Here is a 72,089-nt window from a genome sequence, read left to right as displayed (position 1 = left end):
TCATGACGCGTTAAGAGATTACATCTCCATTATATATATATATATATATATATATATATAAAAAATCCTTAATCGCAAAAAAACCGCTGGAAATTACGCGATTTTATTCATTTTGCAATTATTTAGTTGACATCGGTTCAGATTTAGATATAGCGCATATATATATTTTTAGCCGATTTCATGTATTAAATGCACCAAACTCGCTATATATGTCCGACTTCAATGAAATTTTGAATGTGTGACAGAAATTGACCCAAAAAGAGATGTTTCAAATTATATAGAAAACGGTTCAGACTTAGATATAGCTCCCATATATATATTTTCGACCGCTTTTATGTATTTGATGCACCAAATACGTTATATATGTCCAATTTCAAAGAAATTTTGAATATGTGACGACATTTAGCCTAGAAATAGATGCGCCAAATTATATTGAAATCGGTTCAGAGTTATACATATGTAGCTTCGATATATATTTTTGGCCGATTTCATGTATTTGATGCACCAAGCACACTATATTTATTTATTTTATTTTATTCAGATTTGGATATAGTGCCCATATATATTTTCGGCCGATTTTTATGTATTTGATGCACCAAACACGCTATGTATTTACCTGTATTTTAGTTATAACATATCTAAATAATTATTGGAGTAAAAATTATCAATACAAGTGAGAGTTATCCTAAGAGTAATTTAAGGTGTCACAATTGGTTGGAAGAAATTAATCCCATTATTAAATTACAAGTGTCATCAAACATATGGTACTCAAGCTTAGTGTTGTTCCTAATTTAATTATCTCCTTAAAAGGGAAGGGTGGACTCAGGAATGTAAGAGTAAATACATTTTTTAAATATAGTCGGAAAGGACATAAAAAGAGAGTAACCACCTGCAATAAACCTTATAAACTCCTTCACAGCACAGAACGCATTCGTATATCCTGTATTTAAATATTTAATTAATGTTAACCTTTAAGTTAATATAATTATAGTCATTCCTTTATTCTTTATCCTAATCGGGGTAGCGAAGCGCACCGGGTTCAGCTAGTGTATGTATAAATATAAAAACTAATTATAGGAAAATTATAATTAAACGTCACTAGCAAAAAAGCTATCTGGTATACTGCATTACACATAAATAAAACGAGTATGCAAGGGCTATAGTCGGACTGGGCCTACCACGAGATACCCAACAGACTTGACTTTACAAATCACAACAAATCCAACGTCCAATGATAAAAAATAATTACCGCTGCCACGATGGCTTTTAATTATTATTAAAATTAGGCTTTAGAAATTAAGAAGTTGCAATAATAATATATCGTTTACTTTAAGTTTATAAAGAAAGGGCTATGTCCCATAGAAAATTCGAAGACGTGGGAAATATTACAAACTCCGACTATCTGCTTGGTACGGATTTAATGCTCTTCTGGTATTAGTTGAATAGCAGGTTACGTTATTGGAATATCGGCAATGGAGAAAGATATATTTGATTATTTTATTATTCAATTCTTTTAAATTTCATTACAATTCTTATATATGTATGTATGTACATATGTTTATAAATATACAAGAAAACATTTGAAATTTGCAATATCTCGGATATTTTACCGCTAGTTCCAAAATATTTTGTATATTTGTAAAGCTCACACCTTTATCCTTTATCTATCCCACAAATTTTACTAAGGAGAAGTTGGCATAGGAAAATTTTATTTGTTATATCTCTTATATTTGACAATATATAATGCAAATATATTATTATATTAGTACTGATTTAAAGATCTGACGATCTCCTTTAACTCTCACTATCGCTCACTTTTATTGAGATTAACAAGAAGAAAGCAGGCGCATTCATCGTTACAATTAAAAAGTAAAAAAAATAAAAATTTCAGATGGGATAGCGCCATTTTCGATATCTCCAACATTTTACCACATACAACAATAACTAATAGCAATAAAACATATATGGGAGCTAGAGCTGGGTAAAACTACTACAGAAAATACATTTCTGCTCATTCTGGACAGGAGAAGGTACTCGCAAAGTGATTCTAAACGGGTCACCAAAAGTAATTATTGCTCTTTATCGACTATTTTGGCTGTTACAAACAAATGCAAACGTTATTTCAATACTCACGACTAAAATTAATATACATATGTATTATTATAAACTATGCTATCCAATATATTCGCATGTTACTGTTTATGTCCTTTTGTAAAACAATAAATAATGGAATAAATGTGGATACACAATGCAAATAATTAATGGAGAGATTAAGTTGGCTTCATTGCATTATAATAGAAATTTAATTTGGCGCAACGGATACAAACATTTTAATTAGAATCGGAAAATTACAATTACCCCCATCACCTGTATTCTTATACTGACTAATTTTCCATCCGAATTCCCCGAACCAATGATGTTATCCGCTCACGTCTACATTAGAGATATGACATTGCCTCACGTATGACCGTTTGCCTGCTTCGCTGGAATATCTTTCAAGAGCATTGTCTAATCACAAAGATAGCGATTGTGTCCCATCGACTTGGTTGTTGTTGCAATTGATTGATTTTCAGATAACATTGTGTTGTGGCAAGCAGAGGCACTATTCAACAATAAACACGAGCAACATTTTGTTGTCATGAATATTTATAGGAGTCGTCTTTTAACCGGAACACAAAGGACTGTCGATGATCGTAAATAAATTAGACAAGTTCGATATGAAACCAAGATAGAAGTTCTCTTGTATCGATATACAAACATACATACATATGTTTATTGATATGTACGAGCACAAACAACCAGACAATCGGTGAAAAAAGGAAACCGATCAGATGTATGTATCAGGTTGTGCTTCATCCTCCCTATCTACAAAAGGCAATTTCAGTTGATTGTTTCATCCTTTGTATTGCTCCACTTGTGCTGTTCCACACTTACGACCTAAACCCTTCAGAACAATTAGCGACATGAAGCACACACTCTTAGCAAAGAACTGCAGGCATGTGATCATAACATCAACAAATAACTCATTAGTCAAGTGGAATTAGCAAGTCAAGGACTTCCCAAGCCTCTGGCTATTAAAACAAGCCGCAATAATGACTTCATTAGTCGTTCTCAATGCATATTGTTCAGCTAATCTGATAACACAACTAATATCCTTTTTGCCGATGGGAACACAATGTGTTTGGTACTAAAAAACGACCAACCCCATATGGATGAACATCTTCAGTCAGACATTCATCTGCATACCGTAAGATCTTGGTTTAAATTATACTTCAGGAATAGTCGTATCCCTTAAAGTATCAGAAAAACATTCATTGACAGGAAATGAAACAAGTCTTTAAAGGTTATATATACCATTTCCGGCTCTTGATTTAGTTTTTTTTTAAGGAAAAATTTAATTCTATTAGAAAAAAGTAGATTACACCCTCTGACAATTTTCAAAAAATTTCGTTCCACATGAACCGGACTATACACGTCTGAAACTATGGGCAAAATGGAGTAAACTGGCATTTAAGATTTTTTGTTTTCTCATCCTGTTGAGGACATTCAAATTTCAAAGGACAACATTTTTTAAAAAAATATTTTAAATACTTGTACTCATCGCACGGTGCTAGAGTTGGTGTCATATTATAAATTTCAGAAAACCGAAAAAAATTATTGGCCTATTTTAAAGAAAAAGTATTATAGAATATGGGGTAAAACCGATATGGGGTAAAGTCGATTGGAACAAAATAGACTGAGATATGAATATTGGAAGGGAAAAATTCATTGTGATTTGTATGTAGCATAGAAACTTAAAACGTGTTTTTCTCGAAATGACATTTTTAAAACGGTGTCAACTCTAGTTCAAAAACTAATAAGCCAACTGTCATATAATGTTGTCAGCTTATCAAGGACGTTAAAAACTAGACCTTCATCGATCGATTTTATTTTTAAAATTTTGTTGACCAAAAAACATTAGCCTTTTAAACAAAAAATGGAATTTTGACTTTTTGGTTCCACCAGATCTTTTTGTTCTAAAAAAGCATACAAAAATATATGACGATCGGTTCATTAGTTTTCGAGCTAGAGTTGGCACCGCAAAACGCTTTAATAAAAACAAGGTTTGGCCAATTACCACAAAAATACGTAATATTTTTCATCAAGAAAAATTCAGAAAGTAGCTTATGATGTGCTATTTCAGATGAAAAAAACATCTACTAAAAAGTTTTACAGTTTTCTTGGAAAAAATTCATGAAAAATGTCTTTAATTGGACTTTAAATTTGGGGGTCACCCCTTAAAGAAGAGAATATTGGCTTTGTATTATAATTTTCATTTATTGCATTCAAGGAAACAAGGACATCAAAAATATCCTTGAAAAATTAAATACTAAAAATCCTTAGAAAACATCCTGAATTTTTTTTTTTTTCAAAAAAGAAATTAACATATTCCTTTATGCGCTGCAACACTTCGCGAAATGTCAATATCCTAGCTTTGAAAGTTATTTTTAATAAACATTTTGCATGAAGTTCTTAAAAAAAACAAACATTTCATTCTATATCACTGTGCGACACGAACCAAATCACGAACAAACCAGATTCTGACAGCGCAGCATGGTAGAAGTCCAAAAATATAAAGACACGTGTCCCGGCGTTTTTCCCCATTACGTAATGCCTATCCAGTCAATATTTTTCAGAATAATTGTATTACATTCATTTGACTGAAGTTTCTTTATAAATGGGAGTCTGTATTGGTAAAGCAGTACTCTCAAATAGTCTAATAATGAGTTGAGTTTCTCTCATGAATTATATTCCCAGCAAAAAGTTTGCCTTTAAAGATGTAGTTAAATTACATGTGACATGGCATCAATTATGTATTTTCACTAATTCTTTTGACAAGAGAGAACAAGATCGAACCATTTTCACTAACCGATTGGCATGACATTTTCACCAAACCTTTAGGATAGGGTTGGATAGGATGCTTAAATGCTTTAAACTGAATTTGGAAACCGTTAAAACTTCAATAAAATGCAGGCCATTACCGAATATCCCTGAACAAAAACGTTCCATCCAAGAAAACAATTTGTGTAAAACAAAAATATTAAAAACGTAATTATAGTAACACAAATTATAAAAAGTCCCATATCGCAACTAAATTTGCTTCATCATCTCTCTATTTATTCAAGCTGAACTGATCTTGCTTGTTCTGCTAAAGGGATTTTTAAATTGTCTTTCTTTTGAGTCAATGAAATGTATGTCTAGACTCTAGACCAAATACTGATACTTTGAGAACGTTTGAAATGTTATGGCAAAACTAAAACACCATTCAATATGCCTGATGATCGGTCTAACCACCCGTGAAACGTAGCATAGTGGTTGAATGTATGGGACTTCGGTGGATTCCCAATTTTTCAATGTACCTATTAGGTCTAAATAGCTCAACTCGAAAGAGAATTAATTCAAATATCACTCTAAAAATGACCTTCGCCTTAATAAGGCAAAACAAAAAAATGATTTCAGCATGAGCCAGGCTGGGATTCGAACCTGGGACCCCAACAACCAAGTGACACGGTTGCAGGCGTCTTAGCGTTCTAAGCCACCATCAACTTGTCATTCCGATGACAAATATTGATGATCAAAATCTTCTGTAGTGGAATTCAGTAACTCATTTTTCGAGTTACCGACAAACATCGGTAAAATTAAAATACTTATAACTTCGGTAATTAACGAAATTTTTCGGTAGGTTAACAACCAAAATAATGTTGTTGCTAAATCCTACCGATAGCAACAGTGCTGTCAACTTTTGTTGATAATTTTAATTCATAATTTTGCGTTTTAATGTTACCGATTTTTGTCGGTAACTTAAAAAATGAGTTACAGAATTCCACTACTGATACAGAAGAACAAATAAAATAAAGGTGGAAAAAAGCTGCCTTAGTATTTGTAATAAAGCATTGAAAATAGGGTTAAATGACTAACATTAAAATAAATAAATAATTCGAATATACAAATTTCGAATGATTTGTGATATAAATGCTAGTCTCCAAGCTTAGCCTTCGTCCACCCACTAAAAAACACCATTCAATATGCCTGATGATCGGTCTAACCACCCGTGAAACGTAGCATAGTGGTTGAATGTGTGGGACTTCGGTGGATTCCCAATTTTTCAATGTACCTATTAGGTCTAAATAGCTCAACTCGAAAGAGAATTAATTCAAATATCACTCTAAAAATGACCTTCGCCTTAATAAGGCAAAACAAAAAAATAAAACGTGTTTGGTCAATCGCAATTACACTGTAAAGTCGTAGTATTAGTGTACTTAATGGCGGTATAGATTTTGTTTTTATAAAATTTTGCAGAACAAATTCCATGTTTTGTAATTTTGTGTCATTAATCAAATTGGGTTATTCTGGATCAAAAGTTGACTATGAAGCATTTATTTACTTGCTAAAGGTCGCTTTCTTATTCCGCCGGCCATTTGACCTTGTTTATCTGCATTTATACCTAACAAATTGCCATTACTTGGCAAATGATCAGTAGCCAGTCACTTTGATGGCATACAAATCATGATAACACCTGAATGCCTCATGTTTTGGGCAAACGATTCCAATGAATTTCTTCGGCAAAATATCTTTAAAGGCAAAGTGAGCCAGCCTATCTCGATCTTCTCCATATCAATCGCAATCACTTGATGGACATCATGCCGTGATCCTGTGCTACCCGTCTGACGACGGACAGCTGGTCAATAACAAAAGAAGACATTTCGACAACATCTCAATTTTGCACAATTTCAATGTTTAAAAAACACATAACAAAATATCGTCCATGCCTTGCTTGATACTGTTTCGTTTTGATAATAACAGGTTGGATGCACCACATACAGCCTGCTCTCAACCAATTAGCCGAAGTTGTAGTAGTTTGTCGAGCTGAAAACTACCTGCGTTTTAATAACTGAATTTAGTTTCGTTTTCTTGGTTAGTTTTCCAACGAAACACCGAAGGTCTGTAATTATTGGCGTCCGTTTTAAGGCGTCCTACAGAAAATTGTGTAAGTAGTTGTGTGTATGAGTTGTTATCTGCATCCTTTCGTATTTTAACAAGTAAGTTTTTTTTTTCAACAACAACATTAACAAGAAAAAAACACAAGAGGCGAGAGCTGTCTGCTGCCTTGTCGTGCATTTGTAATTAATTTCTTTATTAGAGATCGAGTCTGGTGCAATGTGGCTCGTATTTCATAGTGCCACTTATACGAGTGTAACTCGGCGCAATAGCGCCCAGACGCCACTGAGTTTATGTTGAAAGTGTTTTCGAACTAATTTCTAACGTCAGCTCTCACTACAGGGGTCCTGTCAGTCGAAAAGTCTTTGCTGGAATTGAAACATAAATTTTATTGAGATTTCGATGTACAACGTGAGGATGAGATGGTATCGTCTTCTTATGTTCACATTCGAAATTGGAAACTTAAATCATCAAAAAAGAAATACTCCAACCAAAGCAATCGAAAAGCTGCCAAGAGACGTTGACATATGCCTGTATCTAATGTGACAGCTATCAATCCGATTCGGTTGTCCCACATTGAAACTGTGACATTCTGCATCGACCTCCTGGTGACATTGGAAACATTTTTGAATTTTCCATTTCGCACTGTTTTGAAACCGCTCATAATTGATTTTGTGGCTAAAAGTGTTCAGTGTCACTAGCGATTCCTGCCGGAACATACATATGTCAAGCATGGAAATTGCCATTTTCTTGCCGTTTTCTTTTGCCAAGATCTCAATTGGTTCCAGAACAGAGTTAAGTAAAGGTAATCGGCAAATTTATGACATTGCATATCCTTGAGATTGCAACCCACTGAGAAAAACAATGTCCACTGATGCTCATTAGTTGCAGATATGCACTGCTAATGTGCGCTTAAGGCCACAACCCATGATTAGTTTGTGGCCAAAGAATCACTAGTATGTAACACAGATACCTGAATTCTACCTAGAAGATGTGGACATTTTCTGTACATGTACTCAACAATAGAGACATCTTTTCATGGCCAACCTCAAGATTTTGGTGAAATGTCTTGAATGGGCTGTTGAAATTAATCCGTTTAAAATTGATATTTGCTAAAAATAACACCGGATGGGACAAGAAAAAAACCTTCTGTCATTTGTGGCTGATGTAAATAAATATTTCTCCAAATACACGCACACACACAAACAACTCCCTCCCAAAATTCGATAGTCATCATTCGATTCGAATGTAAATGAAAAGAAAAAACGAATCTTCCCAACTGGCTCACTCATCCGACAACTGACCTTTCTTAGATGAGGGGAACGAACCTAAATCAAACCATATGTTATCTTAAGGAAGAATTTCACTGTGCATTGTCCTGCAGACTATTCAATTGTTCTAGTGCTGCTGCTTTTGTTGCCACAATGGGGGTTTATTATTTTTATGACTTTATCTATCTGGCATTTCATGGAGGCACTTGAACTAACGTTTACATTACATTCGATTCTATTTTCAAAATTTCCATTTCATGCATCTCAACATTATCCAGATTGGAGACTGCAAAGTGTCATTGTTATTGTTTCAGTTCCAGTTTGAAGGTTAGCTGCCTTATGTTGTTGTTGGACATTTCTTGGAAATGCATTTTGAGTCCATTTGTTTGAGTTGATTAAATTTTCAAGTGTTAGCTTCTCAAATTTGTTTCGAATTTGTAAAACGCATCTCATAAAACTGTTAATGGGCGATTTGGGTTGATGTTTTCATTGTCAGATTCGTTGCAGTTGTCCTCCATGAAGTATGTGAACACTCAAGTGGTCGGCCATACCATCAATTTCAAGGAGTTTATACAGATCCGATACCAGGGAGTAGTCACACTTTGTGCCAAGGACATCAGGGTTAGCAGTAACTTTCCGCTTCTCTCTCAGTTTTTTTTTTATGCGAAGATTTTAAATTATTTAAATTGGCATTCCGTCTGATGTTGTTTTCTGATTACACCAAAGAAAATCATGCAGATTCCTTTTGAGATTGAATCAAGCAGGACCCCAGAGACTTAAAGGCGAGCAAATACAATGAGATACACAGCTTACTCACTTTTTGATCTTTCGTTTTTTTATTTTGTTGTTTTCGTTTGGTGGCATCGTATCCATCATACGTACAAACATACATACATCTAAATCCAATTAATGAGCTGTTAAGCTATAAAATGGCATATGAATGTGCGTTAAATGCCAGCGTGTTAATCTTCAGCCACCCTTTGCCACCGTTTTGAAACGAAACTGGTTGACATACATACATATGTATTTGCGGAGCGACTGAGACTTGCATTTGTGAAAGGGCGCTTTAGACGAAAACATTACATAAACGATATTCATAGCCTGGTTGAATGACTGGTCGGAGTAGTTTATCAATTCATTCATACAAGAATTCCCAAATGATTTCAATTTGTTTTTGTTTTTCTTCACATTGATTCGATGAGGAAAGTTCTCTAACGAATTCCGAACACGCAATACATTTGCCTTTTACAAAACACATACGAGGACTAGAGTGAAAGTAACTGCATAAAAACTTACTGACCTAATAATTTCTCTCAGAATTTATATAATAATTGTTCCACAAACATCCCAGACGGGACAGGGGAGACTTCTCTCATATCAATGAGTGCACCCCGATTCATATTAGCTCAATGATATGGGACCTACTGTGTATAGCCGAGTCCGAACGGCGTGTCTCACGACACCACTTTATAGAGAAGTTTTACATGGCTTAAATACTCAGGAAATGTCGCCTACATTACTGGGGGGTATTTTGCCACCGTTGAAAATTTTGATGTTGCCTGGCCGGGGAATCGAACCCACGACCTACTGCTTGCAAGGCGGGGGTGCATACCATTGCACAACGGTGGAATTTATAGTTAATTTAATTCGCGCCATAACATAAAATGTCATGTCTTCTTGAGCAGAGGTGTATAAGCTGTTGTATAATTTTGGAACTTTGCGGTAGATTTTTCCTATTTTGGTATATTTGTGACATACTCCAGAGGGTGTAAAACAGCCAAGATCACCCATATACTTTAAAGCGTGGATAGAACGGCGTTAAGTTCGGCCGGACCGAACTTGTTATACCCTCCACCACAAGATGTATTGAAGTAAAATGGAATAATTAGTTTCCTTTCGGGTATGAAGAAGGCTTAATACTAAATTTCAGCAATTTCGGTAAAACAATGTGAGGCACCATTCTAGGGGGGCTATTTCAAAACGTCGATCTATACCGACAAATTTCTGACGGAAAGTTTTTAGGCTCAATAAAGACTAAATACGAAATTTCCTATATTTCGGTAAGAGAATGTGCTAAAACTTAAAAAATACCGAAAATCAAGAAGTATGCTTCAATGGGGATATAGGAAGACGTGGACCTATACTGATAATACTCTTATGGAATATTTTATAACTCTTGGAAGACGAAATAACGAATTTCAGCCATTTCGGTTGGATATTGTCGTAAAAATCGTAAGTATTACGAAAATCGGGAGGTACCGTTCTATGGGGGCTATATGAAGGCATGAACCGATAACGACAAAGTTCTGGCGGAAAGTTTTATACCATCAACGTAGACTAAGTACCAAATTTCAGCCATTTCGGTGTGATAATGAAGCTAAAACCTTCAAAATACCGAAAATCGGGAGGTACCGTTCTATGGGGGCTATATGAAGGTGTGGACCGATACCGACAAAATTCTGGGGGAAAGTTTTACACCCCTAAAGAAGACTACGTACCAAATTTCAGCCATTTTGGTAGGACAATGAAGCTAAAACCTTAAAAATACCGAAAATCGGGAGGTACCGTTCTATGGGGGCTATATGAAGGTGTGGACCGATACCAACAAAATTTTGGGGGAAAATGTTATACCCCTAAAGAAGACTACGTACCAAATTTCAGCCATTTTGGTAGGACAATGAAGCTAAAACCTTAAAAATACCGAAAATCGGGAGGTACCGTTCTATGGGGGCTATATCAAAACGTGGACCGATATATCCCATTTTCAATACCAACCATCCTGCAAGTAATAAAAACTTCTGTACTCTGTATCTTTAAAATTGCGAGCTGTATCTTGATTTCAACAGACAGACAGACGGACGGACGGACAGACGGACATGGTCAAATCGACATAGAATTTTATGCTGATCAATAATATATATACTTTATAGGGTCTCCGACGAATATTTCGATGTGTTACAAACGGAATGACAAATTTAATTATACCCTCCATATGGTGGAGGGTATAAAAAACGTTGAAATAAGTAATAAAACATAAAGAAAAATTAAATATTAATTCTCCCTTAAATTTGCCACTCTCTCGATTTTGCTCAGCTCTGCTTTAAAGTGACCCCAAAACACTGATGGGCAGAAATGCTCTGCCTCACACACAAAAGTGTAAAAAATACATGAGTCTCTCGCAATTTGCCCACCATTGCCCCAAAAACAACATACGTTCTCTTTATTCTCATCTGCCGTGATTTAGCAAAGGAAAGACCCGCTCAGAGAGACTAATTGCAAAAATATTTAAGCAACACCGGTCTAAAATAATCTTGAGAGTATATATCATAGATGAACAAGGTGAACACTCGCCTTTACATTTTCGTACGATTCGCCATACAAATGTTCTCTTCTTGTGCATGATTTGTATATGAAAAACTTTTCTCTCTTTTCCTGGTTTTAGCCACGCGAGATGATTACTTTTCGGACATGTTACGTGACACATATGTACATATGTATAGCCCTACAACTTTTTCGATCAAACGATTGAATTCTAAATAATTATTCTTTCAATTCATGGTCACTCTTCTGGCCTGCCAGGTGACACCTTTTTGGTCTTTCTTCTCCTTCTCCCTCAGCGAGATATATGATGTTGTACACAGTTCTCATCTCACGATTTCAGCGATTGTAATACAGAGGATTGTTTCATAAAGAATATATCGCAAATCGCTTAATGACTGCGACATTACCAAAATGTGATAAAAATCTTTTCATGAAAAATATCGCTTTTTTGCACCTTCGTTCATTTTGCAAAAATTCCGTTGCAACCAAACACAGTTCTATTTTTATTGTAGTTATTTTTTGCAACAATATTTACAAATACATATATTTTGCAAACATTTACAACCCTCGTATCAATATGTACAAACTTGTGATAACAGCTATTCGGCAACAAAACATAGCATGCGACTCTTTCTCATATTTCTACACTCTTCATCAATTCACAGTATTTGTGATATTCTACTGTCAGGTCTAGCAAATGGCATGGAGCTACCGACGGTGTACCACGTTCAGATGGAGATGAAGAGCAGAAGCGTGTTCTGCTTTTTGACAAACAACTGACATCCATCAAAGTCAGTTCACAGATTCGTCTTGGGATCGCTTCTCCCCCCATTTTTTCTCATCCTGTTTGCGTAGTTCAATGTCGTTATTATAGGATGGGTGAGTATGGGGAAAATACGAATTTTGGACTGCCAACAAAGCAACAAAAGAAAAAATGAACTGAAATGCAGCAGGACTTAACAAAAAATATTCGATAAACAGCGACTAACACCATTACAATCTCATATGTTACATGTGGACGATTAATGGCTTCCAGATGTGCGACGAATATGATGTAAAGTCCAGCCGTCTAAGAAACGAGCGTATTTAATATTTACACTTTCTTCTGTACACATTTTAATAACTTCATCATCTTATGATCCCATCCCATATCATGGATTTCTCCATTCCACACCGTGGAAAATGGTAAAGCATCGCCATCGCATAATGTTTGGCAAACACACTGATATGCGTCGGAAATGGTAAAACATGCCCTCTAATGCATTTCAATACACTCGTACATTTGTGGGTGCCGCCGTGGTGCAATGTTATGCACACCCGTCTTGCACGCAGAAGGTCGTGGGTTCGATTCAACGGCTAGGCAACATCAAATTTTCAACGGTGGGAAAATACCTGGGAAAATTTCCTGAGTATTTCAGCCATATAAACCTTCTCTACAAGTGGTGTCTTTGGACACGTCGTTCGGACTCGGCGATAAATTGTAGGTCCCATATCATTAAGGTAATATGAATCGGGGTGCACTCATTGCCATAAGGGAAGTCTCCCTTGTCCCGCCTGGGATGTTTGTGGAATAATTATTATTATTATAATATACATTTGTAGTTCCAAAATTATTAGAAACAAGTAAGAAAAGGCTATAGTCGGACGGGCCGACCCTGTGATACCCTACACCTTTACCCCTAGGAATTAGCGTGTACCGTTAAGATATTGAAAATATATTAACCATTTGGGTCCTAACATACATGATTTTGGCGTGACTCTAGAAATTACATGGTGCTGTGACTCCTGTGTGGAGAAAATTTGGGGAATTAACCTTAGATATTGACATAAATGGCGGTATCCTTAATGATCATAACAAATCCAGTTAGAAGGTTGTTAGCTACTTCGGTGCAATGGTTAATTTAGTAAATTTTCTCCACACAGGAGTCACAGGCAAAATCAATTGCGCTTGTATAAAATGATAAGAGGAGGAAGTAAACTCAATTGTGACTAGATTTATCAAATTGTCGTTGAAAAATATAGTCGAAACAACATAGAAGCCGTCTACAACAATAGAATGTTCTGAAGAGTTATGCTTTACATTAATATTTTTCAAAGATAACAACGAAAAAATGGGAGTCTTGGATATATGGTAACAAATACATACTATATACAAATTATTGAACTATTAGATGTATAATAATTTTTTAGGCAAATGCTATTTATTTTTATTTTCGAAATATTTATTACAATTAAAAATCATAATAAAAAATTATAAAAAAAACACTAGCAACTAGGGCTATCGGTCTATGGCAAATGCTATTTTTCGAGTTTATTACTGTTCTAAATATTTATTCTTGCCTTATCTACAACTTTGCTGTAGATTTGTATTGTTTTCGGAGATAAAGCACCGAATTATTTATCCAGGTTTAGACGAGGCCATAAAATCCAACGTCGATCAGACAAAACAAAACCCTAATAGGGGGTTTTCGATTGGGTCTCTATTTTCATAAAATGCTCTGCAGAATTTGTTCGCACATGAATACCTCAAAAGTGTCGCACAGTGAAATCAAATTATTCATTTAATGCCAAGAAAAACTGCAACTTTTGCGAAAACGTTAGAAATCCACCGTATATGAACATGTCCAAAATGACATATGGAACATTTAAGCATGACACCGACGTTATACCTATACCCATCATGGGATGCTAATTAATTTGCTTCCCTTTGTATAAAACTACACATCTAAGAAAATTTCCTGGAATTTTACTCGCATCACGGGTGCAATTGGTATGCCTCAAATGCTCTTCCTTGTGTTGGTTTTGCTTTTGCCGCAAGACTAAAAGCGTATTATTATTTATGGATATCCGCAGTGGTCACTTTTTAGACTACATTTCTGCATTCCATTAGGCTAAAATGAGCGTTGGTTTCAGCTTCGTTTTTAGACAATACAAATGCTTAATACGCTGGCTGGCATCCTTTTACTCCTACGGTTCGTTGGTGCACCGCACCAAATGCGAAATTTAGCTCGGGATAGCATAGCATTGCACATCAGGTTACATGCGGTGCTTTCTTTCACGTGAATGGCTTTTAACAATTGCAAGACCTAGAACAGAGTTCTCTGCATATTCTCCGTAAGCCATGTGCAACAGAGCATAACCACCGAAGGACACGATGCGATAGTCAGAGAAAAATGAAGGCCACCACCAACAGCAGCAGTATTATTGTATTTGCTTCTTCTTCACCATTGCGATAATGAAGTGTGAATTTGTTAGTTTCACTGTTCAGTGTTTCAGTGTGAATACTTTCCTCCTAACGCTAGAAAAATTGCCAGAAGGTGAGCGCGGTGGTCAGTGAGAATATGTTGGCCACAAGGCCACTTATTTCTATGAAAAGCGTTTGCAAAATCCAACAAGGTCACTTGGATGGATTCTGGGAGGACAATGAGAAGCAGCATCATTACTTATCATACATTTGGACTAAATAAAAAAGAAAAGAGGACATTCAAAAATAAAAGAAAGTACAATTGTGGGAATACCGTAAAAACTATGTATGTACACTTTGCATGGATGCGGTGGAAGCAGAGTACTCTGCTCTCCATTTAAATAAAATTAAATATAAATTAAATATGTGTAAATGTAAAAAAAAGTAGTACTTTACTGTTTGACAAATTGTGTGTGCAGTGTCCATATGCATAGAGATAGATATACACTCCGGTTCATCTGAATAGAACCAACAAATTTTGCCTACAAATACCAGCGATAGGAGAGGAATTGAAAATTATATATTTTTTTATGAACATGTAGAGTATATATTAGCCGATATTTTCAATATCTAACATATTTCACATATGCGTTATAACGATACTTTTTACTCGCTTTAAGAAAATATGTCAAAATATTGGCATGTTTTAATGGTTCACTAGGATAGAACCACCATAAAAAATTGCACAAATCCTTTGCCAGATGTGGAAAACTTTTACAAAGAACTTCTTAAAATTGAAAATAAAGGCCGTGAGTGTCCATTGATTGATGATTGATATTTTATCTGAGGAAAATGAATGAAAATCGATGGGTTCCACGTAGTTTCGTTGGTTGTAGACATCTACAGCTCTGAAAAATATCAAAACTCCCACCGCTAAACCTTTAATGTCAACATCAAGAGCTTTGATTGTGGGACGTGAAATGCACAGAAACAAAGGTGCTCTTGTGTAATAATAATAAACCATGAGTAAAAGAGGCGTAAACTCCAAAACCATCAAACTTAAATACTTTTCTTCCTTTTTTGCTTTTTTTTTAGTTGAAGATTCAATCATATGATTGCTTAAGTCTGGAGTATTTCCCATTGGCTTAACTTCATTCATCATTACTTTCTTTGCAGAGAGTAATGTTTACAAAACGCACTGACAGCTTGCAAAATTTATTGATCGCTACCAGTATCATGATTTCATCTCGGCGAAGGGAATTATCAATTGGCTTTTCAGTCTTTGAAATGATAAAATTCCGATAAAATTAACCTGTGGATGTCCCTATCACTAAGTTGTTTGTGCACATCAAACGTCTTGGGATCGTTTGAAATTTCAAGGCCTTGATGGTGACATGATTGGATTTTCTTTATTTTTTGGACCTGTAGAAAACGAAACTGCGTGGAACCCTTCGATTTCCATTCATTTTCCTCACATAAAATAACAATCATTGAATTTGAAGCCCAGAAATTTGAGTTATCTTTACCATATTTCTTCTGTTTCTGACCTATAAAGCTATCAAATGTGACTTCTTTGCACTTTTGTTGTAGCCTTGAAAATATTGAACAAAATTCAGTATACAATTTTGACTTTGCAAATTGTTTCTAAAAATTTCTTCATTAGAATATTTTTTGGAGCTCTAAGCATCGAGTTTCATCATATTCCAATTTTTTGTCCAATATTTGTTGGCAATGGACATACACGGCCCTTATTTTTAATTAAAAGTAGTTTTTTGTAAATGTTTTACACATCTGACAAAGTACTTGTGCAAATTTTTATGGTGGTTCTATCCTGGTGAACCATTAAAACATGCCAATATCTTGACATGTTTTCATAAAGAGAGTAAAAAGTACGGTTATAACGCATATGTGAAACATGTAAGGTATTGACAATATATACTCTACATGTCCACAAAAATATAATTTTCAATTCCTCTTCTATCGTTAGATATAACGGTATTTGTAGGCAAAATTGGTTGGTTCTATTCAGATGAACCGAAGTGAATGTATGTTGTGGGACAATTTTTAATTTGGGTGCACTGAAAAATTAAAGTTGTTCTTCAATTAATAATACACTTTTTTACATCAGTTTCAGATTAGTAATTGATGTGTAAACAAACAGAAGGAGGCTGTGTGGAAAATATTTTCATCGCAACCTTTTCCCATCGTTGTGACGTTCGAAATTCTGCTTCTACTTACACCTAATTAAAAATAAACAGCGGGTAGTCTTAGTTGACACAACATCCCATGTATCTAACTGAGATCATTGTTCGTATCGAAGATACATCAAACTGGAATAAAGCCGCCAATCAAGGCCCCAAACAATGAAAAGATGCTGCAGCAACAAATTTGTCTCGCCCGACAATTATATGTCATTCGTTAATGTCACTCTACGCGCTCTTATCATGATCGAGAATCGATCGAATGACACAGCTCCGCATAATGCAATATAAATGGGACGTATGGACAGACAGATAGACCCCTATGATCTGTGTATGTACGAACAAACAAACCGTTTGAACTTCTTCTTCTTCTGGTGGTATTATTCCATTTATTTGATGAGACCAAATAGCTTTGGTGCTGGTGATGGCGGTGGTGAGTGATGGCTGCTTAATGTACTTCGTTTACCATTCCCGCAAGTGCTGAATGATGGATTTGTTTGTTGCACATTAATACTCGAACACAAAAAAACGTGAAAATTATTGTTTTATTAAAGTCCAATGAAACGACCTTTGTTTATTTGAAGAAAACACTCATTTCGATAAATTATGAAAATTGAGAAAACAAATGAGAAAAATTGTTGAAAACTCGAATTGAATTTTTGGATGGGATCAATGCAAACGATCCAGCAGACACAATGAGAGGATTAAGATGAATTTCACTTTTTATTTCAAACAATCAGTCGAACACATTTATCATTTATTCTGATGAATGATGATTAATCCATTTAAGGTATGAGAAGTGAACAACAATGTTTGTTTTCTTGCTTTTTAAGGTTGAATAGTTTGCGGGATATAACATCGATGGTCATCGGTAAGATTGCTACGTAATATATAACAATACCACTTAAGATAAAAAGATCTTACGTTTAGAGAACTTCTTACAACTATTGAAAAGTTACATGCAGTGCACCGATCCAAGTCTAATATAATAATTGTATCGACGGTATTTCAATCATAATAAATAAAAGTTCTCTACAAGTTGTTAAATATTAATATTCTAAAATATCGATTCTATCGCTCATTAAGTAGCTGTTTTAAAGTACTCATCTACATTTTTGCCATGTTTCTGAAAACAGTCAATGTCATAAATATTTTCAACCAATTATTCTTTAGTTTGCTTTATTTGTATTGCTATCTATTATGTAAACATGAATTAAACCACAAATACTACTAGTCTAAGGTCAATCATTGCTGATACAATTCAGCATCTGAAGTTCTTGAGCACAACATCAGTCAGCAATTAGCAATATTCGTTTTATAGGCGCAACAATAAACGGCGGTTTCAGTTCTGATTATAAGAAAAATCTTTAAAACGCTCTTCAAAAGTGCCATTGGAAAGGAGAATCGCTTGAGTCTTAAAAACAGGATAAACATTTTAGTTTTAATTTTGTTATTTTTCTCTTTCGAGACGAGCTGATTCATCAGAAGGTTTTTGCAAATGAAAAAGAATATCAGAGAAATTGTCATCACATACCACTACACTACATGTTTCGCACTTTGGTGAGAAGCGCTCATCAGGTGTACTTTGTGCGGCAATCTGACTATGTCTCTACCCTAAATTTTTCCTTCTATATATACTAAATTTATTCCAAATTTGGAATTAGGAATTCAATACACCGGATTTTTTAAGGCAGATGGTTTATTCAAATTGGTAAATGTTCTTCTGTCTAACATTGTTCTTCAATTAATTCCACGAACATTCATGTTTTCATAAAAACCATCTTTGCATCTACTGATAATAATATTTTTGTCACTTCATAAACGTCTATGTCGTCATGTTTGTTTTTATCAAAACTTAGATATGTCCTCAGCTGATAAATATCCATTCATCTGGTCTGTAACACTGTGATGGATTTGTATCAGTCGACAGAATATAGGATGACAAGATACAGCCGGAGAAGTGAGATCACATAGGGGCATTGGAACTAATACTATCAGTTTCAAATGTGCGTTCTATTACAATTACATTTGATCATGCCTTATTAATGCAACCATTCTGACACCCCTAATACAACGGCTGTATTGGCCATGACTGTTGCTTTTAGGCTGCAAATTGAATTGTCATCTTTGAATGGACCGTATCTAATGTAATTTCCAAGAAGTTAAAAAATTAGGTTTGTTGTGAAAAAACGGCGAGGATAACTGACAATTCACGCTTTAATTACTAATTATTGACAAAGCCATCAATATGCGGTCATACAAGAATATATTACTATAATGGCCTGTCATAAATGTCTTACTCATAAACATGTGTGTATGTGTGTGTGTGTGCATCTAACATATTTCTTTACCTAAACGGAATTTATGATTTGGAAAAGTCACAAAACTGTCAGCAACTGCAATTCAATTTGTGGCAAATGTAAACATAAACACCTATCTATCCAAGGTTGCAATTAACACTTCTGCCATCGACCTTGGTTTTGGTTGCTAGTCATGTTGCGTTTACAACAGAATTCTGGCCAGAAAACATCCTTGAATTACAACCGAACATAAATACATTATCACCGGTTTATAATGGCCGAGAAGTGCCAGGGTCAGACAATTTTAAAGTCGATGCAAGTCGGGTCCAGAACGGGGTCCATTGCCGTTAAACTGTCTTAATAAAAATGTCTTTTTGACAATTGATTTATTGGCTTTCGTCAATCTCATGCAGTACAAATGCACATTCATACATGCATGTATAGTTGTATTTTTTAAATGCTGTTTCTTAGAATTCTATGGGTTACAGTGCGGGGAGTTTTCCAAATGAAACTGTCATAAAGTTAAAACTAATTAAATTCTTGTCTTTATTGTCTACTTTGAACAGAAAGAGTTCTTGTATAGGGATTACGACTACACGCTCTAACTTGCGGAGGATCTATCTGTTCTCCATTGCTGTTGAGTGAACACGCAAGTTTTGTTGTCAGATAGTTTATGAGCTGTCATCTCTTTAGGATGGTGGTAATTATAATTATTTCTTTTGTCTTCTTTTGTTTTTTTTTTTAGCTGCAATAAAATTAGGTACAGAAACAAAATGAATTGAACTTGTATACTAGACACACACATACAGATACACTTAAAACAGTTGCGTGTGTGCAAGCAAGTTTTTTGATAGTCGTTTATAATACATATGCAGAGAGGCGCCACGCACTCGATTGATTCGCCCACTTCAAGATGATGGCGATGATAGCTTTGCCTCCAATAAGAACCATGATGATGGAAACTTAACAGCACACACTTAGCATGCAAATAGGACGTCATCTATTGTAAGAACTTCGTTTGGAATGCAGAAGTGTTGTTCCTGTTGCCATTTATGACTGTTTTCGTGTAAGCATACATATAAATTTCCACTGTACACATTCACTAAATTTCTGAATCAATGTGGCCTAGGGAATTAATTACTGCATACACATATCATTAGGTTTTATTTGTATATCCTCTATTATATAATATAATATATATAATCAAATACCTATAAATACAGCGCTATATTTTACACACAATTTTAAATGAAAGTGGTAGTGAAAGGCCACAGGATTTATATTCGAGGTAGACTATTTTACACGATTCATTTTTAGAAAAGAAAAAAAAAAACAATATCTTAGAGGACTTAGTAAACTGTTGTGAAATAAATAAAATTAAAACCCTAAAACATTTGGAAACAATCAAACAAAACGCCAAGCTATTGATTGAAGTTGTCCGAAATAAAGTCAACATTGTTTCGCATTTCTTTGACTGCACAGTATTGAGTTGAATTGATGGGAACGGAATTTAAGGAAATACTTTATGCTATTGACAAATGCCGCAACAATTTGCAATGTCACCCAAAGCCACGGAGACGATCTTCATCTACCGCATTGACAAACCCAAGATTGGGGACCAAGTCAGTCACTTGCATTGTTCTTTGATTAACACAATTGCTCAGTGGCAATCTAGCATTAAAGAAGAGAACTCGAACAAAGGACGCTTTAGTCCTTTGTTAGATGAACTGAACAAAAAACAACTACAAATCAAAGATTAGAACCGATTTCAATGCGACTGAACTGCATCGTCGAGTATTGTAATTGTAATAGAAATAGAAACTCTAATAATTGCCCAGCATTCAGAACAATACTGATGTGGTTGGTGGTGGTGGTTCATTTGTGTCATTTCCTACCATATTCTTTTGGATGATACAATGACAGCTACCTGGCATTGGTTTTTCCTTCTAAATCTTTTTATTTTCCTTTCTTCTCTCGGCCAATCTTAAGATTGGGAGAGGGCGAAATTAGTTGATTGTCAACTTCTTAATTTGTATGGATAAATGTGGGATGGTTGCCTGAGGTATTCTCTTCTTCATTGAGCTCTTGAATGCGGCTTCTTTTTTGGTCGGATCTCAAGGTATTAACTTGTTTTGTGACAAAATGTCACCAACTTCATAGATCCATACCGCCAGTTACACAATGCAATGAGTCCACATTTTCTTTTTTTTACATTTACATTGTATTTTCTGTAATCTCAGATGATATGCTAGGCCCAGATCGTAATTGATCTTGCCGCTATGCTTTGTAAAACACGAACCATGTGTTCCATACCTCCTGTTATGGTGGTGTTAAGTGAGAATAATTTCTTTACAAGTTAAAGGATTGTGGTGTGACCACGGCCTGTCGCTGGCAAATAATCATTTGTCATCGTAATTAAGTGTGTTATTTTCGATAGGCGGTGTCAGTTCTAGAATTGGGCTCGTCATCTCCCCACAAGAGCCGACAACTTAATTAAGAATAATTAATGTTTTAGCGTTTTTTTTTTTGTATTAAATTAGAATGTGAGTGCAGCCAGATGTTAAACATTCAGGGTGATTAAATATTCCAAAGAAAAGTTGGAAATGATACAGTATGCAATTCAAACCTATCTAACATAATTTGCTAAGCAACCAACAACTTGACAAAACTTCCGATGACAAATATTGATGATCAAATCTTCTGGTACAGAATGGCAAATACTTATAAAGGTCATAGTATTTGTAATAAGTAATTGAAAAATAGGGTTGCCAGCCAGGTCGAACTAAAGGTTTGTGTGGAATTAAATAACTGACATTGATTCGTATATAAAATTTTCTAATGATTTACGCATAAATGCTACTTTCCAAGCTCACCATTCGTTGACCCACAAAAATAACATTATAATATGCCTGATGATCGGACTTAACCACCCGTGAAACGTAGTAAGATGGTTGAATGTGTGGGACTTCGGTGAACTCCTAATTTTTTCGATGCACCTTTTAGGTCATAACAGCTTAAATCGAAAGAGATTTCAGGAATTTAATCTTTTTAAGTGAACTTTTATTGGGCCACAGGTTTGATATTAGTAACAAAATGCTTCGTTCAGTGTTAAAAAAAAAATTTCGTCCCCATGCTGGATTATACTACATAATTACACAAAATGTTCACTATGAACTTTTTTAATTTCTTTACTTTTGTACTGTTTTAGACTACTGTTTGTAATGTAAAACGATAAAAGAAACAATTTTAAATCAAGGAATTAAAATAAAAAATAATTTAAAAAATAAGTTTCAGTATTTTATTTAGACATGTACATAAAACTAGAAAATAATTTGTCGCTTAGCCTCAATAAATATATTCTTTCTCATGATGGAATCTCTCAAATAAAACGCTTGCCGTTTAATTTTGGCACCATTTATAATTTGAATGCAAGCGTTTTATTTGAGAGATTCGATCAAGAGAATGAATATATTTATTGAGGCTAAGCGACAAATTATTTTCTAGTTTTAAGTGCATTTCTAAATAAAACATTGAAACATATTTTTTTAAAATTATTTTTTATTTTTATTTTTTTTAGTAAATACATTTTTGACCACTGAGAACAAAATTATAGTCAATTTAGGCTGAAAATTTGGAGAAAAAAAAACTTTAAAATGCCTGATATCGTGTAGTACCGTAATATAAAGGCTATACCAAAACCTGGACTTATGTCCATAATTTTTTGTGGGGAAGTTTCTGTGCCATTGGGAACTCCAAATGCCAAGTGACATCCAATTCTGGCTAAATATTAAGATAAAATCCTTAAAACACTTGAAATCAGGTGGTTCCGCTATATGGGAGCTATACCAAAACCTGTACCTATGTCCATCCTTTTTAGTGAGGGAGTTTCTGTATCAATGGGGGTCCCATTGCCAAGTTACAGCTAATTCGGCCTAAAAATTAAGATAAAATCCTCATAATACTTGAAATCGGGTGGTACCGCTATAGGAAAAAATGGTATTCATGTATTGTCATCCAAATCTGAAAAGTGTTTAAAGTTTCAGTTCGATTGGTCAACTACAACTGCATTAAAAATGAGTTACTAGATTTGAACTAAATCGGGTGGTACCGCTATATGGGGGTTATAGGAAAAAATGACCCCATATTGGATTTGGTTTCATATTCATGTATTGTCATCCAAATATGAAAAGTGTGCAAAGTTTTAGTCCGATTGGTCAACTGCAACTGTGTCAAAATTGAGTTACCAGATTTGAAATGGAATTTAAATAAAAAACGGTTAAAACACTATAAAAATGGACCAATATTGGATTTGGTTTCATATTCATGTATTGTCATCTAAATCTGAAAAGTGTGCAAAGTTTCAGTTCGATTGGTCAACTGCAACTGCATTAAAAATGAGTTACCAGATTTGAACTAAGCGGACACCAAAGCAAGTTAAATAAAACACTGTAAAAATAAAACAATTAAAGTCGAGCTTTCGCATCGGCTTGTGCATCGGCCACATCAAGAGCTATGTCCTATAGAAAATTCAAGGAACTGCTGTAACTAAGACAACATTTAATGGAGTGAAAATAGCTATTGAATAAAATTATAAATTAAATTATTACCATGTTCTTATTCAATATTGTGTATATTGAATTTAGCTCAAGGCCTCAGTAGCCAGAGATCTTCATATTATATCTGTTTCTGCAGGAGTCCACTATTTTTAAAAATGTCAAAATAGTAGATTCACCGCAAAGCAGATCAATTGTTTATTTTTTATTTTAAAATACAGTTATAATCCAAATAATGTGGCAAATTGGTGGTAACATTATGCTTTTTATTATCATATAAACAATATACTCGTCAAAAACATTTGCCCATGTGACAAAATCAGTACCCCACAGATTTCTTTTAATTTTTGTCCAGAAGTAGGTATTTTACGCTGATTACGAACATTTATTATTCAAACAGTTTCGCCTGATAACGTATATATGTATTTACGTGTCTTATATTTCAATTAGATCGCTATATCTCAAGATTGGTGGGTAACTCTTTTGGAAAATCATTAAGACCATTCCAGTAGAAAATTTCTAACTCTAAAACATTGTGACATTTCTTGCACACGTGGGATCGATGATGGTTTTTAGGGCATTACTTCTGATTGTTAGGTCTCCATTAAAATTCATCCTCATCAAACAAAAAGCAATTAGTGTCAATCCTATTCAATAATTCAGCGATTCATATACGATATATATTTTCCTGAGCCTCCATGGACTTTTCTCTTGCAGAATATCCTTAACATGCCACAATTGCACACTAAGCTATGGTTATATCACTCCCAGGAAATTAGTATCAACATTTCATGGCCAAGACCGCTGCAGCCTGGAACAAACAATTAAATGTCCAAACAATTTGTTTATATTTAAGAGCCAAAATAAATCCTTGTGAGTTATTGTTCATTTCATCGTTCGTGTTCATGTGTGCAGCTTAAAAATATAATCCTGCATGTGACATATACAAATATGATCCTTACATTCAGACAACATGGAAATTCAGCCAAAACTGAAGGACACCGAACCTAAATGTATCCTTTAGTTTGAGAACACACCTTGAAATTATTGTAACAAATACTAAGGTAAGTATGTGTGCGTGTGTGTATTTGTGCTTTTGTTGTCGCTAAAATGTACTGTAAACGACTATCCGTCCACTCAATGAATGAATATGAATTTTCCTATTGTCCCTTTATCTGGGAATTGTTGATGATTATGACGATGGAATGAATCACGTTGGTGTTGTTGTTGACGTTTGAGTTTGAATATCTACAAATGTACATGTATGTACTTACATACATATGTATGTCCCTATAAAATAATTAATAATGGTAAAGGATAATCCCGATGTTTGTCCCTGAATACACCTAACCAAACAAAACGATGTTTTATGTTTCTGGTTTACATAGATTCACAAAAGGACAATTGTCTACACTGTAGAACATTTGTAATCTAAATCAAATATGCATATTTAGGTTGTAACAAATTCAGTCGCCAGCAACGACAAACGGCAACTATTTAAACGACCATGAAGTAGTTCTCAACTGCAAACAACTGTAAATGATTTAAAGAACTTTGTTGGTCACAAAAACCAGTAGCGTCAGCTGAAACGACTAGCAACTGCAGATCACTGTGTCCACTGCAGTTTGTCCCAACGAAATGTTCGCAGACATACAAGCAAAGGCTAGACTATGTCTTTTCCGTGAAAGTGGGTCAGAACTTTTGCCAGCAAATTCTATTTTTTGTGTGTGTTGGCACTATGGGTGCATTCGAAAATACCACAACTACCTATACAAAACATTTGGAGATGTTACCATTTTAATAATGTATTCCCCGTTACAATTTTGTAATTTGCTTCATTGTATATCTACTGCATATTACTGGATTGGCAATTTAGATGGATATAAAGGTTAATTTTGTTTGTTACATTACAAGATTTCAATAGAAAACAAATTTTATAGAAATCGCAACAATGTCTCCAGTTTTGAAACAAGCATATGTATGTATATAGCTGAGAAAATTTCAAATGTATTTATGCAACCACTGCTACATTCATACAATATGTATGAAAGTAATCATAGATAGTGAATTTTAACATGTGGAGCTGTGGGGTGCCTGACACAATAATTCCTTGTTCCTTTTCGAAAATACAGAATAACATATGCATACATACATATATACATATGTATGTATACGTAAGAATGCAGGAGCATGCAGTTCCGGAAATATCTACGTTTAGTGCAATCATCGTATATACATACGTCGGCATGTAGGTAGGCACAAAGTGTTAGTTTCTATCTCACTATTGTTGAGTTTTTATGCTTTATACTTTCTATTTATGTGACCGACTCCCGAGCCCCATGGACTACATTGAATGTACATATACTGTGTTGGATGGTATGTGGTAAATCCTGTCTGGCATTGTCTTTGCTAGCCTTGATGGAAGTACGTACCTTCATGCATTAGTACACGGTATGCAAACTTAAATATACAGATCCATATACACATAGCCCAGAAAGTCTACGTTCACCTCATTATTTTCAAAAATGATACAAAAATATTGCACTAATACTTTTCTGGCGATTTCTGCACAAATATTTTTTTGAATATCACTTTCATATTTTCAACAATTTTCAAAGTAGTTATCGGACGGTTTGTTTTAATTATATTAATTATGTTACGCTCCTCCCGTTCTGATTTTTGGACATCCAGATCTGGGCTTCGACGAAAAAAATCGGCTTCTTTATACTTATTTATCACTCTTTGTATGGACGAATATGTTCTACCCACAGTTCACCAATATTTCGAAAGCTTTTTCCTTAATTCACTTATAATTTTCCTTTCGCCAATGCTAATTTCTTTGCCCTTGTTTTCCAATCTTGAAATCATTCACTGTAAATGTGTGTAAATGTGATTAAAAAATGGGAGAAAACTGCAAAAGATTCCAAAAAGATAACGGTACTATTATAAGATATAAATTAAACGCTGACTTTTTGGTTCTCTAATTTAGCAGTTGTAGCACTTTTATATCGTTATCTTCGTCATAGTAATGGATTTTCTGGAGTTTCTCTTTTTATTCTTGCACTAAAGATCGCGACTAAAAAATTTATGAACGAAAATGTTAAAATTGTTCTCATTTACCCATATATGTAATGTTTTAGTATCATTTTTGAAAAGAAATAAGGTAAACGCAGACTTTCTGGGCTATGTGTACATATGTATCAATGTACATGTGTACATATGTATGCATATATTCTTTTGCATGAATAGTTCATGCATATCTGCATTTTTATACACCTAGTCCTGTGTGCGTGCATTATTAAATATAATGTTATTGTTATCCTTTTCACTTGAATTTGCATTTTAGTTAGAAACTAGACAGGATGTGAGCACACACACTCAAATAAAAATCAAACAATAACAATGGAAAAATAAATATTTAAATGAGAATGGTTTATGCCCCAGTGAAATGGTAGAATGTCGTCCCTACGGCCAGGACAGACACAACTTTTCACACCTAGACCACAAAACGACCAGATCTCGTTTTCCTTGATAATGATATTCAAGGTTAGAGGTGTTAATTTCCTCAGTCTGTTTGCCGAGAAAGTTATTTGGTTTGGACCATGTAGTGTTACTGTCTATAGAAGGATATGTATTCCATTGATGATAATCCCGCGTGCGCTATTTGGCTGGAACATGTTAAGGGTGCTTTACACTTGTTTCTCAAGCATAGTTTTTACAAAATCAAATTGGAATTGATTTCTCATGTCGGTCGTTGTCTGTGCGTAGCACATAATTTTTGTTCCATTTCATGGTTGTTGTAATTTGGGAATAAGACTGGCCGTCGACTGGGCTGACAAATGTGCATTAACGCCATGTGACTAAGCTTTATATTTAAGGGGTGGATGGAAACGTTAGGGGGAGTGATGCTAAAAGAGTATTGTAATTTTTTTGCAAAACAAAGTGCCACTTCCTTTATGCCGACTAGGTTTGTGGTGGTTGGTTATAACTTATGTACATATATAAATATGTCTGTCCGTTCGAAGGAGGGTTCAATACAATTTCATTATTCAGATGGAAAATATTGCAACAAAGCTTTTTCTTCGATTCACTTTGTAGCAAGAAAGTAATTTTGAAAATAAACTAACTTAAGAAGTAATTACACCAATCCATTATTTATCACATCAACACTTGCAGACAATGGAAACGAAATTAATGTTGCCGTTGTTGTTGGTGGTTTTGTCGATGTTACAAATGAAAACAAATTTTCTGATTTTCATAATAAACAACACTTGTCTCGAGGTGATAGTGAAATTGTTTCGAAAACAACAAAATATACGAACTGAGACTGATCTGATGCAAGATAGAAGGCAAGTCGATGGAATGGCCCAGCATATCTGGAATATATCTAGCACGATATGAAGCCCCGAGGTACCCTTTTACATGTGAATGTGTTGAAACCCATTGATAAATTATTGAAAGTAACAAAAACAAATAGGGAAAATGCCTAAAATTGTTGAAGGAAAAGGCAAAAATAATAGGCTGCTAAATGTTGTTTAATATTTTCTTTCCTTGGATTTTTTTCTTGTTGGTGTCAGTTCACACTTTGTAAAATAAACAAATTAAGGCGATCATACGTTCCCAGTGTACAAGTGCAAGAGAGGTGTTGATATTTAAACTAAAGGAATTTTGTGTATATGTAGCAGATAATAAACTGGGTGAGCGGAGGGAAACCCTCCTCATATTACATTACGGCTTCTATCGAAACACCTAAAAACAACAAGCAACACAGATTCATGTTTGGAGACACAGGCACACACATACACATATGTATCTCTATGTTGCCTAAACATGCAACTCCAATTCATTCACAAAATGAACTTTACTCACTTTGGGAGCATACAAATCGTTCATTTGGGTTTCTATGGGGAACTCTCCCAAATTATATGTTTGCCCAAACAGCTGTAGTCGCCATGTGTTTCGGATGTATGTATGTGTGTGAGTGGACGTAGTGAATGGGAGTGCGAATATTTGCATGGTTCTTGTTTATCTGGCGGTCTAGCAATGCAGTTCGTTTTTGACTTGATTCCGTGATTCAGCATCTGGAGAGACATTGACCTTGATCGTCATCGTAATGATGTTGTTGCTACTTTTCAACAATGTCATACCACTGCATTCCCCTAAGCATTACGAAAATAGTGGTAATAGGGAGGGAAAGTTTGCACACAACATTGCAATTGGTTGAATTTACATCTCTATATTTGCATTTAAGTATAAATATAATTATTGTACATACTTAATTTATTTGCTTAGAAATAAATCACTATCACATACATAGATATAAGCGTACGTTCGTTCTTTCATTCATAAGTCGCGTTTGCACTTTGTAAATTGCAATTAAATACAAGACTCTCACTGAATCTATGACTACCATTTACCGTGACCATGCATCACAAAGGTACAAAAAAAAACAAACCACAAGAAATTATCTTTTTATATCCCTTAATACTTTTATAAGCATACATACACTTTCGAACAAACATTCATACTCAGTGCCTACCAGACAATCTAGTAAACTATACAACAGTCATTCATGGATGAAACCAACAACATGTACCAGACATCAGACAACTCAATTATATTAATAAAATCTCCGTCGTTTGTAGTCCTCTCTTCGTGCTCACTGTCCGCTCTCGTTGGTATTAGTGAGGAAACACTCTCCGAGAGTCAATGTTAGTTCTCACACACAGTTCATTCAGAATTCACTAGTGAGTAGGATTCCCTGATTTTAGTAAACACGTCTACCTGCCAGAAAGACCAAACAGGATAAATGCATGGATGTGTGTGTGAGTTTTCCTGTTTGAACATTTATAATGTATAGCACTCCCAAACAAAATATTTTTGTATTTGTTCCGTATTTCCCCAGTAGCGTATTTCCCTCTAAAGAAGGCCTTCTACTTTGGAGCCAAACTAATATTATGAATAAACATAATTTCAGGACATAATTGATCGATGTGGATGTTAGTCATGACCCCCAATACAGGGTCGGACTGGAATCCCATTAATTTTGTGGCCAAACTATATTATTTCGATTTTCAATTTACATACTATACGATCTTCAACATCCTTGAATTCTTATTTAACCAGTTTGTAGTCCTTTATATGGAAATGAAGTATTTGCTTATCAATAAAATATTCTGATCAGATCAAATCAACCAATTAGTGCATGAACTGAACATTTAAGGATATTTTCTGGAAAGATATATTTCGTATGCTTGCTGTCAATATCTCTGACAGGAGCACGTTAGATCTGGCGAATCCACTTTTCACCTGCATAAAAATTTACTTCAATTAAGGTTTTTATAAATGCTAATACTAATACCATCCCCCATTGGCTGTTCAGGTAATTTTTACCATTATAGTGTTTTTTTTTCAGAAAGTTCCAAGGAGACTTCCTTCATCTGAGACTCACTTTTTACTAATACCATCCTCCTATTGGCTGTCCAGGACATTTTTGCCATTATACTTTGACATACGATAGTGTTTTTCACAAAGTCCCAAGACTTTCTTCATATGGGACCCGCTTATTGCTGAGTCCTATTTATAGAATATGCCGGAAAACTCAGGAAATATGGCCTAAATTGTGTTGAGAGTATTTTTAAACCGTTAATAATGTAGAAGAACAGAATAATTAAAAACGTTTATATAAAAATTACAATATAATATGTATTTGAATTGATCAGGATTATGTCCAAGTAGAAATACATACATAAGCAAAAATTGCGGAAGGTCACGATATGTAAAGTAAATCTTTCTATGCTTAAGCGAATGGAAATGAACTGTGGAAAAACGCTATTGAACTATTGAAGCCTTACTTCCAAACATCGTGTCTTAAAAATCAATTTTTTCATCAGATGGGGCAAGGGAGACTTTTCTCATATCAATGCGTGCACCCAGATTCACATTAGCTCCATGATATGGGACCTACTGTTTATCGCCGAGTCCGAACGGCGTGTCTTAAGACACCACTTGTAGAGAAGTTTTACATGGCTGAAATACTCAGGAAATGTCGGCAAAATTACTGAGGGTATTTTGCCACCGTTGAAAATTTTTGATGTTGCCTGGCCGGGGAATCGAACCCTCGACCTTTAGCGTGCAACCACGGTGGCACCCAGAAGAACTATAAAACGATTAATTTTTCGATACATCGGTGGTTGGGTAAATGTTTAAATGCAATTATTAGAAAATTGAGTACATCTAATTCCCAAATAATTGCACTTTTACCTAAATCCGGATGTATCAAAAAAGGATCTTTTTTATCTCTTCTGAAAAAATTTATTTTTTTATATACCAGGTTGAGGAGGTAAAGTTTCGATATGTATAAGTCTATAGGTAGTGAAAAAGAAGAAACGTTGTTGACAAAGGCTTTATATACCAGCTATAGATAAAAATAAGTTTTTGAAAAAAATACGTAATGTGAAAACAGTTATTCAATACCTCTGAGCATAATATGTACATTTATTATTGTTGCAAAATGTTCTCTGTGTAGTAAAAATATCATATTTAAATACCATGTCGAATAAGTTGGTGAAAATTCGATACAATAAGAATAGACAATATGGCATACTTCCCCAAAAAGGGAATACTTTGCAACCATGACTGGACTCATTCTTTGGTAGTGAATATTTTCCTAGTATCTCTGTCTGGAAATTGATAACCTCATATCTTACTCATATTAACTACAGTGAGGTATTTTAATATCGATCAAGTACAAATAAAAGGAGCACTATCCGTACTTTTTACATGTCAACATCCAGGCCTACCTAGTTATAGGCCTTGCCAAATATACCAGTCATTGTGTCTTACACAGAAACGAGGGTTTGTTCTTAGAGTCAATGCTACAAAACATTTACACATACAATTTCAAACACACATACACACACACAACTCAGCTAGCATCGTGCACTCTGTCGACACGACACACAGAGCAGCTAGGAAATTCAGTCGTTTGTATGACTCTCACTTGGTGAACGTTTATCAAACAGTTACTGACTGCAAGTCGTCGGATGAAGACGTATAGACGCGCTGATTCCGTTCATATTTCGAATAAACATTTACAACGTGAAACATAAATGAGAAAATTTAAAATAAACAAAATAACACGACCGAAACGGATTACAATAACCAAAATACAAAATTAAATCTTTTCGGAAAAAAAGTATTGAAAATAAAAACAAACAAATGATTATTGAGAAAAATTGAAATTTATATTTGGAAAGAAAAATGTGCATGCAAAAAATCAAAGTGAGATAATAATACAGTGAAAATTTTGAAAAAGAAGAATTATAATAAATAGTTATAATACGGAAACAAAAGCAATATTCATAACACAACCAAATAAATAAAGCCCACCTCGAACACTCAACATTTGGATTACTTTACATTTTCCCGTTAGCAGAGGATTTCAAGTTTACCTAGCCCCTCTTTCCAAAGTAAGTATTAGCAGGATTGAAAAACAGTTCTCCATATCCAATGTTGAAACTGTTGTTGCTGCTGCACATTTTTATCGCATTTAAGGCACACACTACGCCGGATAATATACATATGTATGCACTGGGCTTTCGAAATCCGCTGGCACACTTAAGACATTTGACTTAGACGTTGAGCGGTTTTTATCTTGCATATCAGTTTGCCAGAGTAAATATTATTTCAGAATTACCACATCTCCTATTGTGTGGATGCATTTAACCAAAATAAAAGCCGACATTTCATTTGTATTCCAAAGCAAGCACACTTTGCCGAATGTTTACTTTAATTATGACAAGTGAATGGAATGAATGGCTTTTACGCACTTCACCTACATACAAAAAGACCTCGACAAAAGCCGTCGGTTATATTGTTCCACCAAAGAGAATACTGCCGATGTTTGCAGAGGTCTTGAGTAGAAGAGGAGGAAGATGCTTAAGAGCAAAGTTAATTTGTTCAAGTAATTGTCGTTCCAATGCCAGTTTAAACAGCAACAAGTGTTCACTTTTTTATCCACAACTGCACCGTGATAATCACACACACACACACATACATGGACCTCTACCCAGTCCCAATATTAACTAGAATTTCTAGAGAAATGTCTTTATCAAATAGATGTGTTAGGCAAAGGAAGCTGCCACATTAAAGCAGCACCAATTGACGTGGTTGGTTGGGGTGTTTTAATTTTAAGCCACAACTTTATCCATTCTACTATTTATTTATTTATTTATTCGAGTATAAATCATGAAACCGAACATTTTCATTTCGGACGTACATATGTAAATACATAGTCCATACATACATATGTACATGTAGATGTTAATCGCTAAGCTCTGAAACAGTCACTTTTGGGGGTATAACGTTTGTTTGTCCCGTAACATGTCTGTCCCCCGTACAGGTAGAGTCTCAGACACAAACAGACGGACGAACCAACGGACAGGTTTATGTTCGATTGAGACGTGCTTGTAACAGATACTTTCCCGTATCTACGAGAACATATCTAAACATAATTTCCTTTTTGGAGCCGAAAAAAAACCTAGTGGAGAAGCATTAGTATGCAGGGCTTGTTCGCATCGGAATGACAAAGAATTCATATAAAAAACATAAAAATTATGACTTTATTAAAATATTAAAATTGAATTGAACAGCTAGCAAACGTAGAGAATTCAATGGCCTGGGAACCTGGAACGCGTTTCCTTTCAAAAGCATCCAAAAGAAAATGATTCGGACATTTGAATGGAATGGGCTTATTGATTTAAGCCGCCTGAATTCGTGGAATGAAAATGAATTTGAAAAGCAAACATTCTCTAATGGCTTTAAGTCAAGACTCTTGATGCGAATAATAGCCAGATCATACTTGTAAGGTATATGCGTGTGTGCTTTTGTGGTGAAACGCCCAGCTATGTTACCCTCCTTTTGTTAACGTATAAGCAATAATTTGAACATTATACGTTTTGTTTTCTTTGCGAGTGGTTGCTGTTAGCCAGCCAGCCAGACCGTCGTATTAACATTTCAATTATTCCATTGTAGACTCAGGTAGCAACCGCTTAAACGCACCCAAGATCGTAATTGAGATGTGGTTGCATTTCTTTTGGGACCAAGTCCATAATTAATCAATTGTGTAAAGTAGCGAAAAACAACATTTGTTTCATTACTTTTTTTCTAAGGGGTGTTTCGAATCTCCTATCGATTCGACAACGACGAAGAACAATTAAACTCGAAGCCACTTTGTTTAAAGTGGGAACAATTTATGACATGCCGAATATTGTAAGGAGTAGCCAAAACAAGCAGCGTTAATTGGGAATCGAGCAAGCGAATCCGAAGACAGATGCGCTCTTGAGTGGGTTTCTTTTTTCAGCGCTATAGCACGAAAGACGACAATATCCGTAGATGTCTTCGAAATTGCACTTGAAAGAACGTTTCCAAAAATAATGCCAACATCTTCAAGTTCAAGTGATTCACTTTTAAATGTCTTTGGCAATTACCTAATTGGATATCTTTCATTCGTTTTTGTGCTTTCGTTGTGTTCGAGCAACATGCCACCCTCCTTCCCTACATCCATCCCAACATCATTGTCTGCAGTGTTTATTAAGCACACAACATCTTGATATCCCAGCCTGGCACACCTTTTAGAATTGATTAATTTTGGGCCAACAACCGGCACTGTATCCATTCATTGTCTGGCTGACTGGCTTGAATACTTGTAGCTCATTCCTGAGAATCTTGGGGTCCTCGGGTATATTTGTTGGTATTCCAGTGTGTGTCTGTGTATGTACGACGAGTGGCTTTGAAGTATCCTAAGGGAGCTTAAAGTCACATAATGTGCTCATCATCATGACTTAATCTGAAAACAAATCGATTCGTATGCTGTGCCGACTTCTTCTTTCATTTTCTTTTTTTGAAATGGGCTGCTCCATTTAGATGTTTGTCATTGTACACAAACACACACACACACATTTGCAGCGGATATTTTGATTTGTTTATAAGAAAAATATGTCTTTATTTATGTTGGTTTCCCAGAGAAAGATAGAAAAACACATTCATATTTCCATTTATTTCTTATTTGAGTCTTGGATACAGTGTCTGAGGTATATGACGATGTTTAGCCAGTCAGTTGGGTATTTGCTTTGTCTGGTGTTTATTTAAAGATGATTACAAAATATCATTTCTTAATCTCCAAATACCAGCCAATGCACGAAGCATGAATTTTGTACAACATTTCGATGAGCGTCAGTAAAAGTCAAAGATCCTGACGCCAAACGACCGACCATATGTTGCCTTGAAGGAAACAAATTTGAACGGGCGGTGGCAATTTTTTTGTCAATTGATTAAGTAACCAATTTTTATTATTGCTTCGCCAAAGAGCAATAAATAATAAATGAAAAAAGACATGGGGGTTGATTTGTACGTCCCGGGGTGGATATTAAGTTCCTTGTTTAGAAATGGGCATGCATTGTCGATTTAATTAGCATATGTTAGGGATTTCTTTTAAATGAAGGCAAATATGTGCATTGGCGACAGTGTGGACAAAGGATATTGCTCTTCTTTGTACGTCCATGACCATGGTCATGTTCGGACAAAAGAACATGCAATTCCTTCATAGATTAGAAGAAACAGCTGGTTTTGAAAACACCTTCATATGCTAACATTCTCTATTTTTCTCTTTTCAGCTTGGACACGCAGCCAACTAAAAATGTGCAAAATATGACAAGACATTAAGGAGCATTATTTCCGAGTTTTTTTTTCTTTTTTTGTTTCCAATTACATTTTAATTTTCTTGTGTTTCTGCGAACACATTTCGGTTTTTGCCCGCCAAACATCAATCGCTTAAGTTTATTCACAAATGTGGAAAATGTTTGACGATATCATTGAATGCAGCGAGTGTGGTGGTGCTCTCGGCCCACCGCCAAAATTCATGATACCACCACCACCAAGACCACCATCCATGGCGGTGTACGAGGCCTCGGTCAATTGCAACGAAGAGGAGATGGCATTAAGAGCTCAACAAGCCTGGGACAACGATATGTGCGAAGCCATACCGGTAAGTTGTTTAATTTCTACTGTAACAATTAATTTGCTTTAGAAGCGTTAGGCGTTCGTTGTAATAGCCAACGTTCAATTACATCAATATTTTGTGTCAAGGGGTACAACCGCTGAAATTGTGCCACAGATACGGGTAATCACCAGCACATCTGTTCTAATTACCTTCCAAGGCAAGTGTGTTGGATGAGCCGAGGGCCAATTCTTTTCTTATTTTCCATTCGCCCATAAATCTTGGCCTCTCATTTGAAGTGTGACAGCTGTCATATTAACTAATATTTGTCATGACAATTTTCGAAGACAACAACTATAAAGCCCTCGAAAAACGTTAATAAATCTTTGAGTTGAGTTGTCAAAAAGTTTGGCAAAAATCATTTCTTTTGCACATCAAGAGTCAACGACAACGATACAATGACCTACACACACACACACAAAAGCAACATCTGCTAAAGATTCCTTTGAACGTGGTCTACATAATTTGGCCTAGCCCCTAGCCTTTTGTTTATTTAGGTTCGGTTTAGATGAATAAAACAAAAAAGAAAAGCCAACAAATTGCCATGTCTTGGGCGACACTTATGGATCGCTATACCCAAGCTGACATTCTCATATGCATACATTTACATATGTAAATTTTTTTGCAAATACCAAACGCAAACAGGAAGTCATTGAAAATCATTTCATAATGCTTATTTTTGATTTGTGTAATACCGGTGGGGATTTTAAAACAAAATAATGTTCACATCCCCTGGAGCATTCCAACTCACAAAAAACACTTTCGAATCACAATTCCAACTAATAACCAATAACTTTTTATATCCCTTTGCCGAGGATTTGATGTCCTTTTATATATTTTCTTTGTTTTTTCAATGACGTGAGAAGGTGTAGACTACTATACATAGGGAGAGGGAGAGAGTAAACGCAGTTTAGGAAAACATCCAACCGTTTTTTTCATTACCAATGATTGAAGTTGCTCGTAAAAGGATTAAAAAAGTCCTGTTTCAGTCCTCAATTTTCCCTTAAAGAAATTAAAGAGAACAAAGTCCCAAATGTCATTTCTCATTTATGACTGACATTAAAAGTACCGCCATCAAGTTTAGCAATTTGCAGCAACACTTTAGTTAAAGTTCAATGAAAGTGTTGCCGTGTTCAATGAACTTTTGATTTATTACCCTGAGAATACTGTTAGAACACTTGGGATACCCTTTCGATTTAGATTTAAAGTCGAGATACAATTCAGTGGTGAAATCCAATTTTCCAACGGTAGTCTACGGCAAAAAAGGGCTCAACCATGTGCTCAGCCAGCGATAACATCCGAAGACAAACAAAACGACAAAAATGGTTTATTGACAAAACAATTGAAATGTTCCATTCGACGTCGGTATGCAACATAAAGTAGGCCTTTTGTAATCGTGCTTTGTAACGCTGCAGCCAACACTTGGCATGTTTGCCTTGGCCCAAAGATAAGCAGAGCTACATAAGTATGACGCGAAATGGGATCATGTTTACCAAAAGCCAAAACAAGTAGCCATTGTTCCATAAACGAGAAACCCCATCCTCTCTGTCTGCCCCTTTTTTGTGTTGTTAATTGTGTTACCGATAGTTACGGCGGGCGTATATGATCGATTAATTGTTATCGGCTGGTCGATTCGTTTGTCCGTCTCCTCAATATGGCGTGGGCAATAAATGCACGGTAATATGTCCCATAAATAAATTAAATATTTATTTGTGATCCCGTTCCCGATTGAAATGATTAATTACCACCACTGGATTGGGTCAGGGCTTTGCATTTCCCCCACTTTACAGTAGTCATAAGTGTCTCATTGTAACGCGATAAGACATTGAATGTATGTCACTAGTGTTTACACAATAAATTTTCAATTTCTAACGGCACAGGAACAATAACATCTCAACAACCAGAATAAATCAATTTTATTAAGTATTAGGAAATTAATAATTTCTTTCATTAAATAATTCAAAAAAATGAAATCAATTTCCCTCGCAACGGACAACCAAGTACAATTTGTTCGTGCAGTGACCACTGAAAACGCTTCTGTTTCTCTAGTTTTTTTTTTTTTTTGGAAAATCGTAATGCTTTTAAAATTTCCATACACAAATTTATGGCTTTTCCCTGGTGACCTTTGATTGCAACACCATTCGACTAAGTGTGTCCACAAGAAGGTCACGTTGGCGTTGAAAATCTTGCCGTTGACAAAGAAAAGATCAAACCAACACAAAATATTGAATGAAATATACATTTTATGATGTGTTCATTTTTTATAACACTTTTGAACTTTTCTCTTTCTTTCTTTGCAGATCCTCGATGCCAGTCTCTACAGTAGCCAATCTCTGCAGACGTCAGCGATGATTGCTGTATTCTCCCTGCTTCTAGTTCTGGTCGTATTGATCTCATCACTGTTCGTTTGGAAGTAAGTATTATCTAAGAATATTTATAAGAGTAAAAATATCCATATTTAGGCCGGGATAGTTCTTGTCTTAGTTCGTCCTATATGTGCCAATGCCCCATATTAATGTCTGAAAGTATTTGCTTAGGTATTTTCACATGAACACACATTGAATGCTCTGTGTTAAATAAACAAGCAAATCATCAAATAGTGCTAAATTTGGAAACAATAAATGTGTATGTGGCCGGCCCAGTTGATAAATTAATATGGGTTAGCAACGTATGATGTTTGTCTCCAGCTGTATCATCTGAACTGCATGACACCTTTTATTGTTTGTGTGTGCCGTCGAATCGAGGACAATTGTCGTGTTTGAGCAAATACTTTCTGGGAGACGTGTCGCTGCATTTATGAAATTAATTCAAAAATTAAGGTAAAATGGCCAGCAATCTGCGGCGGGTGGCGATTTCATCTACAGCAGAAGTGATTCTGGGTAGTTCCTTTCCACCCTCTTATGGATGTATGTGTAATGTTTGCTTGCGTGTGTGTTAGCTACAAGCAAATGATAGTAATATTTCTTTTACACGCAAAATACACAACCTTAAGGCCATATTCATTTTTAGATGTCTTGTTAACATAAGACCATATAAATAAAATAACATTTAATTTTATTTATGAGTAGCCGATTTCTTGTTGTTTCTTCTCATCTTGTTATTGCTCTTGATACTGTTGTTGTGTTGTTTATATAGACTTATAAACGATAATGGTCTTATGACTCCCTGCCCTCCCCTTCCCTGCTCCATCCAGCCGGCCAATGTGAATGAATCTTTATGCGACACAAACGCACATACTGTGTGTGGTTTTTGCTGCCTTCCAAGAACGTGGAGGGCAAAAAAACTTTCGCAACAAGAACAAAAACAAAGAAAATAAAGTGGATAAGAAAACCTTAAAGACTCTTTTTCATTTCGGCACTTTTGCCGTAAACATCCTACCCAGCCAGACAATATCTAAGGCCATCCATCCATTGTTTTTTCTCCCAAATGCTTGAAATTGATTTTATTTATTCATAATGTTGGCAACAGTATTATTAATTTTGAATTTCGAATTGTCGTTGCCATGCATTTCCAAGTAGTTCCAACAAAGCTGCAGCAAACCTGCGGAAAATTCTGTCAATTGATTGAATTCGACTCGGCCGACTGGATAATTTACAATTTCCTTTCGCTAAGCCCATGATTAGCATAAAGTCAAAAATTAATAATATGAACGCACACACACACAGTCTCACGCAAGTCCGCTCTAATACCGGCTGATCCGAGATTTAAAATCAATGTTGCATTTCGACTTATGCTAATGGGCTGCCAGCAGCTTAGGCTTGTAAAGAGCAGAGCCCGGTTCAAAGTCGCCAACGAAGAGGTAGCGGCAGTGATTATGTTCAGCATAGTTGTCAACAATACCCACCTCTTCATGCTAATGCAGAGTATGGACGAACGAACAACGCGACAGACGGAAGGCACGGGCGGACGTAAAAAAAACTTGAACTTGGCTATTTCTAAATTGATGGCATTGTTAAAGTGCCATAAAAATGTATGTTAACCATGTTATTAATAATATAAATGACCTGAAGCGATGAAACAAACAACGTAATTTGAAACCACTAAAATCGTGCATCTGTAATTTATTAATAACTTTTATTGAAAACCAAACTCACATTTGGGCATATTTTACTATACCCCTGGGCGTTATCAATCCAGTCATCATCTACTGAGATGGCGATTGCCAAGTTTTTGTATGGGAAATACAACTTTTGATACAGAGCAACGGGAGGAAGGTTTCCTTTTCTCTATAATCCTAACAAACATTCTTATGTATGTCTAATTGCCGCATACAAAATACCCATCAATTTCAAACTCTCAAATAAAACATGAACCAGGTCCCGATTTGAATGAGTGACTGATTTGTCATATAAGTTCAAATTGAAGGGGCAAAAGGCATTTCAAATAAAACATGAAGAAGTAATTCAAACATATTTGTCTGTATTTGTGTTGGAGGGAGACAGCGTCAGGACATTACCATTTTGTCAAGTTAATATTTCATAAACATTGTCGTTCGCCCTGAATCCAAAGTCACCCAAAACAAGGCGAAGAAGGCAGGCGGTGACTTCAACTTGAAATCTTCTTTAGCAGCAACATGTGTTCATTTGAAACGCTTGTTTGCAGTCAGACTTCTTTGTGGGCTGGTGTGAGAAGTTGATGTTGGTAACGTTCATTTAAAATTCCTTGTTGTTGTTCTTTGGTTGGCAAATGTAAATCGTTCTGTTTACACCAATATTACAAGACTAGGCTGCGACTTTAAATTGCTTAGCAAATATAAAATCGATTTGTCATTTGTTTTACTCTGAGTTGCGGTGGGGAAAGGGAAATGTGTGTTGTATCGCCTGCAATGATTTGGCGACTATCCCTTAACATTCTCAAATAGAGTATTAATTTATGGTTTTTATTTTCTTCTTTTCTTTGCAGAAACAAACGAAAAGTTCAAAATCTTCTGCCGTGCAAAACTCCCAACCGGGGGCCTCACATTACGGGGGCTCTAACAGCCCTGACAGCAGGTCATTCGGTTACCTACGAGGATCCCGATGCTCACTTAGGCCACCACAGACCATTGGTAATGCGGCACCATCATAACATTGAGGTAAGTTTCATTTCAAAACAACAATGCGACATTATCATTTTTGCCTTTGTCCTCTACCTATAAAATTCTTGGACTTGAAAATACACATGTACGCACTGTCAATGGTTATATGTATGTGTACAATGACAACCCCATTTAACCAAGCAATTCCTTTGTTTGGTAACTCAACGGATATGAAGATTCGTTTTAGTTTCGGGGATGGCATTTGGATTTTCGGCAAAGCTTTTTCATTTGTTTAAACCTTGCCAAATGTCACATCTCCGAGAAACTCATAGCTGTCATGTTCATTAACAGCGTGTTAAGTTTCAGTCAGTTGAGTCAAAACAAATCATATTTGGTCTGTTCCAGAACTGCAAGAATCTACTAATTTTTACTATTTTTTCCGATAACATAAAGAGAAAAATGCTATCGTAGTAAAAAATAGTAGCTTCTTGCAGGTTCTGGAACAAAGCAATTGTTTCCCGTACACAAACGCGTTTTGTTAGAATAAACGGAACGGTGTGGTGTCATGATCCTTTTTTAAAGCCATTATGGCATTTGTTATGGGATTACATTTTGAAAACAAGTCCGTAGAAAATATCAAATTTCTGACTAGACCAAACAGAGTAGATTTTATTTGAAAATCAAAATTCTTTAATGATTGAATTTTCTAACTGGTTTCCTTTCTTCTCTCCTCTTACAGATGTTGCACACTAAGAGCATTCATTATCCAAGTGGATATCCCATGACAAGATCACCCCCGTTCTTGGTTACAAATTCACCCGGCCCAGATCCTTATCGCTCAAACGATAATGTCTACGAAGAATTGGGTACTAATCGTGATTCAGATGGCGAAAGTGAACCACCACTAAATTCCGATGATGATTTTGCTGAGGACGAACTCTCGTTGCCAGGAGAGCGCTCCTTCAACAAACCCAACAATGCCGAGACTTTAAATGCAACGATGATCAATCAGGCTGAACGCCCCAACACCACAGAAGCCAGTACATTACCAACAACATCGAACGCTTCGACGAGTATGCCTGAACGTAATAGTGTTCTCTCTTCGGATTCATCCAATCAGGATGCATCAACGGCTACCGCAGCTTCTTCTAGTTCTTCACACAATAACAACACAAACGTTAATTCTATGACCACCAGAAGTAGTGGACCCGCAACAGTGGTATCGGGTATGCTAAGACAAACAACGGGAAGAAGATCATCTGCAAGTGGAGTGAGGTCACGAAATGATAGAAGAAGTACAACAACCGAAGACTTAAATACTTCTGCATCCACTGCAGAAGTTACAGATTTGACCCCACTGCAACACATGTATGACCATAGCAGTAATCTGATGGCTTTAGGATATCCCCACCAGTTGCATCCACAGGCACAAAGCTATCACCACAGCCTACATCACATGCACCACCAGAGCAATAGTAGAAATATGGCCGCGCATATTCCACCCCACTTTTACAACACTATTGAAAGCGAAGTGGATCGTCGGAATCGCATTAATGCGCAATTGAAAAATCACACTGGCCCTGCCGTCGCAACAATTTTCCGCGAACGTATACAATATCCCGGTAGTGGTAGATATCCCCAGCATTATTATGCGTCTAATGCTCCGAATGGCTTTTTGGCCAGTTCTATGAGAGCCCGAACCAACCCACGTTCAGGGGATAGAAGAAGAGGGCGCATGATTGCCCCACCAGATAGTTTGGAGCCAGCATATGGCTACACAGAACCTGTCTATCACCAAAACTACCACTATGAGTCCTGCAGCGTGCCAAATAACCGTATTCCACAGCCTATGGCACCATACCCTGCCTACATCATGCCCGAATATAGTTCTGGAAGCATGTCCTCCTCCGGGTACAGACATCACCATCCTGCCTCGCAAACATACCAGAATTCATCGCCACTCTACGCACATGGAGACTCTAGTTTCGGCTCCGATTCGGGTTACAGTCATCATACGCCTGCCTCATCAATTGGACGCCATGATTACGATATTGCAATGCCCATTCCTCCTGCGCCACCAGCACCTACACAGAAACCACCAAGCAAATTAGCGAATGCGCTAAGTTTTTCATGGCACAAACGGAAATCGAACAATAACAACAACAGCAATGGCCAGAATTCGACTGCGCTGAACATTTTAACGTCATCAGCGCAAACAACCGACCCCTCCACCGAAGCATCTAGTCCGAACAACAACAGCGCCTCCTCTACAATTACGTCCAATCTGGAGAATACATCGTCGTCATCAAGCGGAGCACCTCAGGCACAGAACAATAACGAGCTGGTGCAGGCGTGAGATCACACCTGACACCGCGAACAACAACATTTCGTATATGTGGCAACCACATTCTTACTCAGTAGACTCTAATCCAAATACATAGTCAAATTTAGAATATAAGCTATCTATCCCTCTATCCTCTCAGAAGAATCCTACGTATCATCTAATCCTAGTTTGTACGCCATACCTCTAAGTGTAAATATCAACCGGAGAAATATTCTCCACCCATTTGTAAATATTGAATCGAGCTTTCGACCTTATAAATGTAAAGAAACAAATCGATCCTCGCCACAAAGGCACCAACAAAAACCCCTTAAAGCAACAGCTAAACTATAAACGATGAAGCAATAACACCTTAGTCCAAATAACTTCAAACAGATAAACAAAGATATCTATTTTATCACTGTTATTGTTTTAGTCCTAAGCTTCAAATGTCCCCTTTCCAGCCACGAGAACGGGTCACAGCGCCCCCTTACTATACTTTCGTGGAGGAAAGATGGACTCCTCTCCGACCAACCGATTGTGATTGTTAATGTACTATACTAAATATAAAAAAGAGAACTAGTTTTACTTTTGTTTGTTTCCTATTGATAGGGCATGTGCTCCGGCTGGGCTATGTAAGTGCTCCGACTCGAACATACGTCGCCGGGCAATGCTGTTATCTAGTTAGTCATATTTTTGTGAACATTACCATTTTTTATTATTATATTAATAATAATTTTTGTATTTGTACTTATTATACCGTATCCTGTAAATTTAAACTGTAGCAGATAGAAAAACACTCCTAAGTTGTTATTTTAGTTTATAAGGACGACAGAACTGAATTGAAATGAAAACAAAAAGAGTATTTATTGCGCAAAGAAGAAGATAAAGAAGAAAAGCAAATGACAAACAATTACAAAAGGAAAATAAAAACCAAAATGATTTAAACTCATTTTAAATGAAAAATTTAAATATCTTTTTTGTTGTTTTTTTTTTTTTAACAGTACATTCTCGATTCTTGTAACATAGTTGTTTTCATTGATTTGTTAGTATGTATGTTCATGTCGCATTGTCCGTAATGCATGGAGTAAATATTTCATATTAAAGTCTCCGTTATTTCCATTTCCGCCATTTTTTGTGGCGTTTAAACAACCAATGGCAATAAGTGGGTTAAATGCAGTTATTATATTCCATATGTATGTCGGATAAATTACAAAAGAAATTAGAGATTACCATGGACCATCCCTTTCAGAGTCAGGTTGAGAGTCAACGTTCCTTCTATACTTGACTCGATATTGTTTTATTCTAATTTGGAATATGGAAGGGAAGATCTGTTGCCAAGGTGTCGATTCCATCTAATTCACCATAATGATCAGCACATCGCATTTTCATTTGCACAACAACTTCGGCATTAATTTATAATAAATGAGAATGTAACAAGACAAAAAGGTATGGGGACACAACACAACAGAATTTAATTTCTGAAGCTCTTGAAATTCAGAAACAATAAAAAATTGCTCTGTTCCAGAACCTGCAAGAAGCTACTATTTTTTACTACGATAACATTGTTTCCTTTATGTTATCGAAACAAATAGATAGTAAAAATTAGTAGATTCTTGCAGTACTGGAACAGACCAAATGTGTTGAATGTCAAAATAGGTACAATATTACAATGCATGGTGTCTAAAGTATTGTACACACAAGCAAAACTGACTGTCATCAAGGTCTATTTCGTGAATATCAAAGACTAACTGACAAATTTCTTTTGTAATCTCTAAATAATACCGTATATATTGTATTTCAAAGGTTTTTAGCTAAATAAAAGTTGTTATTTGCCGGAAAATTGTCCTAAAAGTACGTTGACTGTCAGTTTTGAATGATAGTGTGTACTCCCCTTAGGAAATACTAATAAGAGCAGAACATTTAGAATAAGACATATACGGAATTATTTGCAATTTATAATACATACAGAAAAAGAATTTCTGAGAACGTTCCTATGGTGAAAGCCGATCATTTTGCCGCTTTATTATTAAGAGGTTTAAAATTGGTTCAGCTACAAGTATCCAGAATGTACTGTATTTCATAAACACAAGGTAGGCTGACTTCCATATCGTCAGATGCTTAGCAAATAACTGCAAATGTCTGAAGTATTGTGTTTCATAACGCCGTAATACTTAACAAATGCGAAGCTATCTCAAAACGTCACAATTGCGCATTTTTAACGCACTTAAAAAGCAAACCTGTATCATTTTTATTTCTGATAAATTTAGTTGCATTTTTGAGGAACAGTGCATGAGTGTGCAACTGAAATATATTGACGAAATTTAAAAACAATAAAAAATCTGACGATACGGAAGTCAGCCACACAATGCAAATATATGCAACATTTTTTGTACGATGTGGTTTGCATTCCACCCTATTATTGTACGTATTAATATCGGTCATTTACTAGAAGAGTGTAATGTCCATGAGATGATTGGTTGCCTTTCTAGTGGGGGTATCATACATCATCCTAATGGCATGATTAAGCTAATGCAGTCCTTGTTATTCGATACGTTAATTCATATCGATGTCCTTATGTCACAGACATAGACTAATGAAAACATAGACGAAGGAATGCTCTCACCGAGTATGTTCGAATTGAGTATGCTGAAAACGCAACTCAAAATAAAATGCCAAAAAATACAGGTTAATAAATATTTTGTTCTAACAAAAGGCAACTTGGGGTTAGTTTTTGATGGGAACAATATCCTCAGACAAAAATATCCATGAAAATATTGCCATTTTCCGCAAAAATCGTCTTCGAACTTTTTTGAGTTTTCGTGTTTGAGTAGCTTGACGGCGCAAAATTGAGTATTCCTTCGTCTATCTTTTCATTAGTCTATGATATTTTTGTCTGAGGATATTGTTCCCATCAAAAACTAACCCCAAGTTGCCTTTTGCCAGAACAAAATATTTATTAACTTGTATTTTTTGGCATTTTATTTTGAGTTGCGTTTTAAGCATACTCAATTCGAACATACTCGGTGATAGCATTCCTTCGTCTATGTTTTCATTAGTCTATGTCCAGATTACCGAACAAAAAATTAACTAAAATTGTCCGGGATTATCGAGTAGAAAAATCTCGATAGTGCCCGGGTTACTGCGTTGTCCGAATTAAGAAGACCATACTTTATATTAGGGACGGACGGGACGGACAGGCAATGACAAAATGAAAATCAAAATGGACAAATAGAACAAGACCAACAAAAACAAAACGGCAACACTTTTTTATCTCTCAAAATGTAACAAAAGTTTCTCAAAATGTGAATAAAAATAAGAAAATTAATGGTCTGTTCGTCAACATCTGCTATTAACAGTACTGTATTGTTGAACAACATTGCTACCTATGCTAAAAATGTACGGCAGTGACGATTTTCGTGTATGTGGCCCTCAACGAGGCATAGCATACTTTTAGGCATTTCTTGAATGAGCAACCACACTGAACATATCAATAAAACATTTTATCATACATATAATAAGGCTTCCTAAAGACTGTTAACTTACTATTTAATTTGGATTACCTACAAATCAACAATAAAAACGCATTTAGAATTAACTATTACGAATACAAACACACACACACACAAACACATAAACACTTTTACTAATCTACTACTTAATGTACAAATCTCTATGCAATACCAAAATGTAAAACGAACAAAACTTAACGAAACTCTCCCTCGAGTGATGCTAATAAATCCTGACAACAGAAACTCTACTAAGGTTGTAAACCATTGTAAAATAGCAAGAGTCCTTTTAAGGGGCACGCACACACAAACAATCAATCAATGTATGAAAATACTTACTACTAATACATAGCTTCATATTCTAGTCATTAACAATATAACAAATAGAATTTATTTATTTCTCCATTCATTCACCTCCAGTCTATGAATTAATAGTTTACCCATCCCGTTCCCACATGTCTCTTCCACTTATTACAAATCGCATTTTTAATGAGCACATACCGTGAATCCTATAAGTTATTGTGTATTCACACTCACATACTACATCTACTACATGCGAGTATAGACTAACGTAAATATATAGAAAAATAAAACAAAACCGACTAATGATAACAATAAATAAATTAACTCCTACGTAGAGAAAATATGTATGCAAACAAAATTATACTTAAATTTTAAAAATATTCACCCTGATGGCATATTTGATTGGAGGGACGCTAATGTGAAACAATTATCGGTAAAAACGTTGCAGCAAACCCTTACTACCAGCCGAAACAAATATGTCCCACCTTCTATATTGCTTTATTTTAAACATCCTCCATTTTCTGTGTCGAAATTATTTCACAAGTATTTTGCATTGGAACAATCATCATGGAATAGTATCAGAAAATCAAAATCAAATAAATATAAATCGTAATTAAGCACATTACATATTAATCAATATAGTGAACCCGCGCTGTATCCACCTATACATTCTTTGCCCAATGCCAATCCACAAATTAACGATATAGAATCGTAACACCAATATTTGACTGCTATCTTCTGCAGCAGATTCTCATTCTTAAAAATGTTTGCAGAAGAGAGCTGCCGAATTCCAATCCAACCATACATAAACATTCGAATTACGATACGGTGGAATCCTTCGTATATAACTCCTGAACAAATAATAATATTTAATTCTTAAAATTATTATGTATTAATCATGAAGACAAGATAAGAGAAAAGAGAGAGATACTGAAATAAAAACTGAATTTTAATACAAAATACTTTCTTTGGAATTTTTAATTAAAATGGGGACGAGTTACGCTAACGATATAATTGTGTCTAATACTTCGTTTTATTCGAGGTTAAGGAGAGGGCGGTTTTTTTAACTAAAGCTTAGGCTGATGGCTAAAGCCGATATAAATAAATATAAATATATAGACGAAGTCTTTAACTACCTCAAAATTATAGGTACCAACTTCTACGGTTGGTCCGATCTCTATGGACGCTTTGCGCGTCGACACCATCAATTTGGTCTTTTCGCCGTTTACCGCCAGACCCACTTTCGCAGATTCTGCTTCGACCTTCCTAAAGGTATCAGTTACTTCCTTTACTGATCGTCCCATGATGTCTATGTCATCAGCATAGGCAAGTAACATGTGGCTATTGGTGTAAATTGTGCCATTTCTTTTGACATTTGCATCTCGTATTACCTTTTCCAGCAAAATGTTGAATAGGTCACACGAAAGGCTGTCTCCTTGTCTGAAACCTCTTTTGGTACAAAATTCTTCGGAGAGGTTCTTTCCAATTTTAACTGAGGACCTAGTATCAGTTAGAGTCATCTTACAAAGCCGGATGAGCTTTGCGGGAATACCAAATTCAGACATTGCATGGAATACCTTTGATCGGAGGGGACTGTCGAATGCTGCTTTATAATCGACAAAAAGGTGAAATGTGTCGATCTGCATCTCTTGGGTCTTCTCTAGGATTTGCCGCAGGGTAAATATCTGGTCAATGGTGGACTTGCCAGGTCTAAAGCCACATTGGTATGGTCCAATTATCTCGTTGACCATAGGCTTTATTCGTTCGCACAGTATCCCTGACACTATCTTATAGGCAATAGGGAGTAGACTTATGCCCCTATAGTTGGAGCATACAGTCTTATCTCCTTTCTTGTGGACGGGACATAGGATGCTCAGGTTCCAATCGTCGGGTACGCGTTCTTCCTTCCAGATGGTGCTAACTAGCTGATGCATACACCTTATCAGCGCGTCGCCTCCGGTTTTAAACAGCTCGGCTGGTAAGCCATCGGCTCCTGCTGCTTTATTATTCTTCAGCCGGTTGATTGCTGTTTTTACCTCATCTTGGCTGGGTGGTATACATTCTATACCATGTTCTGGGATTGGATCTGCGGTATCATCGTCTTCGCCACTATTGGATACCAGCAGATTGGAGAAATGTTCCTTCCATATCCTGAGCACGCTATCTGTATCTGTTACCAGATTACCTTGCTGGTCTCTACAGGATGATGTGCCTGTACCAAAGCCATCTGTTTGATGTTTCACTCTTTGGTAGAATTTTCGGACTTCATTCTGGCTCCTGTACATCTCGATTTTTTCACACTCCCGCTTTTCCATTTCTCTCTTTTTCTTGCGGAAAAGACGTTTCTCTTCTCTCCTTTTCTCCCGATATCTCTCTCGTGCGCTACGCGTTGCTACTGATTGTAAAGTAGCTCTATATGCCGCATTTTTATCTTCGGTAGCAGCACGACACTCCTGGTCATACCATGAATTCCTTTGTGGAGGTCTCTGGAATCCAAGTATGGATTTTGCGGCTGTTTGCATGGAGTGGGCAATATTTTGCCATTGTGTTGTTATGTTATCGGGACAAGGAGTGCTCGCGTTAAGCAATTGGGCTAGTTGAGTGGAATATGCTGTGGCTATCTGTTGTGTTTGCAGCCTATCGATGTCCAACTTCCGCGTTGTGTCTGTTCGTGCTTTATTTGCAACGTTTAGACGGGTACGTACCTTTCCTGCAACAAGATAGTGGTCCGAATCAATGTTTGCGCCTCGGAACGATCGTACATCCAACACGCTGGATGAATGTCTTCCATCTATCACAACATGATCAATTTGATTACTTGTTCTTTGATCTGGGGACAGCCAGGTGCCCTTATGAATATCGAGATGCTTAAATCTGATACTGCTAACTACCACGTTTTTTGCAGCTGCAAAGTCTATCAGCCTCATACCATTGTCAGATGTTTCACTGTGGAGACTGAATTTCCCGACTGTTGGGCCAAAGATATTCTCCTTTCCAATTTTGGCATTAAAATCGCCTAGAATGATTTTAATGTCATGGGCAGGGCAACGGTCATATGTTTCTTCTAAGCGCTCGTAAAATATATCTTTGGTCTGTTCGTCCTTTTCTTCAGTGGGAGCATGAGAGCAAATAAAGCTGATGTTGAAGAATTTAGCTTTTATTCGAATTGCAGCAAGTCTTTCATTCACTGGGGTGAAGCTGGATACCAGATGTTTTAGTCTCCGACTAACTACGAATCCGCAACCAAACTCATGCTTTACGTCATGGCAGCTATAATACAGTGCGGCACCTTTAGGTGTTGTTGTGACGCCTTTCCCAATCCATCGTATTTCCTGTATGGCAGTAATTTCGGCCTTGTACTTTTCAAGTACGTCTGCCAATGCGAAGACTGCACCTTCTCTATAAAGAGTGCGAACATTCCAGGTGCAGATTCGCAGATCATGGTCCTTAAAACGTTTGCGGGGTTCGTCAACTTTAGAGGGGTTTGTTTTTCTTTTCTTTCGTTTTTTCATAGTAGGCTGTTTTTTTTCTAGGGGAGGGTTACTAACCCGACGCCCAAACCCAAGTTTTTAACGTTCTTATGGGTGAACGCGCGGCACATGTTAGCTCACTACCTTTAACGGGTGTTAAAGGCAGTTCCCCAGGTGACACCACGGGGAGGTCAGTGTCCACTTGAGATGAAAGAAGGACCAAGATAAATCCTGGGCTTTGCCATGTTAAAACCGGTCAGGACCGTTCCTTGGTATCTTCCATCCCCTACGTCACGATTGATTTGAAGTTGATGTAAAATTTTCCTTGGTTTTGGTGTTGCATATTCTCGGTCGCACTTTAAGCTTTAAAAGGAACACAAAGTTCCTTTTAAATTGTCTGACACTTATTCATAAAGAAAACTTGTAAGAATAAAAAACCAGTTATCTGTCCTATACCGGTTCTTAAACAACCTTAAATTGTTAGCTTAAAGTTTTCTGCCAAACTTCTGAAGTCGATGCGCTTCGCAACCCAGACTAAGATTACGATAAATATAAATGGATGAACCGTAATTATATTTCCTTTTAATATCGTCATTTTTGAAATTTTTTAATGCATACATGTAGGAGGTGTAATGGCGTTCTGTACCCGTTCAGTGCAGTGTATGGAGCTTCGGGTATAGTATTTTTGTATGCTCCAGCAGAAAACACAAGTATTTTATTCTTGCCCTAATCAACAAATTTGCTTCAGGGGTGAGATGAAGATTTACGTAGATTTTAGAGATATAGCCCAGAATTTCTTTAAAAAGTCAATATTTAAACATGTTTCTGACACAAAAAATCAACTAGGGTTTTTTGTCTTTTGGATCAGTGTTTTCAAAAAATCCTCAGCTCAAATTGTTTGCACAAGATTACCTTAAAAATGTTGCACAGTGATATCGACATTTTTGAATTATTTTAATGCATACAGGAGATATCATGGCGTTCTCTACCCGTTCAGTGCAGTATATAGATATTTTATTCGTGGAAATATTTTTTTTTGCAATTGCATATATCAATCTATTGTGTCAACTTAAATTAGGATAACTCCCATAAATGATTTAGATATATGTAATATAGAGGTAAGATGGGCGAAGGATCCCTCTTATATGATACTAGCAAATGCCCGCTACTTAGTATGCGGAAAGGGCATAAAATATATATGAACAATATTTAATATGGAAGTGGTGAACGCTGACGATTTTGTTGTATTAAAACCTATTTTTAATACCAACATTTAATCGATTTAATTCCTTTAATCAGTGACCCTTATTCAAAATTCCAAGATTTCTGCTCTATTAAAGTAAGTACTAAAATTAAGTACCATTTAGAACTTTTCGTACACTTATAGTTCGAATTTCCAAAAACCTTTCTTTGTTACTCTCCATCAGTGACCCCTCATTCCAAATTTCAGGATTCCAACCCTTCCGTTCACCCGAATCCAAATTGTACTAAATTTAGTACCATTTAGTTCTGTTGTTAATCTCCATCAGTAACTCTCATTCCAAATTTCAGGATTCCAGCTCAATCCGTTAACCCAAATCCAAATTGTACTAAATTTAGTACCATTTAGTACTTTTCGTACACTAGTAGGTCGACTTTCCAAAAACCTATCATTGCTACTTTTCATCAGTGACCCTCATTCCAAATTTCAGGATTCCAGCTCAAACCGTTCACCCTAATCCAAATTGTACTAAATTTAGTACCATTTAATACTTTTCGTACACTAATAGGTCGACTTTCCAAAAACCTATCATTGCTACTTTTCATCAGTGACCCTCATTCCAAATTTCAGGATTCCAGCTCAAACCGTTCACCCTAATCCAAATTGTACTAAATTTAGTACTTTTCGTGCACATACAGTTCGAATTTCCAAACACTTTTCTTTGTTACTCTCCATTAGTGGCCCTCATTCCAAATTTTAGGATTCCAGCTCAATCCGTTCACCGAAATCCAAATTGTACTAAATTTAGTACCATTTAGTACTTTTGGTACACCTATAGTTACCTTTATTTGTTACTCTCCATTAGTAACTCCCATTTCAAATTTCAGGATTCCAGCTCCATCCGTTCACCCAAATGCAAATTTTACTAAATTTAGTACCATTTAGTACTTTTCGTACCCTTATAGTTCGAATTTCCAAAAACCTTTCATCGTTATTCTTCATCAGTGCCTCTCATTTCAGTGCCTCAAATTTCAGGATTCCATCTCTATTTGTTCACCCAAATCTCAATTGTACTAAATTTAGTACCCTTTTGTACTTTTCGTACACTTATAGTTCGAATTTCCAAAAACCCTTTGGTACATATTTCTAGCTCTCCATCAGTTACCCTCATTCCAAATTTCAGAGTTCTAGCTCTACGCGTTCGCGTAATACAAAGGGTACCATATTTAGTACCTTTTGGTACTTTTCGTACCCTTCCAGTTCGAATTTCGAAAAATCCAGCCTTATCTCACCCCTACACACCAACAGCAACCGACACTAAAAATTTCAAGTTTCTAGCTTCAGCCGTTTCGTCTGGGCGTTGATGAATCAGTCAGTCAATCAGTCAGTCAGTCACTCACTGCACTACTCTTTTATATATATAGATTTCTGTGGTTTTCAAACAAAACGACATAAGTCGAATTATGTAAATTTTGAGTTATTAACACCACGTAGTTGTACTTTTTGAGAGCTATCCATATAATTTCTCCGTTTTTGAAACTAAATGTTCCGTTACTGATATATTTTTCAAAAAACTACGAAACTGGGCCTTTTTATAAAATAATTTTCATAATAAATTATTATCTGGAGATAAGCAACAACAAATCCCAAACATTTTAATAAAAAGACACAAGACGACTTAGGCGATTTTGGATAAAAATAAAATTAAAATATTTATTGATTCTCTTTCAAGCGAAAACGACATAAAACTAAATGTGCTCTTTTGCATTCTACTTTGTATTACTTTTCTGTTTTTATGTGAAAAAAAGTGATGTACATAATTCTGATGTTATCGCAGTACAACAAAACGAATAAATAAGTACAAATTCTAAAAGCGTATTATATATCTTATATATCTATAATGAATAATTTATTATACCGCCCAATATAAAGAATATTTTGATTTTGTTTATTTTATTCTCGTCTTCGATCTTTATTTAACGATCGCATACAAAAACTGATAACATTTTTAAAATACACACTTTTTATTTACATGTTATCAAATGTATTTTTCTTTCTATGAAGATTGGGTTATAAATTATTAAATAAATTTCACCGAAAAACAACACAAGTGTACATGAGTTTTCCATTTTCTCCGCTTTTTTCATAGAAAACAACATAAGTATAAATGTGTCGTTTTCTGCAAGAAAGAAAACAAACACACAAAAATATGTTATTACAAAAAATGAATAAAAAGAACATTTTAAAAAAAATTAAAAATTTTTTATTCTTAACGTTTGTTTTTGACAAGCTCTATGAATATGTAAGAAAAAAACCAAAACAAAATCATCGACATCTAGCAAATATTACAAAAAAAATTGTATTCGCTCTCCCGAAAATTTTCATTTTTAGACTTATGTCGTTTTCCAAAAAAACACAGATTTAATACTTGTAGAGTTGGTTAATTCCTTTCCGATTATTAGTGCACGCATACTATAATAATGACATTATTAAATAACAAATCAGAAATGCAACACTCGCCTTATATTTTTCTAATACTTTTATTGCTAAAAGGACAACCGCTTACAACTTTCAGTTATTCCGCGGAAATAGTGATCAACAAACACTATATTAAGTACTAGCAAAATGCCCGCTACTTCGTATGCGGAAAAGAAATAATATTCAAATAAACATTTACCGCCTGTTCATGTATGTCGCACGGAAACCTGTACGAAAGGAAAGCAGTCACTCGCTTCCGTCTAAAAATGCGTTCATGTATTTCGCAAACTATCGTGCGACTGTCGTTACGTATCCTATGCGAAATACTACTAATTTGAATGTACATTTGTACAACTACGTTCCATAAATGAGAGCCAAATGAGAAATGAAAACAAAATCCACATATACATACAAATATTGGAATATGTGTGATTTGTTTTGTTTGAAAAATAAAATGTGTCGGTATTTTGAATTATTTTATTTAACTAATTTCTTCAAAATAATGAATGAAACCGCCATTAAAACGTGTTTATAAAATTTTTATTTTGTTTCAAGAATGTGTTGCATAAATTTGTTTTAAGATTTTCGGTGTTATTCGCGAGTTTACGTTCTACTCGGCAGCTACAAAGCAAGTGAGTGATTTTGACATTCTCTTTCTATAAGAGACAGTCCTTTCGAAATATGTACATAAACCCAAATTGAATGGAAAAGTGTACGTTTACGTGTTATTTCGTATGGCTTGTCGGTCGCATAGATTTTCGTTTCGAAGGTGTTTACATGAACAGAAAATGATTTTTTCCACTTCCGAAGCGCAAGAAACCTTTCGGTCGACATACATGAACAGGCTGTTAATATGGTGAACACTGAACATTTTTATGTACTTATAGCTACTTAAATTGATATTTAATTTCTTTCAAGTACTGTTCGTGCATGTTTTGTTCGAATCTAAAAAAAAAGAAGACCTCTACACTTCAACAGCGACCTACATTAAAATTTCAGTCCAAATTTTGGAATTTGTGATATCAAAATGTAGAAAACCGATCGATTCCCCGGTCAGGCAACATCAAATTTTCGACGGTTGCAAAATACCCCTCAGTAATGTTGGCGACATTTACTGAGTATTTCAGTCATGTAAAACTTCTCTACAAATGGTGTCGTAAGGCACGCCGTTCGGACTCGGCGATAATCAGTACGTCCCATATCATTGATCTAATATGAATCGGGGTGCACTCATTGATATGAGAGAAGTCTCCCTTGTCCCGTCTGGGAAACAATAGAACATTATTCAGTACAATTTTTATAATCATTAGCTTGTTACAGTTTTAGCTCTACTTGTTCACCCAATGTCAATAGTATTACATGTGGAAACCTTTCATACATTTAAAGGTGGATTTTAATAAACATTCTGATCCAATCTCAACAGTGATCCTCACAACAAATTTCAATTATCGATTCACCCAATACCAGTGCTTCAATATTTAGTATTACTTAATACTCCTAGCACATTTATTGTACGACCACTTCTAAAAATGAACCTGTCAAATAGATAATATACCTATTCCTTAGCCCAATACCAAATTGATTGCAATTTTGTACTTTTCTTACACTAATTATATTATTCCAGCTTCATTGCTACACCAACGTCAAATTTAATACCATTGTGTATTTCTCAATAAGTCAGCCAGCCCTAAGCCTAATTTCAGAATTTGTATGCATTTAAAAAAAAAAATCTTATCTAAACACCAACACCATCCCTCAACAACAATTCGAAATACCACTTTATCCCTTCAACGCCAAACTGGTACCAAATTCAGTACCTATAATATGTATAAGTTAAAAAACTACTGCCTTTTATCCAAAACATAATCCCAACCGCAATTTAGTATTTTTCGTATACATAAGTACGTACACATAATATCGAATTTCACAATTTCAACTCTACTAATTTACACAATAAGAGTTTGAACCAAATTCTGTGCCATTTTGTAAGTATATCCACAACCACATCCATATCTCAACCCTACACATCAAGAGGGTCTATAATACCAAATTTCCGAATTCCATCTTTATTCATAATACCATTAATACTTTTCGTATGAAAGTACGAATTTCAGTAACTATCTCCAACAGTAATTCCAAATTTCACCTAAAACCTAAACTAAATTGTACGAAATTAAGTACCAGTTAGTACTTTTCGTAACCATAAGTACGAACTTCCAAAACTATCTCAGTCCTACACTCCAACAGTAATCTAAAATTCAGGATTCCAGCTCTCTCCGTTCACCCAAATATAAATTGTACCAATTTAGTACCACTTAGTACATTCCGTGCCCATAAGTACGAATTTCCAAAACTTCCTTAACCCTACACTCCAACAATAACCTTAACTCGAAATTCCAGGATTCCTGCTCTATCCGTTCACCCAAATAGAGATTGTACTAAATTAAGTGCCATTTAGTACATTTCATACCCATAAGTACGAATTTCCAAAACTACCTCAATCCTACACTCCATAAGTAATCTTAATTATAAATTTCAGAATTCCAGCTCTATCTGTTTACCCAAATCGAAAATGTACAAAACTTAGTACCATTTAGTACTTTCCGTACCCATAAGTACGAATTTCCAAAACTACCTCAATCTTACCCCCATAAGTAACTTTAATTATAAATTTCAGCATTCCAGCTCTATCTGTCTACCCAAATCTAAATTGTACCAAATTTAGTACATTTAGTACCTTCCGTACCCATAAGTATGAATTTCCAAAATTCCCTCAATCCTTCACTCCATCAGTAACCTTAATTCCAGATTTCAGGATTCCAGCACTATCCGTGCACCCAAATCCAAATTGAGTACCATTTACTACTTTCGTACAAATTTTCACAACTTGTTCAATCCTACAGCCCAATAGAAATCTTAATTCAATAATTCAAGATTCCAGCTCTGTCCGTTTACCTAAATTTAAATTGTACCAAATTTAGTAGCATTGTACAAAATTTAGTATTTTCCGTACCCATAGGTACGAATTTCCAAGATTAACTCACTCTTACAGTCCAACAGTAATCTTGATTCCAAATTACAGAATTCCACCTATATCCATTCACCCAAATCCAAATTGTACCAAATTCACGACCGTTTAGTACTTTTCGTACGAATAAGTAAAAATTTTCAAAACTACCTTAATCCTATACTCTAACAGTAATAATAATCCAAAACTTCAGGATTCCACCTCTATCCATTCACAAAAATCCAAATTGTACCAAATTTAGTACTTTTCGTACACATAAGTACGAATTTCCAAAAATAACCGTCATATCTCAATCCTACTCTTCAATAGTAGTCTTAATTTTAAAATTCAAGTTTCCAGCTTTATCCGTTCACTCAAATCCAAATTGTACTAAATTTAGTACACTTTAGTACTTTTCGTACACATGAGAACGAATTTCCTTTCATAAACACCACCTCCCATCCTTTATTTCCATACCAAATTTCAAGATTCTAGCTATAGCCGTTCAAAATATACAACTGGTACTAAATTTTATAACTTTTAGTACTTTTCGTACACTTCTAGGTCGAAATTCCAAAAACCCTTTGGTACATCTTTCTAACTCTCCACCAGTGACCCTCATCCCAAATTTCAGAATTCTAGCTTTTCCCGTTTGCCTAATACAAAGGGTACCATATTTAGTACCATTTAGTACTTTTCGTACCCTTCCAGTTCGAATTTCCAAAAACCGAGCCTTATCTCACGCCTACATACCAACACCAACCTACACTCAAAATTTCAAGCTTCTAGCTTCATCCGTTTCGTCTGGGCATTGATTATAAGGCGGTCAGCCACACAAATGAGACCATTTTTAGTACATTTTAGTGCTTTTCGCATCCTTCTAGGACGAATTTCCAAAAACCCAGCCTTATCGAGCACCTTCGCCCCAAGATTAAACCTCACACAAAATTTCAATATTCTAGCTTCAGCCGTTTCGTCTGAGCGTTGATTATTAATCAGTTAGCCATACAAAAAGCACCATTGTTAGTACATTTTAGCACCCTTCTAGGACAAATTTCCAAAAACCCAGCCTTATCGGGCACCTTCGCCACAAGTCTAACCCTCACCCAAATTTTCAAGATTCTAGCCTCAGCCGTTTCGTCTGAGCGTTGATTATTAATCAGTCAGCCACACAAATGTTACCATTTTTAGTACATTTTAGTGCTTTTCGCACCCTTGTAGGACAAATTTCCAAAAACCCAGCCTTATCGAGCACCTTCGCCCCAAGACTAACACTCACACAAAATTTGGGAATTCTAGCTTCAGCCGTTTTGTCTGGGCGTTGATTCCTAGTCGGCCAACCACACAAATTTGACCATTTTTAGTACATTTTAGTGCTTTTCGCACCCTTGTAGGACGAATTTCCAAAACCCAGCCTTATCGAGCACCTTCGCCCCAAAACTAATCCTCAGCAAAAATTTGGGAATTCTAGCTTCAGCCGTTTCGTCTGGGCGTTGATCCTAGTCGGCCCCCCACACAAATGGTACCATTTTTAGTACATTTTAGTACTTTTCGTACCCTTCTAGAACGAATTTCCAAAAACCCAGCCTTATCGAGCACCTTTGCCCCAAGACTAATCCTCACACAAAATTTGGGGATTCTAGCTTCAGCCGTTTCGTCTGGGCGTTGATTCTTAGTCCCCACACAAATTTGACCATTTTTAGTACATTTTAGTGCTTTTCGCACCCTTGTAGGACGAATTTCCAAAAACCCAGCCTTATCGAGCACCTTCGCCCCAAGACTAATCCTCACCCAAAATTTGGGAATTCTTGCTTCAGCCGTTTCGCCTGGGCGTTGATTCTTAGTCGGCCCCCCACACAAATTTGACCATTTTTAGTACATTTTAGTGCTTTTCGCACCCTTGTAGGACGAATTTCCAAAAACCCAGCCTTATCGAGCACCTTCGCCCCAAGACTAATCCTCACCCAAAATTTGGGAATTCTAGCTTCAGCCGTTTCGTCTGGGCGTTGATTCCTAGTCGGCCACCACACAAATTTGACCATTTTTAGTACATTTTAGTGCTTTTCGCACCCTTGTAGGACGAATTTCCAAAAACCTAGCCTTATCGAGCAACTTCGCCCTAAGACTAATCCTCACTTAAAATTTGGGAATTCTAGCTTCAGCCGTTTCGTCTGGGCGTTGATTCTTAGTCGGCCCCCCACACAAATGGTACCATTTTTAGTACATTATAGTACTTTTCGTACCCTTCTAGGACGAATTTCCAAAAACCCAGCCTTATCGAGCACCTTTGCCCCAAGACTAATCCTCACACAAAATTTGGGGATTCTAGCTTCAGCCGTTTCGTCTGGGCATTGTAGATCACATCATCACTTTACTCTTTTATATATATAGATTTGTGTCCTCTCGCGGTACCATCAACTTAAGCTTCCGCTTCACTATTGCGACAATGAACATCAACCCTAATATATTAAAACAGACGTAATACAAACTTAACAAATCTAATATGTGGGTTCTTTGAGGGAGAAAAAAAGTTCTCTCTAACATATGTCTCAAACATATTTTGCAGCAAACATATATTTGTTTGCATTCAGTCCCAAACATAACATATGTTTGGGTCCTGCAAACAAATTTATGTTTGGGTGCAAACAAATATTTGTCTAGATATAAAATAAATGCAAACCCAAATGCCAGAAAAACAAAACAAAAACATGCACCAGTGGTCGCTTACTGAGAGCAATGGAGCGTAAATTTCAGTGTATAACACATTGAAATGTGTGCTCACTTGCGCTCAGTAAGCGCTCACTGGCTATCCCTATTATATATACCCACATTTATAAATGGTGGTGGTTTATTGAATGACATTGAAATACCAAACACAAAAGCAACAACAGACACATAGGTACATAACAAATTCCAAAGAAATACATAACAGACTTTAATAACAGAAAAACGGAATGAAATAATTTATAAAAAAGTCACACTTTTAAAAGGAACAAGTAAGAACGGCGTTAAGTTCGGCCGTGCCGAACTTGTTATACCCTCCACCACGAGGTGTATTGAAGTGAAAGTCCGTTCTATGGGGGATATATCAAAACGGCGATCTATTCCGACAAATTTGTGGCGGAAAGTTTTTAGTTTCAAAGATGACTAAATACCAAATTTCCGATATTTCGGTAAGGTAAAGTGGCTAAAACTTAAAAAAAAAATACAAAAAAATCAGGAAGTACGCTTTTGTGGGGGATATAGGAAGACGTGGAATGAGCGATGATGAACCCGCTAAAAAGGCGTATGAATACATGGCACATGGCGGTGCACGCAGAATTGGCAGGCCAAGGAATATATGACGTAAACAAGTGGATGATGAGATGAAAAGGCGCGGTATTCCAGAGTGCGAAGCAACAAATAGAGAGGAATGGAGATCTCTTCTTAGTTCGGCCTATAGAACAAATGTTCTGTAATGGGCCAGCTAAGTAAGTAAGTATAGGAAGACGTGGACCTATACTGATAAATCTCTTCTGGAATATTTTATAACCCCATTGAATATAACCCCATTGAATATTGACGTCATAACTTTTATAATTACGAAAATCGTGAGGACCTATACCGACGAATTTCAGTCGAAAAGGTCTTTACCTCCAACATAGAATAACACCAAACTTAAACCATTTCGGTGGGTTGTTGTGGTTACAACCTTTAAAATACCAAAAATCGGGAGGTACCGTTCTAAGAGGGCTATATGAAGACGTGAACCACAAATGAAGACTAAATATCAAATTTCAGCCATTTTGATGGATTATTGCGGCCATAATCTTCAATATGCCAAAAATCGGGAGGTACCGTTCTATGGGGGGCTATATTAAGGCGTGGACCTGTACCGAAAAATTTCTGGGGAATAGATTTATAACAACAACGAAGACTTAATATTAATTTTCAAAAATGTAAAATATAATATACCCTGAAAGTTTTAGGAAGATCTGTTCAGCGGCTTTTGAGTTATTAAGGCACAAACTAACAAATGTACAAACAAACAATTTTTCAATGAATTGAATTGTTTTCTCAAAAACCTGTTATTGGGCCTAAAATGGTAGTGGTATAATTGACGATTTTGAAATATGAAAATGCTTTCACTTTCACTTCAGAAAGAATTGTAAAGGGTTCAATTTGATTGAAAAAAAAAATTGACTGAGATATTAGCGTTGGAAGGGAAAAAATTCACTGTGATTTGTGTAGCATGGAAACAGTAAACGCGTGTTTCTCAAAGTAGCATTTTTGAAGTCGGTGCTCACTCTAGCTCGAAAACGAATGAACCGATCTTCATACATTTTTGTTATGTTTTTTTTAACTTATGACGGAATAATAACTAAAAAATTCCTACTTTTTAAATTTTTGAAATTTCCTTGTTTACAGATAGGCTATTAGGTACTTAATTAGCTCACAAAAATATATGATGACCGGATCCATTTAAAAAATAATTTTCTACCAATAAAATCATTTTATGGCAAAATACTTATTTATTATTATATATTTTTTGTAGTTTTATCGTGATAGATAATTGAGGACAATTATCGGAGCAATTTACTGTGATTCATCGGCACATAAAAAGTAATTCCACACACATACATACATGTCCAAAATTAGTGATAATTACGTCAAGTTCGTACAAACAATTGAATGAGTTTAAACATTTTAAATAAGTAATGATAAATAACATTGACATATTTTGCATAAGACTGCTTTACCAAATACTGAAGTACTTAATTGTCAAAAGGGTCTTCTATTCTCATAGAATTTTCATTTAAGGTGAATATGATTTATAAAATTTTTCTATACTTGGTTCAATTAGCATACCTAGTATTGCAGTTATCGCTATATGATTAGAAGTAGTTCATTATCGGTGACATAAAATCACAACAGTCACCAAGTATGTATGTCTTATCTGAATGTGTATACTTGTAACTGCCTAGCATTTTTACCCTTTGTTGTCTTCCGATGGGAAATGATGTTTTTCATTTTTTACTACATTTAGGAATGGTCAGAACTTCGTCATTATAGAAATGAAATAATTTGATTTTATTTCTTCATTAGCCGATTTAAATACATATCTAGAATACCTTATCCGAGATGGTGAGTGCCGGAGGCATTGCGGAAAACGACCTTCGTGATGTTGAATTTTTAATTAAGAATTCATGTGCTCAGTAGTTTAAGCTCTTATTTATGTTTAAAATTCACATCATTTTACATTGTGTCTGCTTTTGAAATGTTTTCGAATAAATTATAATTCCGGAAAATGGACATTTCACTACTTGTCAAGCGTCAATTGCATAGACACATTATTTAAGCCATTACGCCTTTCTATTTTTTTATTTACTTGGAACTTCTTAACTTGAAAAGCTTATCGCAATCACTTTTGCACATGCAATCAATGTTGGGATACTTAAAGTCAAGCACTATAGTCCGTCTAATTTTAATCATTTGGGGGATTCATTTTCGAATGGACTTTTATCAATTGGCAATCATCCTCTTGATAAAGGGAGAACTAATCGTCAACCTTTAAAGTAAATTTTCTTTGGCGACAGTGCTCAAAGAGAATCGCTTGCACTCACAAATGTTCGTGTACATAAAGCAACAGTCTTCAATAATCCCCTAGTAGAAATTCAATTAAGAAAAGTCCCCTTGTCAGATTTTATAAATATTTTGTGTTTGTATTTTTTTTTTTTAATTATTACTCGACACTCAACAGCACATATAGCTGAATGGGAGTAGCATTAATAGGCGAATTACTCATCCAGTGTGAGTTCATACAGTGTCATAGTTATTTGCTTTCCTGCGATATATTGCTGTTATCTACCGCTACTTGCACGCATACAATCTCAAATGTTCTAAGCTCTAGCGTGATACCACTTGTGGCAAGATAAAAATGAAATAGATATTGGCCCAACCTGATATAAAATATTATTAACATTGCGGCTGAAAATTCAGTACAAATTCACCAGGCAATCGCAGAGGGCCTAAAGACAACGAAGAAAACAATACCTTAAGCGCTATCCTTATCGAACGACAACCACAATGGCTCGGAATAATATTATATTTGCAGCTCTTCTTATGTTTTTTGGAATTTTGGGAACTCAAGCCCAAGCTCCCTGTCAAAATGCTACCGGTATGGCAAATCTCAATGCTACAAGGGTAAGGTTTTCGAATAAACACACTTCCAGGAATTTACTCATTCCATTGTTTCAAAAATATTTAGCTGACTGGTTTATGGTATGAAACAGTACAAGCTCCTGCTGCCAAAGTCGGATGTGTCCAATTACATGTGGAATTGGCAAACAACAACACGCAGTTGGTCGTCACCAAATGGACTTCCTCATCTGCAACCTCAAACTATATGAACCAATTTTCAAAGGCCACTGTGAATGTCACCGATGTTAATAACAACACCGGATTCAACTTCAACTACACCACAACCAACAGCAACCCCTCCAATGTCACCTACAAGATCCTTAATACTGACTATCAATCATATGTGTCCTTCTGTAGCTATACCTCAGCAACTGATCCTTCGACTTCAGTTGGTGGCATTCTAACTGCCACCACAAATCCCAACAGCACTTGGTTGGCCCAATTGGTTAACACAACTTCCCAAAATCTCCTTAATTTCAACAGCAGCACTGTGGCCAATGTAACCCAAACTAAGTAAGTACATCTTGACCGAATATCCAAACAATTTCCTCTTATTACATTTCCTTCGTTTTTCTCTTTCAGCTGTTACGCCAGTTCTGCCTCAACCACCTTACCTTTCCTGAGTTCATTACTTGCCGCACTCTATTTGCTGATGAAGATCTTTAACTAATTCCATTAACATATATGAGTCCTAGTCCAATTGGAATAAAAATCTATTTTTATTTATTGATTTGTTAAAAAAAACTGTTGCTTAATAAAATATATATTTTAAGATTCAAAAAAAAAAAAAAAAAAAAAAAACTCTAAAACATCTGCCTCTCTTTCATTACTTTTGACTCTCTTTAAGCATATAGACATAATAAGCAAATAGGCATTTCTTTATCGAAAGTTTCTTATCTCTGAATCCATAGACAACCCGGCTGAGGTCTGATAAGATAACAACTGGAACATCATTGGCATTGGAATCTAATTAATAATGTGTTTCAACTCGAAATTTGCCTCGGGAAATGAGACATCAACGAATGGTGTTTATTGGCACAGCTATGCGTGGCAGTAACTTTGGTAGTTGTAGTTGGCGACATCTGTCTACTTGTCGAGTACTTAATTGAAATTCCACTGATTTATTGCCCATTACAAGTGATGAATGAGTCGTACGATGTACATACATACTTACATATGTACAATAAAGAAGATAATAAAGGGAACAAAAACAGACGGGACCTTTTGTAAGGCAAGGAATTAGCTAGTTTGGCGTCAAATAGGTACAAATAAATTCTATTGATGTCGCTCTATTTACTGTGAATTAAATGTTGTTTAGCCAAACAACTACACCGACAGATTTAAGATAAGTGAATTTCCCAGTTCGACAATTAGGTAATTTTACATCGAACATCAATCATTTGGCAGAAGTTAACGATTCTAATGTTAATTTGGAGGGATAAATATTTCAAAAGTTAGTAACTGTAAGGCTATACATACATACGTCCATTCCTATGGTTTGTGTTTCACTTTGAAACTCTCCATCAGACGTGCTTGGATAATTATGTGTTAGTAGTGGTAAGATAGTAAGAAGCAATATGTTTTATTTGTTGTCACGAAACACTGTGAATGCGAGCACACCTGATCTACATAATATGTAATTCGCTTTTACGTTTCAATTATTATAGCGCCAAATGAAAAACAAACAAATAGCCCATTATTATTTAGCGCTTCAATCGGCTCTACCTACATACATATGTATGGATGTATGTATATATAGTCACTATAATTAATTTATTAAATGTGTGAATAGTGATTACCACGTCTAACCGGACACATGAAACTTTTGATTATACTACCATTCATAGGGGAAAATTCTAATTATGTACGAAATCGCACTAACGTTAACGGATGGAGAATCGAGTATATTAAAAAAAACGATATCGTTTTCGAACATTTGGTGAATGTTTCTTCTTCACAAGAAAAATTGTTTCGAGAAACATATTTTACTTTGAAATCGAAGGTTTTCCTGCCACAAACTGAGTGACGAATGAATCTTTTTCAATTCATTCTCGTGTGTCGTTCTCGAACAAAATATCCGCAAAACTATCTACAAACAATTAAAAACAATATCGTTTTCGATAGCAATGGTATGGTGGGATGTGTGAGTGATTTTGACATTTTCTTTTTACAAAAGACAGTCCTTTCGAAATACATGAACCCAAATTTACATGAAACGTGTAGATTTACATGTTATTTCGTATGGCTTGTCGGTCGCATAGATTTTCGTTTCGAATATGTTTACATGACCAGACAATGATTTTTTCCACTTCGGAAGCGCAAGAAACCTTTCGCTCGACATACATAAACAGGGGGTTAGTAAAAGTTATCAAGTACAAGGACGGACCTAATATTAGAACAAGTGAGTAAAGTCTATAATCGGGACGGGCCGACCATGTGATACCCTACACCACTACCTTTCTTTTAGGGAATATAATCCGACTACCAACAAACATAATATGCCTCTTTCTCTCTGGGACACCCATAAGAAACCATTTTTCGTGACCATCCGATCAAAATAACAACCTGTAGCGTAATTGCAAAAAATGGAAGAATTGGATGCATTTCCGACAATTGTGGTATCTCCCTTGTTTGACCACCTTCGACAACCTACTTTACACCAATGTAAAGGTAACATTTTCTTCTTCTATTGACAGGCTTTGCCGTTGGAATACCCCTACTCGAAGCCACATGAGTTTTTCCCTATTCCGACCCCTAAATATTATCCGACTATCACCAAAATCAATAGGCTTCTCCCTCTGTGGGGCCCACATCTACCCCCAAAATTTCGTGACTATCCGATCAATATTTCAACCTGTAGCGTGATTACAAAAAATGGAAAAATTGGATATATTATTTATTGACTTCTGCGATATCTCGGTTGTTTGCCCACTTACGCCAACATACTTTGCACCAATATAAAGGAGATCGTTTCTTTTTCCATTGACGGGAATGGAAATCCTCCTACCAGAAGCAGAGATATTCGCATAAGAAAAAAACTTTGACTTTTCTCCACATAAGCTTTTTGCTTATTCCGACTCCTGAATATAATCCGACTATCACCAAACAAAAATATTCGTGACGATCCGATCAAAATTACGACCTGTAGCGTGATTACAAAAAGACAATGGAATGCATTACCGACTATTGCGATATCTCTGTTGTTTGACCACGTACGACAACCTACTTTACATCGTTGTAAAGGTGATATTTTCTAATTTCCTTGCCAGGTTTTGCTTTTGATATACCTCTTTAAAAAACAGAGATATTGATATAAAACGTTGACATTTCTCCCAATAAGTTTTTGCCTATTCCGACCCCTGAATATTATCCGACCATCATCAAAATCAATAGGCTTCTTCCTCTGTGGGACCCCCTTAACCACCAAAATTTCGTGACGATCCGATCAACGATTTCGAAAAAATGAAAAATGGGATGTATTACCGACTATTGCTAAATCTCCGTTATTTGGCCACCTACGCCAACCTACTTTGCCTTATTTTAAAGGTGGGATATTCTACTTTTATAGTCAGGCTTTGCTTTTGGAAGTTCTCCATCCAAAGCTGTGATATTCGTCATTATAATTAAAATCGCAAAAATGACAAGTTGGGTTGTATTAGCAATTAATTCGATATCGTCGTTGTTTGACCACCTACGTCAACCTACTATACATCGTTGTAAAGGCGATATTTTCTACTTTCATTAGCAGGTTTTGATACGAGTATACCTCTTATGCGGAGATATTAGCTTTGATATAAAACGTTGACTTCTTCTTCAAATAAGTGTTTGTTTTGCCCATTCCGACCACTGAATATTATCCGACCATCACCAAAAAGGCTTCGGGACCCTCATCAACACCCAAAATTTGGTGACGATCCGATCAAAATTGCGACCTGTAGCGTGATTACAAGGTTTTGATGGACAGACTGACACACATAGCTAGATCGACTCAGCTCGTTGAGACATTTATTTTGGTATATATAAGTATGGATCTACGACTATTATTTCGATGCGCTACAAACTTTTTGGCCAAGACCAACTTATATTACCCTCCCCACACAGTGGTGTAGGGTATAATAAGTATTTAAAATTAAATTGAAGAATTAAAAGAGAACGTTTATACTCTGTAATCGATAAACAAAAAATGTATGTGTCTGTCACAAAATCCGGTTGCGGAATACATTTTTGTATAAAAGTTAAAATATTTTTGTCGCATGTTAAATAACACTATGCAACACTGAAAATGCAAACAACTTCTAGCATGGATTTTTTGAAAGTACATATTTATACTACAAAAACCCTAGTTGGGTTTTGTCCTGTCAGATCCAGTTCGGATTTTATGGCCTCATCTTAACCGGGCTAAATCTTCACTTTTTTGTATTTATCAGACCTTTATCTCAGAAACGAATAGGAATTTGGCCTTGCTGTATTTAGTAATATTGTAGCCCTAAACTAGTAGAACTTATCTCTTGAAGAAACCACATAAGAAAAACTCCATCTAGGGCATCAAAATCTATAAAATATAGAAAATTTTACATAACTGCTGAAATTCTGGTCAGTATCGGCTAAACTATTGGGAGTTGAACCAAGTAACATTTTGCAAAAACCTTCCTAATAAAGTTCTCAACAATTCTTTAGAACATTCTGAAACTCTAAAATGCTTACTTCATGTTGTTTCAGCAGTATTATGCATCATATATTTTACAACACGTATTTCAAACACAGTTCACACCAACAGTTTATTCTCGCATTTCGGATTTCACTACATTATTGATATTTTTATTAAATCGTCGTTGAAAAATGTACTGAAAACAACGGCGTAGAGGCATTTTACAACAATGACATGTTCTGAAGAGTTGTGTATTACATTCCAGGGAATATTTTTCCAAAAGAAAATATTCAGAAAAAATTAACGGTTTTGGAGATACGGTGCGAAATGTATAAAAATTGTGGACTTTTTGCATATATTTTGAAATTTGAGGCAATAAATGTTGTTTTTCGAGTTCATTGTTTCTCCAAATATTTTATTCTTGTGCTTATCTACAAATTTGCTTCAGAAGAAGATTCGCATTGGTTTCAGAGATATAGCCTCAAATTTCTTTAAAAACTCAATATTTAGCCATGTTTAGATGGGGCCATAAAATCCGAGCTGGATCTGACACAAAAAAAACCAAACTAGGGTATCTTGTCGTTTGGGTCTGTGCTTTCAAAAAATCCTCGGTTCGAAGTGTTTGCACAAGATCACCTTAAAAATGTTGCACAGTGTAATCGACCGTTTCTCCTTAACCCATTTATGGCAGAGATTTGTTTGCGAGAGAACTTAAATTTTTTTACGAAAATTATATTTTTGAGACCTTTATTTAAAAAATAACTTTTTTCTCTAAAACGTATAGCATTCCTGCAATCGGACCGTCTTTTAAAAATGTCGAACATTTTGAAGGGTAATATTCTTACACGACAATCTCTTGGTTTTTGCTTGAGAAAATATTTTTTAATATTTTTTTTAACAAATAATTTATTTATTTATGATTAAATTTAACTTTTTCATCAAAAGTGGAACATTACAAAAACGTAGATATTTTAATTGCTTGCGTTTTGCGCCAAATATTTAAAGTTTCATAAGCTTTGAATGACAAAAAACACAAAAATATGTGAAAATATCTGAGTTTCAGATAAATTTTTGCAACCAGTTTTTGTGTCTTTTAGAGGGGTAATAAAATGAAAATACAAAATGTGTGCGCGTAGTCTTTATTTTACATTTATCGGTATTCTTTACGAAGTTGTGATTATTTCATGTCATAATTTTAATTATATCATATAGTCGTGAGAGCCACTGCAAATTTCAATATTTCAAAATGTATTTTACTACTACAGTGACTGTTTTTCCGTTATGCTCCTGAGACAAATCACTGCACATTTCTAACAATTTATAGACCTTTTCGTTTATTTTAAATGTTTCCGTTAGATTACCTCGAAATGCTATACCATACACTGGTCATGGGGTCCGCTTAAATTTCACTATTGCTTGGTGGTTGGTCACTTGAATGGAATTATATAGTATGCAAGGTCGATTGTAATCAATCATTTCATATCACTTCCATATCTAAATGAGTTTTAAATTATGCCGGGAACCAACGGTACGGAGCGACATTTCAAGCACAATCGACATTTGACTGAATATTGTCGATCAGTCTAGTTACAATTTCTCCAAGAAAAATGCTAGCATTCGGTATTTTTTGTGTAATCTTCCTGGCGAATGGCCTTACATCTGCCCAACAAACGCAATTATGTCCAGAATCGCCTGGTATGTCTGTTAATGCAACTCAGGTATGTTTATGATGATGGAATTGATAGAACAACATGAAAACCGTTTACTTTTATCAGCTTAACGGAACATGGTGGGAGGTGGCTCGTAATCCAGCACCTGTTGGAAGTTGGGATTGCGTCGAAGTGAATTTCATTGTGGAACCTCAAAATATGGTCCGGATAGAGACAACGTATTCTAATACACCAAGTTACCTATGGGTCAATCAGACCATGTATGCCAATGTATCGATCGACGATACTAACAACGGTGGTTATAACATTTCCTATGTTAATGGACTTACCAACACACCGTACACAGTCTACAAACTACTGGACACCGACTACCAAAATTACGCCTTTGTATGTGGCTACACGAATGCTACAGATCCCAACACGTTCTTTGGTATTGTCCTGACACGCGATCGCTATCCGAATACAACGACACTCAACGAATACGAGGACATGGCTTCTCAGAACTACGGTAATTTCACCAATGGTACCATGTCCCTCATAACCCAGTCTCCAACGTAAGTAAACATCCACTTTCCACTATATGCTGTGCAGTTAACTTATCTTTGATTTGTTCAGATGTTATGCGGCCGGTGCCCATGGTCTACACCACTACACAATTCTAGCCACCGTGTTGGCAGTTATGCATGCCATGGTTCAGTTTCTCATGTAAGGAAAGCAGAGGACGGCCCGTGTTCTTTATGCAAATAAAGAGTTATTTGTTTCAAATGAAGAATATATATTCATATATAGGTGCATACATATACATGTGTGTGTTTCCCTTTTTAATATTGTCTTAAGAAATTAAAGTTTGCAAAACAATGATAGTTGTAAAGTAGTTTGGAATTTGTTAAAAAAGTTCCTCGCCGACAAGAAGGGGGGTTAAGCATAAAACTGTGTCATTCGTGGCATAGTTGAAGGTATTTACAAATGGTTGGCGGAAAATAGTTTACAAGGTTGTATGTATGTGTCATTCTTGCGTGCTGCTATTGAAAGTTGAGGGTGCGATGAACGATGTGCTCTGTTGCACTGATACACAAACAAACTCGATATGACTGCCAAAATTTATTGGAGGTGCTATATAACGCTGTCATCATCATTTTCATCAGGTCCCTTAGTTAGATACACATGTACATAGTGATTGTTTGTGTGAGTGTGTATGTAATGCAATGCAATGCAGGTGTAAGTGTAAGTAAAGTGTGTCAAAGTGTGAACTTAATTCACACTCCACCTCACCTTGTTTCTTCGATGATGCGGGCCAAGTTTTGTGCACCAGATGCGTTCACGGTATTCACCTACTTGAAAATGGCAGGGCAGTACGAAAAGGCTTAAATGGGTTCAATGCTACGTTCAGAAACAAAACAAAGTATATATTCGCATTTATAAAAAATGTTCTTTTTTGTGGTGGTTTTTATTTAAATACTAGCAGACCCCCGTCCGCGTTGCTGGTCCGTCGTAATGTGTTCTAATGACAATTTTTTATGGACTTTATGCTTGACAATTCAAAAATAGGTATTTTCTACCTCACTTCTTCCGTCCATTGTCAAACCGAGGAGAATTTTTAAATTTATCAACAGATTTTGTTTGTAACCTTTCTTTTCTCTTAGGGACTTTGTCGGATTTTTCGCCCATTGATGCTGTTTAGAATTTATTATCGTCCATGTCCCCTGTCTTTATCCGAAGCCGATCTAATTATAAAAGTTAAAACAAATGGTTATGTCGAATTCTCCCGCTTATTGAATCGTATATGTTTTAGTTTTCGATGGCTGATGGACCGTTGAACCTCACCATTTAAGGAAATTTGTAAATATGTATATCGTTTTTCTTGATCGGGGGCGCAACCACCGTTGTCTCGAAAATTAATTTGCAAGCCGATGCACTCTGCTAATATAGCGATTATAAAACAAACGGCCCCCGAAATTCATCTACAAATATATAGCATTTTGGACCACAGGACATTCCTGAACATTTTCTGCAAATTGCATGAAATTAGGTTCAGTAGTTTTGGAAAAATAAGTGGGCGTGATCATCAGTTTTTAGGATATAACATGTTTAAAAAGTGGACGTGCTACAAATACAAATATGTACCTAGGGTACACACAACCCCATTGCCTTCCAAAATTTATGCTGAAACCGATATAATCATAGGATTGGCTTAGACATATTGCGTTTAAAAGAAAGGCGTGGGGAAGGTACCCCACCTCCTCGGTTCAGTAGTTTTGTAGAAGTAACATATTGTAAAAAGTGGGCGTGGTCAAGTCTTTGGGTCCTAAAAAGTAGGTAAGGTCGGAGACACAACCACAATTGTCTCGCAAATTAATTTCCAAACGGATACATTTGTATAGCATTTTTGAAAAAAATATATAGGGTACAGATGAAGTAGC

At 35.7% G+C, this 72,089-nt stretch overlaps 3 protein-coding genes across 3 annotated transcripts; all 3 read left to right on the top strand.

Annotated features, from left to right (window-relative positions):
• The first annotated feature begins 31,790 nt into the window (after positions 1-31,790).
• On the top strand, positions 31,791-44,175 carry pxb (putative Hedgehog signaling attenuator pxb). The gene is made up of 5 exons (XM_073986796.1): positions 31,791-32,279; positions 35,484-35,854; positions 38,167-38,279; positions 40,769-40,940; positions 41,623-44,175. The coding sequence occupies exons 2-5, from the start codon at positions 35,657-35,659 to the stop codon at positions 43,237-43,239; spliced, it is 2,100 nt and encodes a 699-aa protein (XP_073842897.1). The 5' UTR covers positions 31,791-32,279; positions 35,484-35,656; the 3' UTR covers positions 43,240-44,175.
• Positions 44,176-63,134: 18,959 nt separating this feature from the next.
• Positions 63,135-64,152, top strand: LOC141390291 (uncharacterized). The gene is made up of 3 exons (XM_073963205.1): positions 63,135-63,354; positions 63,419-63,864; positions 63,934-64,152. The coding sequence occupies exons 1-3, from the start codon at positions 63,238-63,240 to the stop codon at positions 64,019-64,021; spliced, it is 651 nt and encodes a 216-aa protein (XP_073819306.1). The 5' UTR covers positions 63,135-63,237; the 3' UTR covers positions 64,022-64,152.
• Positions 64,153-69,554: 5,402 nt separating this feature from the next.
• LOC141406277 (uncharacterized) lies at positions 69,555-70,524 on the top strand. The gene is made up of 3 exons (XM_073991558.1): positions 69,555-69,717; positions 69,775-70,223; positions 70,285-70,524. The coding sequence occupies exons 1-3, from the start codon at positions 69,607-69,609 to the stop codon at positions 70,376-70,378; spliced, it is 654 nt and encodes a 217-aa protein (XP_073847659.1). The 5' UTR covers positions 69,555-69,606; the 3' UTR covers positions 70,379-70,524.
• The last annotated feature ends 1,565 nt before the right edge of the window (positions 70,525-72,089 follow it).

The sequence above is a fragment of the Musca autumnalis genome, unplaced genomic scaffold (assembly GCF_047663935.1).
Source record: "Musca autumnalis isolate F117 unplaced genomic scaffold, ASM4766393v1 scaffold_1, whole genome shotgun sequence".
NCBI classification, from domain to species: Eukaryota; Metazoa; Arthropoda; class Insecta; order Diptera; family Muscidae; genus Musca; species Musca autumnalis.
This window is presented reverse-complemented; position numbering and strand designations above follow the sequence as displayed.

Bases quoted from the DNA above. Each gene is read 5' to 3' on its own strand.
- pxb (XM_073986796.1), top strand. From the start codon at position 35,657: ATGTGGAAAATGTTTGACGATATCATTGAATGCAGCGAGTGTGGTGGT. The intron at 35,855-38,166 runs GTAAGTTGTTTA...CTTTCTTTGCAG, and splicing joins ATATGTGCGAAGCCATACCG to ATCCTCGATGCCAGTCTCTA. The intron at 40,941-41,622 runs GTAAGTTTCATT...CTCCTCTTACAG, and splicing joins GGCACCATCATAACATTGAG to ATGTTGCACACTAAGAGCAT.
- LOC141390291 (XM_073963205.1), top strand. From the start codon at position 63,238: ATGGCTCGGAATAATATTATATTTGCAGCTCTTCTTATGTTTTTTGGA. The intron at 63,355-63,418 runs GTAAGGTTTTCG...AAAAATATTTAG, and splicing joins CAAATCTCAATGCTACAAGG to CTGACTGGTTTATGGTATGA. The intron at 63,865-63,933 runs GTAAGTACATCT...TTTCTCTTTCAG, and splicing joins GCCAATGTAACCCAAACTAA to CTGTTACGCCAGTTCTGCCT.
- LOC141406277 (XM_073991558.1), top strand. From the start codon at position 69,607: ATGCTAGCATTCGGTATTTTTTGTGTAATCTTCCTGGCGAATGGCCTT. The intron at 69,718-69,774 runs GTATGTTTATGA...TACTTTTATCAG, and splicing joins TGTCTGTTAATGCAACTCAG to CTTAACGGAACATGGTGGGA. The intron at 70,224-70,284 runs GTAAGTAAACAT...TGATTTGTTCAG, and splicing joins CTCATAACCCAGTCTCCAAC to ATGTTATGCGGCCGGTGCCC.